Here is a 71,373-nt window from a genome sequence, read left to right as displayed (position 1 = left end):
TTTCTGGGCTCAGAGGTTTATCTTGGTTGTGTGTTCTCCTGGTGGAGGCTGGCAGGAACTAGAAACCAGTAGTAGTGGAAGCCAGCCTTCAATAGAGGTTGCTAAGTGGTTCTGGCTCAGTAGGGCTTTAAATCCTACTGGGGCATCTGGAGAAGGGAAAAGTGAATGGATGCAAACATGCCTATAGGCTATATAGGTAAGAAGGTAGCTCTGTAGTAAGCTTCTTTGATTCTTTTGTGTATATACCCAAAAGTAATATAGTTGGATCATATTACAGTTCTGTTTTTAATGAAACTCCCTACTGATTTCCATAGTGGCTGGATTAATTTACATTCCTACCACCAGCAGTGAGTAAGAGTGTGTTCTTTCTCCACCCAACCCTCTCATTCATTCATTTTTTTTTTTTTTTTTGGCCAGTCCTGGGCCTTGGACCCAGGGCCTAAGCACTGTCCCTGGCTTCTTTTTGCTCAAGGCTAGCACTCTGCCACTTGAGCCACAGCGCCACTTCTGGCAGTTTTCTATATATGTGGTGCTGGGGAATCGAACCCAGGGCTTCATGTATATGAGGCAAGCACTCTTGCCTCTAGGCCATATTCCCAGCCCCTCTCATTCATTCTTGTTGGCATTTGTAGTCATTTGTTTCCTTGATGACATGTATACAATGGGGCAAAAAGATATTTTAGTAAGTGGTCCTGGGAAAATGGGATATCCACATGTAGAAGATGGAAAATAGATCACTGTTTTTCACCCTGTATTAAAATAGACACAGTGGTTCACACTAAGAGTAAAAGTCCAACACTGAATACCCACAAGACAGATTACACTGTCCTGTAACTATTTCTTATGATAAAAAGAAGAAAAAGGACAAGAGGCAAAAACAATCAATCATTTGTATAAAGCTTATCTTCAATTTTCCAGGTAAGACTGAAGAGATTCAGAATTTGCCTGTGATCACATACTTAATGGGTGGCAAGTTGGGGACAAGAATCCAATGTTTTCTCAGGCACAAGGCATACAATATGCAAGTGTGAATATCCTGGAAGGAGGAGATGATGTCAGGGAGTTGCAGGGCTATTGACAGTTTCCCTGAGGATGAAGGCTGAGCACAGGATTGGTGACAGAGTGAGGACTGGTTGTATCCTGAGGAAAGCAATTTTGGCCCCAGGGAGCAGAAAGCAGACAGTTTAGCTTGGTGTCGAAGTGAGGAGGATGAGCTGGCAATTAGGAAGCAACCTCTGCTGCTTAGTCATTTATGCCTTCCTAAACTTTCCACACTTCCTTCTTCTGCTAGAACTTGACCAGCTTTTGGACTGGACTTGCAACATGTCTAAGCACTTATCTTTACTTGCATCCCTACGATGGTGTGAAGGGTTGGGAGTATACACCTGGGATGGAAGGAATTCTCTCTGCTTTGGTTGTGTGCTCAGCCAAGGAGGTGGAGCTAAGGAGACAGTATCCCCTCTGCCCCGCCCTCCTAGCCACACCGGCTGCTCAGAAGGCAGTTCCCTGCCAGTGCAGACTTGCCTCTCCTCCCAGTCTTCTTCCTTGATTGCTGTCACCCAGGAATGCTTTTAGTGGTGAGGGAGAGAGATTTAGGAGATTAGAGAGCCAGAAACAAAGCAGGATTTGTAGCAGGTGTGGTCCTCCCATCTCAGCCTGAATTCCCACTACATCTCTCACCAGCTTCCTGGACAGTATAATAGGGTCATTGTGAGGTGGGTCTGGTGAGTCACTCAGGTCTTCCTGGGGTGCAGTGGAGCTGGACCAGCTTCTTCCCCATATCACTGGAGCTGGGCCAGTGTTAATTAGGGGTAGAATAGCCAACTTCAGGGTCCTTTATAATTTTCATGACTATTTTATTCATAGAATCTCTTAGTTTTTTTTTTTTTTTATTTGCCCTTATTTTATGCATTAGATTTCTTACTTTATTTGGACTTTTAGTTATATCCATGATGAAGTCTTTTTTTTTTTTTGGCCAGTACTGGGCCTTGGACTCAGGGCCTGAGCACTGTCCCTGGCTTCTTCCCGCTCAAGGCTAGCGCTCTGCCACTTGAGCCACAGCGCCCGCTTCTGGCCGTTTTTTCTGTATATGTGGTGCTGGGGAATCGAACCTAGGGCCTCGTGTATCCGAGGCAGGCACTCTTGCCACTAGGCTATATCCCCAGCCCACATGATGAAGTCTTTTTAACCTTTTTCTTTTCTTAAGTGTATGTGAAGTCTGTGGTCCATTGCATGTATACATCATCCCTCATGCTGCATAACGTTGGCCTCAGAGCCTCTTTAAGTGGTCCTTATCACCTGTGGGAATTCTCCAAGTGGCAGGAGGCATCTTCATGAGGTAGTTTTGCATTGGCCTAGCATATTATGACACTTGCCGCTCTGAAGGAGTTTTTAGTGGGTTTCTTGGTCTGGGAATTTGGTAACAAGCAGTATCTATTTGAAATTCAAGAGCAGTGCTCCAGTTTCTTCGGATGATTTTTATCTCCCCTCCCGCACCCAGGACTAATTTTGAGTCCTGTTCCCAGATGGTGGACTGAGTTTTCCAGGTTTCATCACTGACAGGCAAGTCTTTATCAGGTGCCTCCTATAGTTAAGAGCCCAGTTCTTCCTTTAATAAGCTGGGTTCTGTGGCCCAATGCTGGAGCACTGTCACTGCTTCAAAGATTTTTTTTTTTTTTTTTTTTTGCCTGTCCTGGGGCTTGAACTCTGGGACTGGGCCCTGTCCCTAGGCTCCTTCTGCTCAAGGCTAGCACTATACCACTTGAAGCACTGTGCCACTTCTGTCTTTTTCTGTGATTAGTTGGAGTTAAGAGTCTTACTGACTTTTCTGCAAGGTCTGGCTTGGGACCATGATCCTCAGATCTCAGCATCTTGAGTAGGCGTGAGCCACCAGTGCCTGGCCAAGTTTATTCTATATTTTAGCTCCTGGATATTTTTTTCTCTGCCTTTTATATGATAAAGTATTTTCATATTTTTGGAGGGAATCTATTTCATGCAGTATTATTTGTAGTAGAAAACGAGCTTTCTGAATCTGTTCCATCTTCAGTCTTGACAGAAATCCTACCAGTATTGCCTAGATCTTCATCAAAAGGACAAATCTTTGACTTGTTCTTAGAAATTTGCATATTGGATTAGCAATTATTTCTTGGATGTCACACCAAAAGCACAGGCAACAAAAGAAAAAATAAACTGGTCTTCATCAAAGTTAAAAGCTTTTATATTTCAAATGGCAATATAAATGAAAAAGTAACCCATAAAATGGATAGGATAGTTACAAGTCATATATATAATAATGGCTTAAAATCTTGGGTGTATAAAGAACTCCTACAACTCAGTAAACAGCAGAGACAAAAGCTGAATAAAAATTGAGCAACATGGGACTGGAGATTTAACTCATTGGTGAATCTATTGTCTAGCATGTCAGTGAAAAACAATGGGCGAAAGTCTTGAATCTATATTTTTCCTGAGAAGCTATACAAATGACCAATAAATAAAGGAACGGATACTTAAGATCTCTTGTTGGGGATTCAGTTTCGGCCATGAAGGGGGAAGGGCACAGAGCCCCCAAGACGCTGCCCTTCCCCGCCAGCTCTGGGGTAGTGTGGGAGGAAGTTCCTCCCACCTTCTGGCCTCAACCGGAAAAGAAAGCCTCGCCCCTGGGAGGTGAACACGTGCGTGCCACCATGATGGGGTTGTCCCGCCCACAAAGGAAGTTTCGTGATATCACTTGATGGACATGGTCCTTAGCCTATGACTGGCCCTTTGGCCAGCCCCCTTTCTTTCCCACCATTGCCTCTATATAAATGCCTTTCCCTATTAAAGTTTTTGAGACGCATCCCACCACCGCAGCATGTCCCTGATGCCTTCTTTCCGCCCCCGGTAACATGTGAGGGGACTGGGGGGAGGGGAGGCTTCAGCAACCTTTCCTCAACTTAGTGCAAGTCCATGATAGTACGCCTTTGGCCTTCTGTCAGCGGAAGGCAAGGCCGAGTGCTCTTTCATAGATTTTGGGGTTCACCATTCTCCCCGGGAGATCGGGGAGAAGGGGATCGTTCAGATCCCGACAATCTCTAATCATCAGGAATGTGCAAGTCAAAACCACAATGAGATGTCACTTTGCCTCCATTAAGGTGGCTTTCTGTTTTGTTTTGCCAGTCTTGGGGCTTGAACTGTCCCTGAGTATTTTTGCTCCAAGACTAGCACTTGAACCATGGCTCCACTTTCCTCTTTTTGGTGGTTAATTGTAGATAAGAGTCTTACATGGACTTAGCTTCCTGAGTAGCTAGTAACAGGTATGAGCCATTAGTGTCTGGCAAGATAGCTTTAAAAATGGCAAGTAGTGGTGAGGATGGGGGAGGGGAATTTGAGCCCTGGTGCACTGCTGGTAGTATAAAATGTGTATATAAGCACTGTGGAAAACAATGTGGCATCTTCAAAACCTTAAAAATAAAATTGTGTGTGATTTAGCAATTCCATTTTTGAGTTATACTCTTGAAGGAACTGAAAGCAGGGATTGAACAAATATTTTTACACCCATATTTATAGTACTATTATTCACAATAACCAAAGAGTGGAGGCCATCCAAATGTTGGAGAAGGTCAGATGAATGCATGCAAGGTGGTGGATATACACCATGTGTTCCAAAATCCACAGGTTAAAAGTACCAGGGCTGGGAATGTGGCCTAGTGGTAAAGTGCTCGCCTCATATACATGAAGCCCTGGGTTCGATTCCTCAGCACCACATATATAGAAAAGGCCAGAAGTGGCGCTGTGGCTCAAGTGGTAGAGTGCTAGCTTTGAGCAAAAAGAAGCCAGGGACAGTGCTCAGGCCCTGAGTTCAAGCCCCAAGATGGCAAAAACAACAACAACAAGAACCAAAAAACAAAAACAACAACCCCCCCCCAAAAAAAACCCCACAAGTGAATACCAATGTAACAGTATTGGGAACTGGGGCCTAATGGGAGGTATTCAGGTCATGAGGACTTTGCTTTTATGAATTAATGCCACTCTAAAAAAGCCTGGGAATGAATTCCCTTCTTCTGCACCTCTGCCATCAGAGGAACAGTATGTCTCAGCTCCAGAGAATGCAAGCATTCTAGGGACCATCTTGGAAAAAGATGGTAGGTTCCTCTCCAGATACTGCTGGCACTTTAATGCTGGACTTCCCAGCCTCTACAATTGTGAGAAAGAAATTTCTGAACATTGTAAATTACTCACTCTGGGTTATTTTTAAAATAGTTGCACAGGGCTGGGGATATGGCCTAGTGGCAAGAGCGCTTGCCTCGTACACTTGAAGCTCTGGGTTCGATTCTCCAGCACCACGTACACAGAAAATGGCCAAAAGTGGCGCTGTGACTCAAGTGGCAGAGTGTTAGCCTTGAGCAAAAAGAAGCCAGGGACAGTGCTCAGGCCCTGAGTCCAAGGCCCAGGACTGTCCAAAAATAAAAAATAAATAAAAAATAAAATAGTTGCATAAATGGACTTAGATGTAATGGAATATTATTCTGCCTTAAAAAGGAAATCCTGTTGCACACTATAACATGTTCATTCATCTAGGACATTATGCTAAGTGAAATAAGCCAGTAACAAAAGGAAAAACATTATGATTCTACTTCTACTTATATGAATTATGAGTTATGTAGAACCATCAATTTTATAAAGGCAAAATGTAGACTGTTTTTCACATAGTAGGAAATGAGAGAATAGAAAATGACTTCCTTCCTTCCTCCTCTTTTCTTCCTTCTCCGTCTCCTTCTTTCTTTTGTACCAGTCCTGGGACTTGATGTCAAAGCCTGGATACTGTCCCTGAGCTTTGGTGTGCAACTTAAGCCACAGCTCCACTTCCAGCTTTTTGGTGATTAATTGGAGATAAGAGTATCATGGACTTTCCTGCCTGGCCTTGCTTCCAACTTTGATCCTCAGATCTCAGCCTCCTGAGTAGCTAGGACTACAGGTGTGAGCTGCTAGTGCCTGGTTCCTCCCCCACACTCCCCCCCCCCCCTTTTTGGTAGTACTAGGGTTTGGGTTACAGTCTTATACTTGCTAGGTAGAAATTATACCGCTTGAGCCATATTCCTACCTGCTTTTACTTATTTTTCAAATGGAGTCTCATGTTTTTGTCTAGGCTGGCATGAACCAACACCTTATTTTTTTCTTCCACGTAGAAGGGATGATACATACCTATGTATCCCCACACCAGATTGTTGGTTGAGATGAGAGTCTCACTTTTTGCTTGGCTAGCCTTGAACTACAATCCTTCTAACTCTGCCTTCTGAATAGAACTAGGATTACAGGCATGAGGTGCCACGTAGGAATTGTTGAATGGATACAGACTGTTAGTTTAGGAAGAGAAAATCATGGAGATTGATGAAGGTGAAGTTTATACAACAATGGGAATATACTTAATGCCATGGAACTATCTACTATAAATGTTACATTTCATGTCTGTGTATATAACCACAGCAAAAATGTTTTCCAGCTAATTGATAGTATACTAAAAAAACCCCAAAAAACAACTGTATGTGAATTAGCATTGACACCTTATTCTCTACTTTTCCAAAGGAAAATAGTGGCCTCATTCTACAATGTCCTGCATCCTGTTTTCTGTCTTCCGGCTCCACTGCCTATGCTTCTCTTCCCTGCTCAGCCTTCTAGCAGAAGAGGCATGGGAAGCTCTTGTAGGAGATCACAATGTAGAAAAGAAAGATTGGTATTTATCCCCCCCCCCCTTTTTCCCCCTGCCAGGCTATGGCTCACAGTGGCTGTATTTCTATTGTCCACAGCAGCATCTGTGAGTAGTCCCTCACCATAGGCCATGACTCTTTATGGATTCCAGAAACTTTCTTCATTACCCTGCCCAGGCCAGCCAAGAGGTGGGGGGCAGCTTCCTAATTTTGTTACTTCTGATGTTTGGCTATCTCTTGTTTTGCTTATGTCCACTCCTACCTTTGTCAACAGACTCCTCATTAAACTCTTTAGTGTGTCTATAGGTGTGCATGTGTTTCCTATGGAGACCCTGACACATATATACAGTCTGTCACAAGTCTGATTTGATAGCATTATCTAGTACTTATTCATTCAACAAATAATTTTGCTATTACACTCTGGGCACTGCATTGATTGTTTAGTAATGGAACTTTTGGAAAGTGATTAGGACCAAATAAGGTCATCTTGGTGGAACCCCCATGTTTGAATCTTGATGACTTTATAAGAGGGAAAATGGCCAGAAGACACACACACACACACACACACACACACACTCCCTTTGAATGTTCTAGACAAGCACTCTCATACTGATCCACTCACAGCCTACAGTTTTTGAAACAGAGGGAATGGAGACATGGTTAAGTAAGTCAGCTAAGAGTCTGTAATAAAGCCATGAGAGTGGTAAGGAGGGGATGAGAACACAGGAGATGAGAAAAGGAAGATTTAGGCTTATGATTTGAATATTTGGATGGCTGATGATGCAGTCCACTGAAATGAGAAAGGAAGCAAGAAGGTTAGGTTCTGGGAGATGTACCATTGAGTTTTACACCTTTGTTGTACATACTTGAGGCATGTGCACTTTGTGTATGTTTTCTCCTTGTTTCTTCAACAATCTATTGTCTCTTGAGACAACCTACAATTGGATCTTCTTTCTCATAGTCTAGGTAGGGAGTACTCCCAATTTAAGAGTCAAAGACACAAGTTTGGCCTACACTATGGTATACTGCATTCCTTGGTCACAGTTATTGGCTTAGGGGTAGTCATGTGATCCCAGCTGGTCGGAGTGAATCTCAGTACTTCTGCTGAAATTTTAGGACAAAGGCTATTTTTTTTTTTGCCTCTTTCCCTCTCAGATTCTACTCTGAGAGACTGTAGCCCAAGAAATGCTAAAAGCCATTTCATGACTACAGGAAAGGAATATGAGAATGGATCAAGAAACAGAACCAAGGAATTTAAAGAAAGATTACAAAGTTTCCTGGAGAAAAGACCATTTGGCTGAGTCGTGAAGGGTTGGTGAGTGGTATGGTATGGTAGAATGCTGCTCCAGGCAGTGGGCTCAGGCCAGGGCGTGAGAGAAGCCCATGTTTGTGTGAGGGGCAGGGAAGGGGATATAAGAGGAGAACGTGAGCCAAGAGGTGTACATTATGTCTGGATTTACATGCTGAAGGGCACCAAGGAGCCCACTGAAGGACCTGAAGCAGGATAGCATCCAAATCAGAGGCTTTGGGACAGAAAGGGGCAGGAAGAGGTAAAATCCTGGGAGGGGCCAGTTGAGTAGCCACTGCAGTGTCTAGAGGGGAGGCGTGGTGGTAGTCTGGGAAGAGGATAGCTGGGGTGGAGTCAAGAGATATTTTGGTGGAGAACTGAAGGGGCCTAAGGATTTGATGGGAGCGAGACATAAGGGAAAAGGAGTGAAAACTGGCTTCCATGGTCTTGGACAATACAGCTAGGTGGGTGGAGATGCCATCTCCCAAGATGGGGAACTGTGGAGAAGTCAGGTGGGTAGTGTGGTGAGTTTAGTCTGAAAATGCCAACTTCTTGTGGACAAGAATCTTCTCTGCCTTTTTCATCCTCCTATGTAACACAGAATAGTTATAAGAAAATATTTGTTCAATACATGAAAAGTGAAAAATTTGTATTATTTTATGTGGTCTCCATAGGAGAACAGATAGGAGGCAGCTTTGACACGAGGAGGTAGAATCAGGTAAAGAGATAAATACCAGTGCTCACTAGTGACGGATACATGGAGACCCGAGAGAGTGGGTAAGATCCCAGCAGGAGGCTTCATATGAGAGCCCAAGGAACTTCAGCATTTAAAGGATGCTGATTGCTATGGTCCACCAGCCCTGCCTTCTTAATCATGCTGTCTTCTCCTTCAGCTCTCTCAACTCTGCTGCTGTGTCTCCTACCTTTTCAGGTGCTCCTTTGCTGAGTCCTCTTGTGGCCCTCTCCCCCAGCTGTTTACAAAGGCCAGATCTTCTTCTCTCTACCTCTGAAGCGGAGTGTTCTCTCAAGATTCAGATTGTCAACAGCCCTTGGGCATTGCCAAGTTGAGCTCCCAGTGACACCTCCATCACAAAACACGTCACCGAGCTCCTCACCTTCTCCTAAGCCTAACCCTCCTCCTAGGGTCTCTCACTCACTCACCTTTCTTATAGGCAGAATGCCATAGAAGTTTAATATTTGAATCTTGAATTAAAAGCTTCGTATCCGTTAAAACAATTTTTTTTTTAGTTTTTATTTTTGTTGGTTGTAGGGCTTGAACTCAGAGTCTGGGCATTGTCTCTGAGCTCTTTTGCTCAAGGCTAGTGCTCTACCATTTTGAGCCACAGCTCCACTTCCAGTTTTTGAGTAGTTAATTGGAGATCAGAGTCTCATGGGGACTTTTCTGCCTGGGCTGGCTTCAAACGACAATCCTCAGATCTCAGCCTCCTGAGAAGCTAGGATTACAGGTGTGAGCCACTGAGGCCCAGCTTAAACTTTACTTAATCATGATTATGCACACAACCAGGATGCACTTTTACTGTTTACTAGGCTACTTCTGGTAATGGCTTCCATTGATCTAATTTACATCCCTCCTGTAGTCTACCCTCCTTTGCACAAATGAACTGACTCTCCAGTGTGTGTTTTTAAAAGTCAATATTACTTTATTACTGCCACCAGGAGTGGGCTGCACAGGGTGGCAGGTGTGTTAGACTCAGGGTAAATGTGGACTGGGAGAAGGAGATGACAACTGAGTGGCTGGAGGGGAGGAGGAAGGTTTGAGGCCAGGCCTGTGGAGGCTCAGAAACGCTTCTGAGGATGGGAACTGAAGAAGCTGTCATGGCAAGCTATGGCTAAGCCACCAATAAGATTAAGAAATTCTTGGAAATCTAGCTGACCATCAGCGTTGAGGTCCAGCTTCTTCATCATGCGGTCAAGGACACCAGGGTCCTTCTGGCTCTGCAAAGATAATAATGAGAATGCTTAATGTTACGTTTCCTGCGTTCAAGTATGCTGCCAGGTGGAGTGTAAAGTACAAAGAAGGGAGTTACCACTATTCTCATTTTCTACATGTAGAAACAGACTATCACTTCATAGAAACATGATTCCCCATTCCTCATCTCATGCAGTTTGCACACTGTGATCTTTAAACCACGTGGTTATTTCTAAGACAAAGTTCTTTAACACGTATGCTCTGCACCCCTGAGCCTCAGGGGCTCAGCCTGGGCTGCTATGTAGATCAGCTGGCTTGGAGTGAAACAGAAGGAGGCAGGCAGGAGTGTGGGAATTAAGCTGCAGACCCTTTATTCCTGGTCATTCCATATTGGGGACACTAAGCTGTGAGGGCTGGGACTAGTACCTTTGTGAAGGAAGCCAGTTCTGAATTCATGAAGCGTAGGAACTCCGTCTTGGACAGAGTTGAGTTTCCATCCTTTCCAGCATACTTCTGGAAAACAGCAATCAGGGACTCGATGCATCTCTCTGTCTCTGTAGGTTGAGACATTTTCTTCCTTTGAAGAAAAACAATGCAGGGCTCAGACAATGGAAAGATGACAAGGGATAAATGCTAGAAGAACATGCCAGAGAATGCCATCTCCTTTTGAGTTGGTGCAGTTTCATAAGAGGCTGGGTCATTTTTCAGGGGGTTGATGGGTCTAAGACTGCCATGGAAAGTCACTTTCTGTGAACTTCCTTCTCATCTGTCTTATGTATCTATCTATTATAGGTGAAATGAGGTGAGGGCACATAGAGAGCACTGAGTGTCTGCTTGAAAGCAATAGATTGCCTAGATGATGGTAAGGATTATTGATGTTTTTAGAAGGTATGGGTAAATATTGATATAAATAAATATATATATCCACAAATCTACATAACATACCGAGTATTAGCTAGAGATTAATTTGTCTCCAACTTTCTATTTTTTGTTTTGTATTTTTTAATAAAGTTTGTAATCCAATGGACACACAAAACAAAACTGCGCTGAGGAAAAGTTTCATAAATTAATAGTGTTAGGAGGTCTGGGGTGGTCCTGTACAGATGCTGGGTGACAGATGCTTCCACGTGGCAGGAAGACCCGGGCTGCGGCCAAGCGCAGACACAATGAGTTCCAACTTTCTATTAATGAGTGTTCTGTGATGCATGAAATGGCCATGCTTTTGAAAATTAACACTAAACTGACATTGATGTATTTTCTGGAATAAAATTAGAAGCATAGCTGTAATTGTTTATGGGACTGAAAATGAGAACATTTTAGACATTCAAAGCAGATTTCAGCCAAGCATGGTTGCATATGCCTATGATCCTAGCCCTCAGGTGGCTTCCATAGGAGGATCTCAAATTCCATCCTCCACTCCAATTTGGTATACATAAGGAGTTCAAGGCCAACCTGGGTTTCATAGTGAGACCTTATCTCAACAGAAACAATGAAAGTACTCTGCATATTTGAGGCTTAGGAACCATTCATTTTTCATGTGCCAAGACTGGAGCATGGTAAGAGATGCAGCATGGTAGAACTAGCTCTGTAATAACCTCAGGGGAGAGGGGCGACAAGCCCCGCCCCATGTAGTCATCATTGCCACACCGGAACCACCACCCTCAGACTGCAGGCAGCTGGGGGGATATAAGAGGGCAGGATTTCCGGGAAAAGGGAGAAGAGGTAGGGAGAAAGTAAGGCCCCAGGGAGTGGAGCAGAGCAGTGCCCTGGTTCCCCTCAGGCCTGAGGGGAGCCGAGCCTGTGGACAGGAGAGCCGGAGCCCCGGGCCTGTGAGTGGAGAGGAGGCCGGAACCCTGGCCTGCAGAGCCAAGGCCTGCTGGGAGCTAGAGGCCCGACGAGAGCTGACAGAGAGATTCCAAGCAGAGCCGAGAAGACCCCGAGGCCCGCTGAGGAGTCCGGAGCCTTAGGCCTGTGGGAAAGTCCAAAGCCTGGCGCCTGTCGGAGCCTTGGCAGATGTGGAGAGCGGAGGCCCACAGAGAGCCACATGGAAAGTGGAGTCCCTCAGAGAAGGGAAGAGGTCTATGAAGAACAGAGGCCTGCAGAGAAGCCTGTGGAAAGGAAGAAAGGGAAGAAACTCGCCCCCTGGAGGCTGCAACTGCTTCTAGCTCTGGGGTAGCCCAGGGCAAGGCAATTGCAAACTGACTAATAAAACTCATTTGTCACCTTTAACAGTGCTCGGTGGATTTTTCTCCCTCCCTAGAATACAACAGCTCTAGAATCTGGGCCTCCAGGGCCTTTTCTGTAGACCTAGCCTTTGCTCTTTTTGCTTCCAAATGTGATGAGCAACAGCGAATGGCCTAACTACAGGGCAGAGCCACAGGTGTGGCTGCAACAGAATTGAGAAGTAGGTTCAAATCTTGTGCTGGGTTGCTTTTCTCACAGTAAATTCCTTGAGTAAATTCTATTGTGGGGGGTGGGGGCAGGGGTCATGACAGCCAGGACCCAGGGAGGAAGTGAGGAGCCATTGAGCTCCCTCTGGTGGATAAGAGCAGAAAGTGCAGGATTTCTGGGAACCCGCCGGGGCCACACCCTTCCTCTAGAAGCTTTATCGCTTAACATTAACAATGATTTATATTTGCATGACGACATTTGCAATCTAGCATTCAGTCTTTAACATCTCCTTAGGATAGACTTCCTGGATCCTAGATCGGGAGGCGTACATGTGCTAAAAATTGCCCTGTGCCCTTGGCTATACAGTGGCTAGACTCCATCCCTCTGGCCTTTCCTCCCAAACTGATTAGCCTACTGAGCTTCATCTATTCATTTTATCTTGGAGCATATAGTGCCTTTGTGCCTTCTGGAGATGGATCACTTTCTAACAGTCACAATGTTGGAGATTTTTTTTTTCCCCTCAAAGGGATTTTTTTTTTTTTTTGGCAGTCCTGGGCTTGAACTCAGGGCCTGAGCACTGTCCCTGGCTTCTTTTTGCTCAAGGCTAGCACTCTGCCACTTGAACCACAGCACCACTTCTGGCCATTTTCTGTATATGTGGTGCTGGGAAATCGAACCCAGGGCTTCATGTATACGAGGTAAGCACTCTTGCCACTAGGCCATATCCCCAGCCCTCAAAGGGAATTTTTACTTAAACAAAAAGTGTTGGCAGGCAGGACTGGGAGAAAAACAACAAAACACCATAGCCTAGAAACCGATGTGTTTGCACAACATGCCCTTCTTATCAGAAGTCAAATCGTGCGTTCTTTGAAGAGTATGTCAGATGAAGAGAGGAAGGCTGGTTGGAGGGAGCACACTAGACTGGGGAGAAAGTTCCAGGCGGGTTCTAGCTTTGTAATCTTTTTCTTATACCTTACAACTACTTCCCCTACCCTATTTTCTTGCAGAGCTCACATAGACTTGATTTTTAAAAGTGCCATTTTGCTATATTTAAGATTTTTTCAACATATAACCTACCTACTTTCATTTCTTTTTCTCATGAAAACTGTTGCTGTTAGACACAAGGAGAAAATTAAAACCTTTCTGCCCCAGGAAATTAAATTTTCTGGCCTTGGCGGCAGTTCTCCAAAGCAAAAAACCCACAATTATCAAATTAATGAAATGGAACCGGGTACTTTGTAGAGCTTAATGGAACTTTGGAGTCAGTTCCTGGGGAGGCCCAGAGATTGGAAGGCTTTGCCCTTGGTGGAGCAGTGGCAGAAGGAAAGAGGGCTAGAGTTCATCACGTCTCATTGCACCCTTGGGGTTTTACATGGTGGGAATGAAACAATGTGATAAACCAATACCATGACGGAATTTGAAAAAGTGCAAGGCAGACACCAACATCTGAGGAAAGCAATGGCTACCTACAATTCTCTCTATAGACATATATATGTATACACACAGTTGCTGTATACATGAAAAATAAACTCCAAAAAGGAAGCCCAGCTATTAACAGTTCCCATCCTTAACCAGCACTCTCGTGTCCCCAGGAATTCACCGTCACCACCGGCCTCAGTCATTCCATGTCTTCACAATATATTGGTGTTGGGGCTGCCTGCTCACCATACCACATGACACACGACAGAGATCTCCATTTTGTTTGGAGAGAAGAGGGTAAGGAGGAGGGGATATAGACTCATACATTAAAGCAAGAGTTGGCAAGTGTTTTTTTGTTAAGGACAGCTGCAAATATTTCAGAACTCTGTGGTTCACATGGCCTCTGTCAATCTGCTGTTGTAGCCAGGCAGCCAGAGCAGACAATAGGTAAGGCAATGGGCGTGGCTGTGCCTATAAAACTTTACGTATGGTTTGCCGTTCATGAAATTTTCATGTGCCACGAAGTATCGTTCTTCTCTTGATTGTCAACCATGTAAGTGTGCAAAGTGCACTCTTGGCTTTTGGAATGTACAGAAACCTCCTCTGGCAAAAATGGCCCAATCGTGTTGACCCCCTTCCCTGAGGAAGATCTAGGGGCGAATTAATAGAAAAGAGTTCAACGTGGGGAGCGGCAGGAGCAAAGAAGAGCAAAACGGTGGGGTGATGGAGTGGGTGGCTAAAAAGAAGGAATAAAAGGAAGCAGAAAGAGGGGGGGCTAGGAGGGGCGCGCGCCTCCCACATTCTTGCTGGTGGTTGTGCAGGCCGTGGCGGCGGCAGGCTTCAGTTTCCGACTCCTTAAGTGTGTCTTGGCTTTTGCCTGGTGCTTATCCAAAGTTTGATCCCCCCCCGCCCCCTCCCAAACCCGGAATACTTGTTGGCTGCCTCCCACAATTCCAACTCATGACTTTTCCCCCAGGCTTCCTTGGACTTTGGGGCTGGGGTTGGGGGTGGGGGCGGTGGTTCAGAGGCAGGGGAGAGGGATTCACAAGTGGGGAGTGGGGGAGACATCAGTACAGGCAACTCAGATCCCCGCCACTCGCTCCTCTCCATGCCAAAGGAGCGCTGGACCCGGCGCGGGATCCAGCCGGCCCCACCCAGCCCGGGCGCTCGGGCCCGGCCAGCAGTCCCGGGTGGCCTCGCCCCGCTGCCCTTCCCCAGCCTCAGCCCAAATCCTCGCAGGGAAGACCGGAGAACCTCGGGTTACCACCCCCGGGCTATTTCTACAGCTCTAATGTTAGGGTTCTGCCTTCCACCCTGTTGTCTAATTGCCCCCCCCCCGCCCCCCGCAAGATTTCATTTCCTGATTTGTTTTCTGCCACGTCCACACGCTACTCCTAGAGGAAGCCTAGGGTGCGTTTGGGTCCCCCCACCCTCCCTTAACCTTTGCATTTGAGAGGAAGAAAAATGTGTAAAAGTTAGGCTTACCAAGTTGGAGTAGAGCGAGGCGCGGACGGCTGTGGCTGCGGCTGAGAGCGGTGCGCTGTGCGCTCGGCGTGCGGGGTCCTGCAGGTCCTCGCGGGCCGCCCCGCCCCGCCCCGCCGCCCCGGTTGCTCAAGCCTGACTCAGACTCAGACCGCCCCCTCCCCGCCCGCCGCGCCCGCCCCGGGGCCTCCCGGGCTGAGAGCACCGCGAAGCCCTGAAACAGACACACACCCAACCCGCGGTCCTCTCCCTGGCTCAACTAACTTCTCTTGCTTCCGTGTTTGCAAACCTTGAAGATGGTTGGCTTTTCAGAATTGAGAGGAGTTCATAGGCTTCTCAGGGGAAGTCTGACCTTGTCTGTGGGTCTCTTCCATGCTTGAACTCCCTATTCAGTTTAGATAGGTAAAAGTTCCTTAAAAAAACAAACCAAGAGGGTTATGAGTGAGTGTAGGCCATAACTAGAGAGATATTTCCAGGGAGTCAGGGCCATCTATTTACTTGGTCACACTGAAGATACTGAACACATGGTGATTATTGCCTAGTAAATGAAAGAGATTGTTGGTTGTAGCCAAGGGACTGTTGCCAACCCTTCTCTCCGTGTGTGTGTGTGTGTGTGTGTGTGTGTGTGTGTGTGTGTGTCATGGGGCTTGCGCATTCCCAGAGCTCTTTTGCTCAAGGCGAGTTCTTTACCTTGTTGAGACACAGTTCCACTTCCCGTTTGCTGGTGGTCAATTCGTTTGCTGGTGGTCAATTGGAAATGAGAGTCTCACGAATTTTCCTGTCCAGGCTGGCTTTCAACTACTGTCCTCAGATCTCAGCCTCCTGAGTAGCTAGGATTACAAGTGTGAGCCACTAGCCTGGGTTTCTCTCAAGCTTTAAATTGACAGCAGCTAAAAAGGTAAAACCCACCAAACCAAACTATTGCAACTAAAAATTGCTCTGGGCATTTGCCTGCATGCAGTTTCAATAGAGTTTGGAATTGTATTAAGAATCAGAAGCTCTTGATTCTAATCCTAGGTCTGTAACTTCATTGCAATATTTTGGACAAGGTCCCTACTCCCACCCCGTGTGCTTCCATTTCCTTTCTATACTTTTTTTTTTTTTTTTGCTAGTCCTGGGGCTTGAACTCAGGGCCTGAGTACTGTCCCTGGCTTCTTTTTGCTCAAGGCTAGCACACTACCAGTTGAGCCACAGTGCCATTTCTAGCCTTTTCTATATATGTGGTGCTGGGGAATGGAACCCAGGGCTTTATGTATACAAGGGAAGCACTCTGCCACTAGGCCATATTCCCAGCCCCTGTGCTTCCATTTCCTTATCTATAAGCAGCTCATTTTGCCTTTTCTAGTTCTTAAGAATATTCATTGTTATGAATATCACATAAAATGATAGCTTTGGGGTTTCAAAAGCTGCAGAAGAGTTGTGAGCCGGGGCTGGGAACATGGCCTAGTGGCAAGAGTTCTTGACTCATATACATGAAGCCCTGGGTTCGATTCCCCAGCACCACATATATAGAAAACGGCCAGAAGTGGCGCTGTGGCTCAAGTGTCAGAGTGCTAGCTTTTAGCGAAAGAGAAGCCAGAGACAGTACTCAGGCCCTGAGTCCAAGGCCCAGGACTGGCAAAAAAAAAAAAAAAAAAAAGAGTTGTGAGCCAAAGGTAATGGGTTGCTGAGCACTGACATTGTGAATTTGCTCCCTGTTACTACCTCTGTTGCAGCTTTCTCTGGTAACTCCCTGAGCATAGAAGGCCAAATCCTTTTCTCTGCTTTCATCTGCTCCAGATCCACAATTTCAGTTGCTTGCTCAGAGACCTATGAGACAGCCCCACCTGTTAGTCAGGCTCAGTAATTCAAGAAAGAATTCATTTTTCCTAAAGTACTTATCTCCCCGCTTCTCCATTTTGGCCAGTGGTGTGTCTGTTCTTCCATTTTCCCTGCTTGGGAATGTTATATCCATATTTGTCACTCTAAATGCTTTTCTTACTGGAAATTCTTATCAGGTGCCAAGTGATATTAGTTTTATTGGCACCTTTTCTCTCTTCCTCTTCTTCCTTCCTTCTCTCCTTCCCTCGTTCTCTCTTTTCTTCTTCTGTTCTCTCCTTCTCTCCCTTTCTTTTTCTTTCTTTTTTTGGGTCATTTGTGGGGCTTGAACTCTGGGCTTGGGTTCTGTCCCCGAGCTCTTCAGCTCAAGGCTAGCACTCTACTATTTGAGCCACAACACTGCTTCTAGTTTTCTGGTGGTTAATTGGAGATAGTCTCATGGACTTTCTTGCCCCAAATGGCTTTGAACTGTGTTCCTCAGATCTCAGCCTCCTGAGTAGGTAGGGTTACAGGTGTGGTGCCTGGTTCCCTTTCTTTTTTTACCCCCTTGCTCACTTTCTTTCTCCCCCTCTCTTTCTCTTGTAACCATTCCTCATTATCCTATTCCCACTTGTACTGTTCTAGTTTAGATCTTATTTCCTCTTCCCCCCAGTTCTGTAACTGCACCCTTGCCCAGTTTGTTCTTTTGACAGCTGAAGAGATATTTCTTAATGTGCAGCTGTGATTATTACTTACCTTAAAATACCCCAAAAAACACAAATAAAATGGCTCCCCAGTGCCTTTATGTCAAATCCAAACTTTAATGAGCTCATGAGTTAAATTTTATTTGACAAGTATTTTGAAACCTACTTCATGCCAGGTGTGGTGCTTGGTGCTTTGGATACAAAGACAAGTCTGATATGTTGCTTCCCTTTAAGCCTCTGAGTGGACCAGACCTGTTGGTGGTGGTACCCTGAAATTACATGAGACATTTTTCTGCATAAAATATATTGTTCCCTTTAGGGAATGAGCTTAGCTTTTATCTTGATTATCAGGAAAAGCTATGATAAAAGTATTAAAGAGTTGTTAGTCTAAATTACTTCATAACTCAATTGCAGTATCTTCCACATTTATTCCTTTTTAAGTGAGGCCACTTACAGCCTCTGCCGAGGGTATAATCTTCAGGACCCAATGGCTAAGTTTTATATAAGGTGACTTGAATAAAGCCATGAAAAGAGATAAATCAAATAGTCATGAGTTGTTCAGAATTGCTTGAGGGATAACAGGGCTGTGATGGCCACTTTCCAGGGGAAAGCTGAAGAGGTTCCTTACTATGTAATCAGTGGAAGGGGAAAGAGAATTCAGGAAAGAGTAGACAAAGAGATTAAGCAAAGTGGATAAACAGTGAGTCAAATCGAAGGGGTAACACAAGCAAGGAGTTATGGGTAAGAGCTGGTAAACTGATAGCAAGAGAAAAGTGAGGTACATATGAGTGAAAGAGCTGTTCAGGAAATAAATGTGGAAATTCCCATAGTTCAGGGTAAATCTTATGTGCAATCTGATCTCTGTTAGAAGATTGGGTTCCTAATTGGGCACCAAAGAGTATAAGAAATGTAACAACAGAGTTGTAACTAAGGCAAAATGACAATGCTAGGAAAGAAATGACTGGTTAACTCTAGGAGAGCAGAGAAGGTGTCATGCGATGCTTGAGTTGGGTACTGAAGGAGCGCTAATAAATTGCCAGGTGGATGGGAGCCATAGTGAAGCCAAGTGAAGTAAGAACAGTGCAATGTGTATGGACATATTAGTGAGCCAGCTATTTATTGGTTTTCTCCACCTGAAAAATGGAGAAAATAGTAGTCTTGTGGAGTAAGAGTTAATTCATCTTGAATTCTCAGCGCTTACAGAAGTTTGTTCTGAACAAGTTTCACCCAATGGCGTGGGCAAAAGTGAGGAGGGGTGATGCGTTATGTGCACCTCAGGGTGTGCAGGCCGCTCAGTAGTACGGCACATCAGGGGGTTTGGTGATGGTAAGTGTGAGGCAGAAACCAGAAGACAAGGATCAGGTCATTAAGGGCTATGCCTGGAAATTTGGGGTTAACCTGAGGGCTAATCAAGGAAGAGTTTTAAGCAAAAGAGTTTCATGTTTCTGTTTACTTTTGAAAATGTAGGAGAGAAAGAGAGAGGGGGGAGGGAGAGAAAGAGGAAGAAAGAGACTAGAGGCAAAGAACATAGTAGGATATTGTTGTAATAATCAAAGTGAGATGACTGTGGAGATGGGGAGGAAAGTGTTCAATTCTGAGAAGGCAAAGCCATCACAACTCAGGCACTATTGATGGGGAGGGGGTTAGAGAGAAGGAAGCATCAAACTAGGACCCTAGCTTGCTAACATTGTGTTGAGGGAAGTTAGAGCAAGATCATGGTTCGATACTGATCATATTGAATCTGAGGTTAAATGGGACAATTTGATGCTGAAGGAATTAAGTCCTTCCTGTATCTGTCTCATGTTCATCCATAGCGCCTTGTGTCTTAATTCTTAACATACATTGTTATCATATTCTTTTAATTTAATTCGATTCCTTACTGGATAGGAAGCTGTTCAAGGGTAGAAACAGTGCCCTCATCACTACAGAATCCCAGCATCCCGCAGTTCTGTGAGGAGCGTCTGCAGAGTTGTCTAAGCAATGGGAGGACAGTGGTTAACAAAGCAGGTGAAGGCTTTCTTCTGATGGTGCACAACCTAACTCAACTAGATAAACAGTATTTAAAGAGAAAGTGGAGGAAAATGTTCCAGCATAGGAGGAAGAAGAAAGGTAGCTGAGCATTTGTGGCTCACACCTGTAATCCTTGCTACTCAGGAGGCTGAGATGTAAAGATTGCAGTTCAAAGTCAGCTAGGGAAGTTTATCTCCAGATAACCACCCCAAAGGTGGGATGTGGAGCTGTGGCTTAAGTAGTGGAGTGCCAGCCTTGAACACAATAGCTAAGGGACAGTGCCTGGACCCTAAGTTCAAGTCCTGGTATTGGCATACACACACGCACGTGCGCGCACACACACACACCAACAAAATGAAGAAGTGAGATAAACAAGAAGTAGAAAGAGAACTATCTGTCACCAAAGTCCATGAAGAGAGACCTCTAAGGTGGAGGGAGAGGTTGACAAGATGAGAGACTTCAGAGAGACAGAAGAGTAACAGATGACAAGCATTTACTGGATTTGGCAGTTAAACCTTGGAGAGCTTTCCCAGAGCAGTTCTAGTGTAGGGTAGAGAGAAAGACAGGTGACAGTGGGTTCAGGAAAGAATGGAAGATGAAGAACAGGGTATAGGGGAAAGTGGATTAGACATTTGATCAAATGGAAAATATGAAGGAACTGAGTGTAGTGGCTTGCCTGTAATCCCAGCTACTTGGGAGGCTGAGGGAGGAGGATCAAGTGAGACCTGGTGTGTGACACTGAGAGGCTGGTGCAGAGGTGTCAGAATCTCACACCTCATTTTCTTTCCTTTTTCTTTAATCAAATGGTGCTACTGATGATCACACACAAACTCCTTTGTACTTTTCTTATTTCTGCCATTGCTCAAGTTTTCTGTTTTGGAGTCTTCAATTTCAGTTTCCTCTGATGAAATTCAGCAGCTTCTTCAGTGGAGCTCATCCTTTACGAAGCACTGCTCATCTCCCCCCGCTCCTTTGTACTCCCAAAATATTTTGAAAATGAGCTTTTTTTGAGGAAGCATTTATGATACTTTTTTGTATGTTTATAGGACTTATATCGACGTTTTATCTCTTTAGCTAGCATGTGAGTTTCTTGACATTATAGACCTGTATTGCTCATCTCTGTGTTATTTATAGCAGTTTGCACATAGAAAAACCCGATGAATGTTCACGAGATTGAAACAGCAAGGTTTCACAGTATGGCTGATTTTGGAGATGGTGTCTAGTAGACTTTTCTGCCAGGGCAGGCTTTCAAATCAAGATCCTTTGGATTTCAGCCTTATGAGTAGCTAGGATTATAAGCATGTGTCATTGGTGCTTAAAGTTTGATCTTGAAGATGAGAACTGTAAGGAGAGAATCCAAAGGTTTCTTCATTATCTGCAGCCTCATTTGTTGTAAGTCTAAGAGATGACCTCCAGTTCCCACTCTGATGTAAGGTTGGAATGCTGAACAATGAATCTAGAGGCCTGAATTTGCATTCCAGTTCTTTCTCTACTACATAAGCTGTTCTGTAATTCTAAATTTAAGTCTTCTCATGACTAAAATCAGGATAATAATTAAGAAGATTAAAAAGTATAGAGGGACTGTTTAAACATGTATGGTGTTATGCAAATGTCAATTACTGTTCACAGTATTGTTTAGATGAAATGAAAGTGTGCTTCGTAAACTGTACTTTGCAGTCTTGGAGTATTAGTATTTACTGTCCTCCAAGCCCTCCCCTCCCCTCATTTCCTACAGCCTCTGTCCTAATTGTCAGCACTCATCCACTCTTTGACTTGTCCTGTTGCTAGCGCATCTTCAAAGCTTCAGCAGAGTCTGATGCTGGTGGGAGTCATCTGTTTCCTTTCTTCCATTGTCCTTCTCTATATACATTTACTCTTTATATTTTTCTAGATCCTTTTTCATGTGGATGGTTGGAAACCACTAAAGTATTCCTGGAGAATTGGTTTTAGGTCTTCAGCCATTAGGCAGAATTGAGACTTTGTTTTAAAATTTCACAATGACCCACAGGAAATTACAAGGACTCACAGGAAAATTGTCTCATGTTAAAGTTCTTCTTGGAGGAGGTCACACCATGTCAGACATACCTTCAATCCATTGTAATCTGAATGACTCATCAGCATATCCCCAGTGGATCTATATTGCTTTTTGGGGGGAGGAGGCTTAAATACTTCATTTTAGAATTCAGAGTTTTCCTTTGGGGCTTCTCCCTTCCTTCCTACTTCCCTCCCTCTCTGTTTTCTTTTTTTTTCTCTCATTTCAGGTAGGTCATTCACTGTGAACTCCAGTTAAATGGAATTTTTCACTATTACCTATAGGCAGAGATGTTGGTTTTCCAGCTGTTTTCAACAGATTCTTACTGGTTTCTAGGCATTTGGTTTGTTAAAATTGAATAGTTCTCGAACAGTTGCTGTAATGGCCTTTGAGCTCCCGAGTGCCATCCCTCTGAGTCCTTATCCACCCCACTACCTCTCCCGGGCCATTCAGTTTTCAGAATTAAGTAATTTAAAGGTTGATACATGGCTTGACAGAGTATCTTTAGGACTGTGGCCTGGCTACGACTCCCATTGGATCACCTTCTAAATATTTTCTAGCCTTTATGAGTCCCTATTCCCCCCCCCCCCCCCCAATTACTGATTTTTGTTCTTGTGATTCTTTCCTTCCATTTCCTTCCATTCTTTCCTTCTATCTTCTCAGGTCAAAATTTTACCTGCTCAAGTTCAAATCTTAAATATCCCCCAAAAGCCTCTGTGGTAAAGCCTTGGTCCCTTGTTTGGTGCTGTTGGGCAGTGGTAGAACATTTAAGAGGTAGGAGGTTTTAGGCCATTGGGAACATGTTGTGTAAGGGGATTAGGGAACCCCAGCTTTTTTACTCTTTCTTAGTTTTTGTGTACTGGATATGATGGAAATGGCTTTGATCTATCTTGTGCTCCCTGCCACCATGTGCTGCTTTGACATAGACCCAAAAGTAATGAGGCTAACTGACCTAGAACTGAAAGCTCCAGAACTTTTAAAAAAAAACAACCCCTTTGTCTCTGTAAGTTGATCATCTCAGTTATTTGTTATAGTAATGGAGAACTTACTAACACATTACCTATATGAACACTCAACTCAGAAAGTACATTTTCCATGAAGCATTCACCTTTTTCTTTCAACCGAGAAAATCTGATTTTAGCTGCATTTTTTGGTATGGTACGTGATTCAGCTACATTAAATTACTGCTAATTATATGCCATTCACCCCCCCCCCCCCCGCCACCCATTTAGCTCCTTCAGGACAGGCTCTAGCAATGCCCATAATACCTTCTGTTGGTGGCAAGGTTCTTCTGTTAATACTTTTTTTTAAAGGATAAAATGTGATTGGTTAGTATTAGGTATGAGGAATTTTTTTTTGTGACAAATGATGAGAAGTTCTTAGGATCTTTTTGATAATTTAGCATTTTTGAGAACAGGACTTCCTCTGGTTTTTGCCTTTTCCTGACTTCCACCCCCATCCTATTCTTAGATGGCTTAGGGATGGGCAGGTTAGCTAAGCAATGTTTCTAGTTTTTAGAAGAACTTGTTTAAGTTACAGTGCTTTGGGGGTGAACATAATCAAAACTTGAATCAAATTGACCTTAAAATTATTAAATTATTATTTATTATGTGCAAAAAAGAAAGTCCCAAAGCAACGCAGGTGCCAAGGCTCTCAGATTTTGCAGTTTGGTGATGTCATCAAAGATGAGACTTCACTGTATTTGTACCCTGTGGTCCACATCACCCTTGTAATCATGGGACAGACACTAGCACCAGGGGCATACACTTCTTTGTTCAAATCTAATTAAAGACGGCTGGGAATATGGCCTAGTGGCAAGACTGCTTGCCTCGTATATATGAAGCCCTGGGTTCGATTCCTCAGCACCACATATATAGAAAATGGCCAGAAGTGGTGCTGTGGCTCAAGTGGCAGAGTGCTAGCCCTGAGCAAAAAGAAGCCAGGGACAGTGCTCAGGCCCTGAGTTCAAGGCCCAGGACTGGCAAAAAAAAAAAAAAAATCCAATGAAAGAGACTTCCCCAGAACCCCTGAGCAAGTCTTCTCTTGAGTCTCTCTGCCCAAATTGGTTTAGAACTGTCAATCACTGAACCAATAGCAAGCCAAAGGAACAGAATTGCCTAAATTAGCCTAAATTAGCTGAGACAAGTATTTTTTTGGTAGAATGAATGTTGGGGAGCTGTGGTAGATTGCATTTTCTAAACATGGACTTATCTGTTTCCCACATGTCCTCTTACAATATGACCTTCACATTCTTTTCACCAAGATCTGGTACCTACACTTTACCCCTTGAATCTGGGTGGACTTGTGATGATTTGGAAATGATGCTACATGGTTACAATTAAAATGAATATTAAAAGATGATGAAGCCTCTTTCTCGTTCTCTCTCAGTATACTCACTCATGGAACCTAGCACCACAGTGTAGGGAAGCTCACACCACCTATGGAGGGTACCAGGAGCTAGCACCAGATTACCAGCCCTGTGAGTGAAGGGTCTGAGAAGTGGATGAGATCCAGTCTCACTGACCCTGGTTGCTACCATGTGAAGCTGAGTACAGCTGTTTCATTAGCTACGGTTAAGGGAGGTTTGTTAGGCAGTGATAGATAGCTGTAAGTGGGGCCCATTGTAGGGATATTTGTGTTAATTTATCATTTTCTCTAATGTCTTATTCCTCTTGGATTAGATGTTGAGAATAGGCTGCAGGCAAGACACTTGAGGAAAGATTCAAAGCCAGAAGAAATCTGATTATTTAGCTCAAAAATTTCACTGAGATTTATAATAATAATGTTATTTTGCATTATCTCTTCCCTTAGAAGTTGCAGTAGAAGTCAGCTGATTGTAATTAGGCATTTGAGATCCAAGGAAAACAATCATGATTAATATGTACTTCTTTTTTAAACTTCAAATGTGGGCACTCTGAAGGAAGAAAACCTTGCTAAGACATTTCTGTCTCTCAGAAGAGTTCCCTATCTGTTTTCTTAACCTGAGATTTTGCTGTAGCTGTCAGAAATTTCCAGTTGATAGAAGTAAACATTCCTCAAAGAGATCTCCTTATTTATTTTAGCTGGAGAATAACTGAGTTTGCACTTTAGAACAAAAGCTTGTATTCTTATATCATTAAAATAATCATAGATTATAAGTAATAAAACAATAATATATGGTGTGATTTTGATAGGGACATAGGAATCTGGAAGAAGTTCCTTAACTAGGTGTGGTTAAAGGAACTATAGCTATCTTGAACCTCTTCTTTTATCATTCTGGGTTTGCTTTGTTTCGCAGAATTTTTATGTTCTCTGTCTCTGCTCCCTGCCTTGCAGTTCCTCTATCTTATAATCCAGATTGGTCCTTTCCTTATATTCAAAACTTTCTTTTTTTGTAAATCAAATTTTGCAGAGTTATCTCAGAGTTTCCCTAAAATTCTTAAAGTTCAACCCCTATAAGCCTTCTCTTTACAAGCTAATTTCCAGTTGCAGGTTTGAATATTGTTGAAACAGGAGATTTGTCCCCTATGTCAAATGTGTGCTTTGGGCTGAAGTGGCCCATTCCTGGAAATGGTTCTTTCTATGCACAACGTTTTCCCAGAAACCTACTTACAATTGGGCCTATGTTGAACATCCAGACCATTGGCAGGAAGAGAATAATTTTCAGATTCAGCATTATCCAAGAATTTTCATACTTTGCTTATCAAGTATGGAGGAACTTTAGTTGCATCGAAATTATAAGATTAGTTATTACTATGGCTTTGCTTGGTCCTGTTTTTTAAAAAAAATATTTCAAGATTTCTGTTTTGTATATCACCAAGACAATAAATATGTGTTGAGTGAATAAATGATATTATATGGGTTGGAATATTGTCTCCATTTGAGATACAGAAGATGAAGCCAGATGGGTTGCAAGACTTGTGAGAATCAATGGCAGGCCCAAAACTGGAACTCCTAGGTTTAGGCAAATACTTGTTCATCTTAAAGACGTAGTGGAGCAATCCTTCTTTTCTAGAGGCTTTCCTACACAGCTTCTGCCTTCCTCTCTCTATCTTGTCAAGCTGACCACTGACCTGGTATGCGAGGTTGCCTTCCCAGTCCCTTCCTATGTCTTTCTATATTATAATGGGAACTACCAAGAACCTCAACTACTCTGTGACCCAGCCAGCTGCAAGCTTCAGCCCAAGGTGCAACCTTGACTATTTCCCAGCACTGATCAAATATGCCCTGATTGCTACTCCAGACACTGAAAGAACTGGCCCAGGCCCTGAGCCAAATTCTTTAAACTTTATTTCTGGACATCTAGAGAGAACGTCTTTATCTGTTGATCCCTCCTCTCTCCTTCCTTTCTTTCCTTCTGTTCTTTTTTTTCTTTTTTCCTCTCTTTCTATCTTTTCTTGAGAGAGGATGGGATGTTGCCCAGGGTTTCCCTGGGCTCGAGCAGTCCTTCTGCACCTGCCTTTCAAGTAGCTGGGACTACACTTGTGTGTCAGCATGCCCTGGAAATAGTGCTTTCCTTCTTTCTTTTTCTTTTTTTGATTCTCAAATGGCCTGTCTTGGTAAGGTTTAGGGCACTCTCTTGTGGCAATTGCCCTGCCAACCCTTTGGCGGCAGCTGTGGCATTGGCTTTGGCCAAGTGGAAACACCACAATGGCCTTGGCAATTTCTGGCACATATTTCTCTCACTACCCTCTATAACCAGCATCTTGTGCTCTTTTGGTCTTACACAGAGCCTGTGAGAGGCCATTGCTTTGAACTAGGTCATGCATTAAGCACAAACAGACCAAACCACATATGGACTGTAGTAATAGTAGCTGAATTTAGTTAGTTGTAGGAGTCCCGGTTACCAATTAACTACTTAAGCCCTAAGCAGTTAAATTGGCTCCACACTGAACTTATTATTTTTATCAGTGATATCAGAGTACGTAACTGGTTGGATCTGTGAAACTGATTTGGTTCTATAGGTAGGAGGACTTTTAAAAATTTGTTTATAATTCTCAAACTACTTAAGTCTCAGATATTCACACTGTACACATGCATTTTCCATTTTCTTGTTTTTAATGAATGATCTATTTTGGACATCACTTTTATATTAATGCATCTTTCTACTTTATTCTACATAGTATTCTTTTATACAGATATAATAGCACATGTCTTTTAATAGGTTTTTATTGAAAGAAACTAGATGGTTTCATTTTATTCCCCTACAAAATGTTCTAGAAATCAGGGCTAGGAATGTGGCTTAGCAGTAGAGTGCTTCCCTAGTATGCATGAAGCCCTGGGTTCAATTCCTCAGCACCACATAAGCAGAAAAAGCCGGAAGTGGCACTGTGGCTCAAGTGGTAGAGTGTTAGCCTTGAGCAAAAAGAAGCCAGGGACAGTACCCAGGCCCCGAGTCCAAGCCCCAGAACTGGCAAAAAAAAAAAAAAAAAGAAAAAAAGAAAAAAAAGAAATGTTTCAGAAATCCTATGTATGCATAGGCATATTTGAGGAAAAACTGGGAGCTGTATCAATCGTTTCCAGGATATGAGTATTTAGAGTTTTGACAGACATTGCCAAATAATTCCTCAAGTGTTTGTGCTTTTTGAGAAGGAAAACAAGTTTCTCCTTAGGCTTGTAAGTGTTAAAAATGCCTCGGGTTATTGGTGTGCTTGGTAGGAAATAAGGAAACCAATTCAAAAGGAACTTGGCAAGGCAAGACTAAGATTACTTCTGAGAATGGTGCACTCCCAACCAAAATCTGGCAAGTAAGCACAGGGAGCAGGCTGTCTGCTCCCCTTTTATCCCTAGCCCAGTGGGCTGCTCCTCTACTCAGACTGGCCAGCCTCAGGTCCTGGAGACTGGCTGGAGACTGGCTAGATTTGAATACCAGTGGAGGGGAAGAACTAACATTTATATCTCAATGGGCAAGTCACCCCTGGCAAGAAGGGCTTAGCAAGAATCCAGAAGAGCCTGGTACTGAAAATAGCTAAGATGACAACATCCTGTGATAGAAAAGACTGTTTTTGTCATGTAAGTCAGCAAGTCCGTTGAGACAGTGAGCATGGAAGGACACAGGGGCTGGATGCTAAGGTGCCATCTTGTGGTTCAGCCACAGTGAAGCACTTCAAGATGGGGAGCAGACTGCTTTGGTACCTGCTGCCTCCTTCATCTCCTGCTCTCCATTTCTGGGTTGGTCCCCTGAAGATTCTTGGGCTTCACTGTGCACTTTTAGCACCTGGTAGTATCCTGCTGTTTTTAGTCACTCCTTGATACAGAACCAAAGCAAAACAACAAACCACAACAAGATAAAACTAGTCAACCCCAAGAACAGGAATTACCTGTTTCTCAATCTGTTACTTTTCTTCAGTTATTTTTTTTTTTTTACAGTTGCAATTGAATATTAACATATAGTCCTAGCCAGGGCCTCTCACCCAGACAGCATATCCTTGTGGTCTGTTGGGTGTTGTCTCCAGGAAGAGAGAAAAGAAAATGCCCTTGAGAGCAAGGCAGTTTGAATTTTAAACGGCAAACAAGACACCGAAGAAAGCAGGCGGAAGAATGTTTGCATCACAGTGTTTGCATGGGAAAATGGTTTATTCAGGAAATATCTGTTGTGTGCCTACTGGGTTCCATTCTGAGGGTGGGCCAAGGAGCAAAATATGTGTGTGTGTGTGTGTGTGTGTGTGTGTGTGTGTGCACATGCTGAGGTCTGGGCTTCTAGCAGATGTATCAGTAGTGGTTAGAACCTTTGATTCTGCCTAACTCCCAACATTATGCTCGTCAGAGAAAAGCTCACGCTAGGCGCCTCCTGGGAACCACTGCCAGTTAGGGAGATTTCGTTGTGAGCAGGAAGCTGCAGGGGTTTTGATGACGGGACAGTAGAAAAATGTACTTGTTCCAGTAAGGTTTGGGCCTGGAGCAGAGCTGGGGCTCAGGGCCACTCCCAGGAAGTGACTCAGGGACCCACGGAGAGTGCTCAGGGGCCCAGTCTCATGGGCAGAGGGTATGTGGGTGGGTCCTGGGCTGTGGCTTACAGGTCAAGCTACTGCAGGTTGTGCTGCCCTGCTGAGATATACTTTTGTAGCCCAGATCTCTGACAGATATTTGGAGGCTATAAAAATGCCTGGGAATGTAGCTTAGTGGTAGAGTGCTTGCCTAGCAGGCATGAAGCCCTGGGTTCGATTCCTCAGTACCACATAAACAGGAAAAGCTGGAAGTGGCGCTGTGGCTTAAGTGGAAGAGTGCTAGCCTTGAGCACAGAGAGGCTCAGGGACAAAACTGGCAAAAAAAAAAAAAAAAAAAAAAAGAAAAGAAAGAAAAATCCAGAAAACTCTTGTTCCAGAAATTGCTAGAGGGAATTGTGATCACCACCTTCATGGCTTTCGATTCTAGAAGCTGTTGCAGGTCTCACCTACAGAGCAGAAGTGAGGAACTGAGCTTCCCTGCCCTAGCTGGGCAAGTTGGGCATGGCTTATACCACATGGAGTTTCTGGTTTTCTTCACAAATGAGGAACTTGGCACATTACAGGACTCTTGTGAGGTCTTAACCCTCAATATACTGGTACTGTTTAGCCTTCCCCTCATCCCTCCCCTCTTTCTCCTCTCTTTCTTCTCTCTCCTCATTTCTGTGAATAATTTCTTAAAGAAAGAAAAATAACTTAAAATTTTTTGTTTATGGTAGGGCTTGAACTCAGGGCCTGGGCACTGTCTCTGAGCTCTTTTGCTCAAGGCCAACAGTCTACCACTTTGAGCCACTTCCAGTTTTCTGGTGGTTAAATGGAGATAAGAGTCTCGCAGACTTGGCTGCCTGGGTTGGCTTTGAACCTTGATCCTCAGATCTTAACCTCCTGAGTTGCTAGGCTTACTGGCATGAGCCATCAGCGCCTGACAAAAATAACTTTTAAGTATGGCTCACAGCTATAAATCCAACCACTCAGGAGGCTAAGATTAGAAGATGGAGATTCACATACAACCCAGGCAGAAAAAGTCTATGATATTCTTATCTTCAATTAACCAGCAAAAAGCCAGAAGTGGAGTTGTGACTCAAGTGGTAGAGTGCTAGCCTTGAACAAAAAATGCTAAGAGAACTCAGGCCAAGATTCAAGCTCTAGTACCTGAACAACAATTAAGCAACAACAACCTCCCCCAAAATCTAGGGCATGTCTCCAGTGGTAAATTGTCTGTCTAGCAAATGCATCTCTGAGTTCAAATCCCAGTACTGTTTCCCCTTCCCAAAGAGAGTGTACCATCAATTGTAACCAAATAAATGTATCTAGGGGCTGGGAATGTGGCTTAGTGATAGAGTGGGTAGCATACATGAAGCCCCAGTTTGATTCCTCAGTACCACATAAACAGAAAAAGCCAGAAGTGGTGTTGTGGCTCAAGTGGAAGAGCGCTAGCCTTGAGCACAAAGAGGCTCAGGGATAGTGCTGGGCCCTGAGTTCAAGCCCCAGGACTGGCAAAAAACAAAACAAACAAACAAACAAAAAACAACAGAAAGCAAATAAATGTTTCTGTAACAGAAGGGGGACATGGCTCAAGTGAGCCTGCTTATCAAGCACAAGACCCTGAATTCAAATCCCAATACCACTATATGTATTCATAAATTAATAGTACATCATTGACTTTTAAAAAGTACACCAATGGGTTTACATCTGCCTTTCATTTGAGTTGCAAGTATCTACCTTCCTAAAGTTTAGTTTCATAACTTTCATTTATTTGGCTTTCATAAAGCCTGTTAGGGAAAGAACAAACAGATGGAAGGAGAGAAAGAAGGCAGAGACCTCAGAAGACCAGAACAGGCTTTAATCATGGCTGCAGGGAGACTCCACATGACACTGAGCAGGGTCAGAGAGACAGGGGTGGAGAGTGGGGTGTGTGTGTGTGTGAGGGTTTTATACATTCAAGCTTGAGATCTTCTTTGGAATTTCTTTGTCCTGTCCTGTTGAGGACTGATTTATTGTGAAAACGGTCCTGTTTGGGGTTTTATGGTAGGAGTATCCTTCTGACATCGACAGTGCTGTGATTTCCCATAAGGTCAGGGGTGAGATTTTCCTGAGAACAAGGAGAGCCCCCCAGGAGAAGATGGTCAGTGGACCTTGGGAGCAACATGGAGTAATGAGAACAAAGCAGATTCCCATCATTGGAGACCCTGAAGGGATAGAAAAGGTTGAGGGATGACATGGTCTTTTCTGGCTACTTTCTACTGACAAGAAATGGGAAGGAGGGGTGGGGGAGGGTCTTGTGAGTCTCTAGTTGTTCACAGAAGAAGGATGCATAAGCCTTTTCATCTTGTAGGTAGATAATGATAAGCCTTTGTTCTACAAATAAAGTTTCTGGACTGGGAGAGCACCAAGAGTCTTGTGCCTGTATAGTAGTAGTAGTTTGTTGTTGTTGTTGTTGTTGTTGTTGTTGTTGTTTTTAACAGAATTACATTGTTCAGGAAACAGTTCTCCCAGCAGTGTTGTTCCTTCTTGGTCTTGGATGCAGCCAGAGGCTGCTTGGAACAATTGGATTCCCTGTAATTTGGGGCTTGTGTCAGAGGACTTGGAAGGCTAGATTGGAGATGTTTATGGGTCTTGCAATGCATTATGGCAGAGGTGGGGAGTCCTGGGTTGACAAAACCAACAATTTCTTGTAAGTTGTGGGTTACATATGTTTAAAAGGTGATGGGTTTTTGTAATTGTTTTAGCTGAGTATGGAGGGCAAGGGGGACCATTCAGAATGGGAAGGTGTTTTTTTTTTTGCCAGTCCTGGAGCTTGGACTCAGGGCCTGAGCACTGTCCCTGGCTTCTTTTTGCTCAAGGCTAGTACTCTACCACTTGAGCCACAGCGCTACTTATGGCATTTTCTATGTGTGTGGTGCTGAGGAATTGAACCCAGGGCTTCATGTATACAAGGCAAGCACTCTTGCCACTAGGCCATATTCCCAGACCAGAGTGGGAAGTTTTAAGAGAGCCTATGTGGGAGATCCTCTGACCATGGCGATATACCCCACATAGTTTCTTTTGCTTTGGCTCATCCAGTACTTTTTACCTGCATGCTCAGAAATTGTATGAGTTTATGTACTTGTGTAGCAGGCATTTTGCTGGTAGGTATAGGCAGAGAAGGTCTGCTTTCCAGAAACTTTCATTTTATTTATACACATATATATGTATATATACATACACACACATACACACACAAATACAGGAGTCTCTGGGCACAGGGTAGACTCCTGCCAAGAGTAGCCAGTAAATAACCAGAAAAGGAAAAGCCCATGGAAAAGATGTTAAACTGGGATGCCTGATCCACATGACTGTTTGGAGAAGAAAGGAGTAAGAGCAAAAGAGAAAGATGATAGTTGGTCTAGGCCTAGCATTTACTGGTGTTGTAGAAGCAGTGTGAAAAGGAATAAAAGAGTGCAGAAACAGAACTATCCTAAACTCAGGGTTTTTGGTTGACAGAGAGTCCACTCAGGTGGGGCCAATGTTCCCAAGCCGATACTCAGCAGAAGGGAGACAAGGAAGTAAGGAGATTGACAATTCTGATCACAGCCAGGAAGTGCATGAGATTTTTAGGAGAATAATATGAAAAGGAGACAAAAGGAAAAGAATGATGTTTGGTCTAGAGTAAAGTCAATGAAAGTGCCAAGAAGCCACAAGTCCTGGAGGAGCTTTAGGGTTTGAGGGAAGGCGAGGTTAAGAACAGAAGCGTTTAGTCACTGGAGATCTTGGACAAATCTAGTAAGAGGATATGGAAATGGTAGAGGCATAGCATCTAGGTGCAGGACTCCTCTTGCTCCACGATGGAGGAGAGCCTGGTCACCTTCAGAGATGTAGGTCCTGTAGGAGTGGAATGGTATTGTTGTGAGTTTGAGAGCTTAAGCCTGGAGCTGTGGATCCAGGAGAGTAGACCTTCCAGCCTTGCTGCAGTGGGCGTGGTTAAGATGATACTGAAGGGGCCTGGCTATTTAGGTTGGAGAGGAGTAGAGTGTCTCTGCTGAAGAGAAGACAAATATACTTGGTCTCCCACCTGTGTGTGGGAATATGGAATCCTGGAGTCAGAGGTTTAGGGAGAGAAGAGTCAGTGTAGTCTCAGAGTGAGTTCCAGAGGTGAGATAAAAGGGGAAACAGACATGGGGCAGGTAAGTTAGAGGAGGGGAGTGGTTGTAACCCAGGTGGGAGGGGAGGCCACTGTTAAAGGGGCTTCACTGGAGAGGCTGCCTGGTGAGGGTGCCTAGCTTTAGGAGGGCCAACGGGAAGAGTTTGATTCAGTCCTGATGGGCTTCCAAAGCAAGTTTTGGAAGGGTAGATTCTAGGGATCAACCTTGCCAGAGTGATGAGGGGAGGCCTATTTCTGAAGCAAGATGGAGTAACTGAGGCTCAGCAGCCCAAGGTATAGACTTTCAAATGACAGCCCATCCATCCATGGGAGTGAGTTTCTAAACATTCCTTTCCCAGACTTACTCAAGGACTGGGGCAATATTTTATTTTCAACTGGTCCTGATAAGAAGAGTAATGGCCAGGCTGACCTGGCAAATGTTATGCTGTTCCAGTCTGTGCCTGTGCTCAAGGCTAAGCTCTGTCCCATTATCATCTACACTCTGCTTTGAAGGTATTATTCTTAAGTTCTGCCTCATTATCATTATCCTACTTTGAAGATGTTATTCTTTTTTTTTTTGCCAGTCCTGGGGCTTGGACTCAGGGCCTGAGCACTGTCCCTGGCTTCTTTTTGCTCAAGGCTAGCACTCTGCCACTTGAGTCACAGCGCCACTTCTGGCAGTTTTCTGTATATGTGGTGCTGGGGAATCGAACCCAGGAAGATGTTATTCTTAAACTGTCAGAATTTAGATTTATTGTTTATACTGCTTAGAAACTATCACATACCCTGCTAAGCCAGCGGCAGCCACCTGCCTGTGGTTTTTGCCTTTATAAATCCCGGCTTGAGGACTGCTTGGGGTCACAGTGTTAGCTCCTGAGTCTGCACTGTGTCCCTGGCTGGTCAGCTTCTGTGCTTGTGATGAAGCTTGAATTCTCCAGACTTTGTTCATGTGCTGCACTTATTTTTGCTCAGACTCTGTGACGTCTTGGGGTGGGGGCTAGTCCCTTTGACCCCCTCCCCATAACAAGAGAATAGGGGTGAAAAGGGATGTGAAACTTTCAGGGAATTTGAAGGTACTGGGTAACTTCTTGGGTGATGGAAGAAGTAAACTCAGGCCCTTTATGGGACTGTACAGAAGTAGAAAGGCTGAAATGGGGAATAATTTTTTGTTGTTGTTAAGCTAGAAGCCACACCCATTTAACTATGACTGTCCTTCCTTGGCATTCTTTCACTGCTAGCAGTTAGAAAGGCTCTAGTCTCTGGTCAGTATGTTCCTGGCAGTTTAATATTCACCATTTCCCAGTCCAATTTAAGAGAATAAATCAACTTTGCCTAAGGAAGAAATTAATAGATATAAAAGCAGCTAGGAAAAAAAAAACTGGTGCCATTGGAAGGGAAGGAGGGGAGGGATGTAGTTGAACCCACTGTTCAAAGCTTGTGTTCAAAGCTTGTCTGATACAAAATATTTGATCATGAATTCATTTGCTCACCATATTTCTTGCCAAGCTGAAGTCAATTCCAGGATTCCTTGAAAACTTGATTGTAGGAAGTCATAAACCCCAGAGAGATGAATCTAGTCTCACAGAATTTGCTCTCCATGCTGGCTTTGAACCATGGTCTTCGGAACTCAGCCTCTTGAGTCACAGGGTTACAGGAGCCTCAGCACCTTGTGTACAAAAGCATTTTTTTTCTCTATTACCAAATAGTAGAAAGAAGTATCTGGAGCCAGCAGACATATGGGACAGGAGAACTTAAGCCAAAAGCCTGAGCTCAAATCTCCAGCATGCCTACCCACTCCATAAAACCCAAATCAAAGACCTAACGAAGAGGGACTGGCCAAATATCATCTCAGTTCAGGAAAGAGGGAGGGATTGGTCAAACTTCATTTCAGTTCATGGAAGAGGAAGCTGAGGGTTTCAACTCCCCCTTTTGTACCAAGCTCCTAAAAGCTGTAGAAACTTCTAGGTCACCTAGATCTGGGGTGTCTCCCAGCCCAGGTGTGGTGGTCAGGGGGCCTGTACTCCAGCCTTGCTTTTTATTTTGAATTTCTCAGTGGACATCTCACAATCCAAGCATTCCAACAACATGGGAGGTGGGGGGGGTTGCTATCTCAAAGTTTACAACCCAACACCAAGTCACCCTGCTTCTAGCAGCTTCCGCCTGACCCCCTATCTTGCTCCTATTTATTATTAATCAGTATCATACGATCCAGGAGAGGAACTTCAGCAAAAAATTGAGCAACTGAGTCAACACCCCCTAACTCCCACTTCTCTTTCCATGCTTGTTCCCTTTCTTCCCCTATGTATCATATGTAATAGTTATCAGTTTTTCTACATTTTGGTCAGATAAATTTTTACATAAGTGGAAAAAAAAGAAGCAACAGTGGCAGCTCTTTTGTTGGTGGTGGGCAGTGCCTCCACTCAACTAAGACCAGTGAGTATCTAAACCTCTTTACTGGGGCATATGAGTAAAATCGAATTGCCAGCCTGCAGCGAGGAGGCTGCCTCTGGCCTGGTGAGTGGGGAAAAAAGGAGGTTTTAGATGGAATTAAGGTGAGACCTTTGACACACAGAGCAAGATTTAGTTCCTGCCTGAGTTTTTAGGAAGGAAGCTAAAGAATGTAGGTTAGGGTGAAATGGGCAGTGTAAATATTTGAGGTCAGAGTATAAAGATTGACTCGACAGAACTAGACAATTCTGCAGATACCACCAATCACTCTCCTTGGTTCACTGTTGGGAAAGGAGCTCCTCCTCTTCCTCCCAGGTATAGGAGGACTGAAGAAGATAGGAGGGATTGGAGTAGAAAGAGTTACTGGGGTCCGGAGAGTTCCTGGGCTGCCTCCTTAGCTATTTATTGGCTCGATGATTGGCTTAAGAGATGTAGAGGTCACCACGCTAGTGCCCTTTGCAGTGGATTATAATTTCCTTTTCAATGACATCCCCATTGATAATGGGGGTGCCCTGTTGGTTTAGAAAACCCTCTCCAGATCAGAACATTGGAATGAATATTTCAGATTAGTATATAAGTTAAGCACTTTTTCCCATGCTAGAGTAAGGGGTCTCATTAAAGCAATTCGCTTAGCCTGTTGGGATAAAGTTTTAGGAGGCAGAGAAGCTGCTTCTATTATTTTGGGGAAGAAAGCAAGAGTCATTGTCATGGAACCCTTACATAATGGCCTGGAAGGGTTTTTTTTTTTTTAAATGAGTCAAGGACCCCAGGGAGGTGAACTTCATAGAGGTGGGCCAAAGGGTTTAGAGCTAGATCCATAGTTTCCAGATAACATTGTTGCTTTTCCCCAAGGTTTCTGTAACCTCCTCAACATCAGTGAATTCTTTCTTTCTTTAATAAGCTCCTTCTAGTTTTCTTCATTGTGGAAGATGAATTGGTTACAATTGAAAAGCTAGCCTGCAAGTCCATCACTTGGAGGCTGAGGCATGATTTTCAGAGAATAATTTTCACAGATCACCTCAGGCCATTCACCTCAAAACCCAGATGTATCTTGAAAATGTAGCTTACATTTAATTTAATGTTCAACTTCTACCCCTTAATGCTCCTTTCTAATCCACAGTGACTCTTCAGAGGGTAGTATGTTAAAAGGGAATGCAGGGCCAACTATCTCCAAAGAATCTTGATTAGGTATTGTAGCACTCTTTTCTTTGCACTCTTAAGTTAGAGAAGAACATGCATGTCTCCTGTGTATCTCAAGTTCTACGAAGAAAAGAACTGAAAATGTAGTCACATTCAGCCCAGGCAGGGCTAGGGCAGTGAAATGAGGTTCTTTCTCCATTCCCTCTTGCCAAATGGAGTCTGCTCACAACATTACCGTCATTTACCACAAGGGGGCAGAGAAACCCTATCCATGAAGACACATGAGTGTCCCAGGTTCAGAGATCCTGACTAGCCAGCAAGTGAATGGCTGTCAGCTGGCTCAGCTTGGTGAAGAGACTCCAGAAAGAGGCTGGAAGGGGAGTGGGGGTTGTGCAGCATGAATAAATAGAGAAGTTAGGATGCAGTTGTTACAGTAACAATAGCGCGCATGTGTGTATGTATACACATATTCATATATTGGATTGGTCTGTATATTGACCTGTATATATAGGATTGATCTGTGTTTTATGGGAGGCTTTTTTTTTTTTTTTTTTTTTTTTTTTTTTTTTTTGATGGTCCTGAGACTTGCACTTTGGGCCTGGGCACTGTCCCTGAGGTCCTTTTGCTCAAGGCTAGCACTCTGCCACTTGAGCCACAGTACTACTTCTGGTTTTTTTCTGTCATTAATTGAAGATATGAGCCTCACGGACTTTTCTGCCTGGGCTTTGAATCCCAATCTTCAGATTTCAGCCTCCTGAGTAGCTAATATCACAGACATGAGCCACTGGTGCCCCTGAATTTGGGATTTTGATATTAGGGTTATTATGCCTTTGGAAAAAACTATTTTTATGTTCTCTGGTGTAATTTAAATAGCATAGAAGTGATTTGTTCTATAAATGTTTGAAAATATTCACTGTGAAACACACTTGCCTAATGCTTTTGAAATGATAGCTATTTGGTGACCTTCTTGGTTTTATTATGGTCCTATCTTCCTTAGCATCTGCTTTTCTAGAAAAATCACCCTTTTTTCTTAAATTATTATAATTCTATTCTTCTATATTTGGTATCTCTCTATAGCTATTTATGTTTTTGTCTGTCTGCCTAGTATTTTTTCTTTCTTATTTTGATTATTTACCAAATGTTTTAAGTTCTTTCGTTTATTGATAAGTTTCATGACTATTTCATTTCTTAGACCATGAATGTCTACTTTGAAACATTTTTCTCTTTCCTGATTTTCCTTTTTTGTTTTTGTCAGTTGTGAGGCTTAAACTCAGAGCCTGGGTGCTCTTCCTGAGCGTATTTGCTTAAGGCTAGTGCTTACCACTTTGAGCCACAGAGCCACTTCCAGTTTTCTGGTGGTTAATTGGCGATGAGAGTCTCACAGATTTTCCTGTTCGGGCTGGCTTTTGAACTGCAATTCTTAGATCTCAGCCTCTGGAATAACTAGGATTGCAGGTTGTGACTTTCTTTTAAAAGTTGCCAACAAATAAAAACAACACAGACTTAATATACACATCTCAGTGAGTTTGGACATCTCCATAAACTATGCCATTGTCACAATCAAGGCATCAAACATATCAATTACCTCCAAAATTTTCTGTTATTCTATGATTTAGTTTTGCTCTGAACACGTAACACAAGATCTATCATTTTAATATATTTTGAAGTATGCAATACCATATTGATAACTATAGGTATGACATTGTTCCTAGATCTGTATAACTCCTCCTCCTCCTCCTCCTCCTCCTCCTCCTCCTCCTCCTCCTCCTCCTCCTCCTCCTCCTCCTCCTCCTCCTCCTCCGGAGCTTGGACTCAGGGTCTGAGCACTGTCCCTGGCTTCTTTTTGCTCAAGTCTAGCACTCTGCCACTTGAGCCACAGCACCACTTCTGGCTTCTTCTGTATATGTGGTGCTGAGGAATCGAACCCAGGGCTTCATGTATATGAGGCAAGCACTCTTGCCACTAGGCCATATTCTCAGCCCCTCATGTTCTTATTAATGTATATTAATTATAAAAAGAGATTTCATTGGCATTTCAACATATGAATTCATTGTACTCTGATCAGATTGACCCCCATATCATGTTCTTTTCCCTCCCCTATTTAAACAGTCTTTAATGTGTTTCATTCGCCATCTTCATACACAGATATAATGTAATAATATTGTTCAAAACACTTCATTTTCTTTTCCTCTTTCCCTCCTGCTTGCCCCTACAACAGTCCTATATAAGTGTCATAGATGTGTATATGTGTGTATTTCTAGGTTTTGTATATGGCAGAAAACACGTGATAGTTGACTTTCTGAACTTGGAGGAGGAGGAAGAGGAGGGAGTGATGGAAGGGAGGAAAATGAAAAATAGAAAGAGTAGAGAGAGGGACAAGGAAGAAGGGAGGGAGAAACAGAGGGAGACATAAAGAAAAGGACTATGAGAAGCAGATTAAAATGGAGAAAGGACAGGAATACAGAAAAGAAAATAGATAGTCGCAATAAGAAAATGACAAAGTGATGGTGAGAAAACCAGCAAGAGGATACCAGACATTAGATACTCAAACTTAAAAGGGCAAGTCAGCAGTCTGCAGCGTCACCAAGAGCTACCAGCCGTGACTGCATGAAAAACCCCGAAGCAGCAGGTCTTGCTGCCAGAGACTGATTTACCTAGAAGGTGGGGAGATGTTTATACAAGAATAATGCATTTCAAAGGAAGGTTTTTCAAAGCAAAAATTATAGTAGTATTACTGCCATTAATCACCTGCAAGAATGGCCAGTCCTAATCACAGAGGAGGCCCTTCCTTTAGACGCCCATCTCCTCTGTGGTCATACAACAGGCACCCAGCATCCCTGTTCCTCCTTCAGTAGCAAAAATATTTCAGCCCATGCCTGGAGCCCTCTCAGTATGGGCAGGGAGAAGTTTTCTACACAGACTCAGAAATAATGAAATATTATTGAGTCAATACCTTCTTATAAAAGTTGCTTTTGTATTTTTTTGAGTAAATAACATACTTTGTGAATTCTTGTAAATTGCCCGGTGCATTGAGAATATCCAGGAGAGAAACTACATAAAGTAAGTAAACATCAAAGTTTTCATGACAGACATCATGGAAAATTCGAGATATTACCTTGGTTATTTTGTTTCACATCATGATTTCTACTTTGGGCCATTCCCCTGTAAATTACACAATTTCATTCCTCTTGATGGCTGAGTAATACTCTATTGTCTATAAAAAGACCACATCTTCTTTATCCATTCATCAGTCGATGGGCAGTTAGGCTGAGTCCATATTTTGGCTGTTGTAAATAGTGCTGGTGTAAACATGTCTTGACTGTAGGAATGTTGACTTAGATTCTTTCAGATATATTCCCAGGAATGGTATAGGGACCATGTGGTAGTTCTATTTTTAGCTTTTTAAGGAACCTTCATACTAATTTCATACTAATTTCCATAGTGGCTGCACTAATTAACATTCACACCATTACTGTAAAAGTGTCGATTTCCCCCACATTCTCACCAGTATTTATTGTTTGTATTTTTGACGATAGCCATCTGACTGAGATGGAATCTCAATTATTTTTTGATTTTCATTTATTTAATGGATAAGAATATTGAATATTTCTTCATGTATTTCTTAGTCATTTGTATGTCTTCTGGAAACTGTTCATTTGTCCACTTAACAATTGGATCAATTATTCTCTTGGTGCTTAATTTTTTTGAATTCTTTATCATTGTCTAATGGGTAATGGGCATTTTTTTTCTCTCATTCTGTAGGTTTTCTTTCAATTGTAGTGATTATTTTCTTTGTTGTACCAAAACTGGAGGCTTCTCAATTGAGGTTTTTATTTGTGTTATTGAGCCTTTCATTTTCAAGATTTCAATCAGATTTTTTTCAAGATCTTTATTCAATTTTTCCTTTTTATACTACTATATTTCTTAATTTCATTTATCTGTTTATTTGAATTCCCTAAGTTCATTCAGCTGTTTATCTATACCTCTTTGAATTCATTCAGATTTTTATGCATGTCCATTTTATTTTATTTATTCTTTGTGGTACGACGGGCAATTGAACTCAGGGCATGTCTATTTCGTTTACACACAATGGAGAATTTTATTCAATGGGTATAAAAAGTTGAGCCTATGACTTTAACATGTAACTAAGTATGACAATTCTGAAACATAGATAAATATGGTTCCTATTTTGGCTACCTCAAGACTTAAACTCTACCAAGGATAGAATTTGGGGTAGTGAGAAATGAAGGGATTTCGATTTTATGCACAAGTGTCCAAAACACCATTCCCCATGGGAAGGCCTAAGATTGTCATCTTTGATGTGCTTGTTCTTTTGATGATGTGCTGGAAAGTGGACTTTTTACTTTAAGAAGCAGAGTAAATGTCAAACAGGATGATGTGAAAATCCAGGCACTGGATAAAAGAGAGCCACATTTCTGCACGGAGATGGGCTCTATGGGTGATTTTCTCTCATTAGTGGAATCCTTGACTTCCTGCATCCAATGAGTAATCAGCATTAGAAATGACTGTAAGCAGTGTGGGCTTTTGTGTGTGTGTGTGTGTAGATCAGCAGGCCATGTAGAACAGGTATTAGATGTAATTATGAGGTGGTTCTGATTGGCTTTGGGAAATTGGCCTCCACCTACTCTCTTTGAAGGCTTTGATTAGGGGCACCATTCAGACCATGGGTATCTTCTGTAGGTCTGTCAGCATTCTGTACAGTCACTGACTCATCATGATGCCTCTAGGGGAAGCTGGTTTGGAGAAAAAAAAAGGTGGATTTGTGAGACCATTCCCTTTACATTCCTCTTGGGCTTTGGGGTAGTGTTTGATTTAGACATGTGGATCCAGACACAAAATGCCTGTCACCTTGCAATAATGGGACAGGGAAGCAATAAACTGAAGTATCTTGTGTCTAGTTATCCAATTAGAGATCTGGAAGGAGCTGGAGCTGGGAATTCAGAAAGACTGGACTCATCATGGCTCTGCCTCTCAGACTGTGAGCTGACCTGTCCTGAAATTTAGGAATCTTAAGACAGGGATTTCTAACCTATATTCAGGAATAGTTGGTAAGCTTGAGATTTTGTGTAACATTTATAATGCATACACAAAAATGAAGCAGATAAGTTTAAAGGAATTGCCTAGAGACATACTATATCTAGTCAGTAGACTTTGTACTGAGTCTACTCTGAGCACAGTATGACTCTGAGCTTGTGATGTTAATCACTACTTGATTCTGCTATTATTTCTCACTTTCCTCTGCCTAGACACTTGTATTTTGATACTTAGAGGAGTAATTATGAATGGCTATTCATCATTGTCAAAATAGGAGTACGAGGAATAAGTAGGTAGTAGTAGTAGTAATATACCTTGAATTGGTACAGACATGCCTTCAAGTGCTCTCTGATTCCTTGATCTCCAAGAGTTGAGCCTCCCAACCTTGCTGTTCTGGGATTTTTAGTAATTAATCATGGAAACATGCCACTTTCTTAGAAAGGTCTTTTGTGAACTTTAGCTCTGGTCTTCCTATTTGAAATTATATTATATTTTTGTGCTTTTTATTTTTTTTTTGCCAGTCCTGGAGCTTGGACTCAGGTCCTGAGCACTGTCCCTGGCTTCTTTTTGCTCAAGGCTAGCCATTCTACCTCTTGAGCCACAGCGCCACTTCTGGCCTTTTCTGTTTATGTGGTGCTGAGGAATCAAACTAAGGGCTTTGTACATGCATGGTAGCAAGCACTCTACCTCTAAACCACATTCCCAGCCCTGATAATTTTAAAAATGATTTTTCTCATCAGATTATATGCTCTATGAAGTCAAGAGTTATGTTTATTTTGTTCATAACTACATACCTTGTATATGTAGTTCAATAGATGATCAGTTGTTTAATTAATAGACAAACAACTTCCTCCCACGTTTGATACCATTTTAAGTCCAATGTCAAATAGATAACATATGTATATTGAATATTTACTTATGCCTGGCAGTTTGCTGGATAATTTTATATTATTTGTTCTAGCAGTTTGCTGGATAATTTATATTCCCTTTGTTCTTTTTAAATTAAACTTTTTTTGGAGGATAGCACTAGAGTTTAAATTCAGGGCCTCATGATTGCTTGGCTGGCTCTCTACCACTTGAGCCATACCTACAGCCGTGTTTTTTTTTCTACTTATTCTGGAGATGTAAACTAGCAAAATTTTCTGCCCAGGCTACCTTGGACTGCAATCCTTAGCCTCTTCAGTAGTTCAAATTACAGGCATGGGCCACCAGCACTTGGCTTACATACAACAAACTTCCCTACCAATGTGTGATAAACAAATTATAATTGTACAACTTGAAAGTTGTCTTAAAGCAGTCAGTTCTATGTAATTACCACCCAAGTCAATAAATTGAACATTAACCAGTGCCCAGTAATCCTCTTACTCTGTCCATGAACCCTTCTCCACTGGTAGCCATCATCATGACTTCTGATTGCATAGATTCGTGTTTCTCTTTTTGAACATTTTGCAAATGCAGTCATTTTGTATAAAGGCGTTAGTCTGGCTTTATTTTGCTCAGATCATGCTTGTGAAGTTCTATGTTGTTACATGTCACTTTTTAAATTTAATTTCATTGCTTTATAGTAGTCCATTGTTCAAATTAGCATAATATATTGTTGTTTCTTTTCTGTTAGTGGGCTTTGGATTATCTTCTCTCTGATAAGCTGTAAACCATGATAGTATGCATATTTTAGCACGTATCTTATTTTTTCTATGCAAGAAAAAAGGTTCAGGCTGGCCTTGAACTCATGATCCTTCTGCCTCAGCCTCTTGAGTGCTGTGATGAAGATTTCAGCATTCTGAGATGTGAGTACATTTTTTCGATGAGTTAAATATCTGGGGCAGAGGCTGGGCATCAGTGGCTCATGCCTTTAATCTTAGCCACTCAGGAGGCTGAGATTTGAGAATCATGGTTAGAAGCAAGCCTGGGCAAAAAAGTCTCCATGAGACTCTTATCCCCAATTAACAATTAAAAAAACTGGAAGTGAAACTGTGGTTCAAAGTGCTAGAGGTCTAGCCTTGAACAAAAGAGCTCAGAGACAATGCCCAGGCCGTGAGTTCAAACCCCATGGGGCAGAATTACCTAGTCTTAGATTTTTGTATATCTTCAGTTATTGCCCTACAATTTCCCAAAGTGCTTATCCTATCAATTTATGACTTTTATTCTAGTTGCTCTTCATTTGTATGTACACTTGATATCATCACTTTTTAATTTCAGACATTTGATAGGTTTAAATGATTATCACTGAAATTTAATCTGCATCTAGCTGATATTGTCCTGAAACTGAGTCCCTTTGACTGGATTTTTGATAACCTCTTTTAAGTCTTTCAATTTTTTCATTTTGGAAACTGAAAATTTGTTTTTTGAGGGGATATTCTGGGTAGTCATTCTTCACAATAGACTAGTAAGTTAGATGACACTGTATACAGGCTGATACTGAGATCAGAGATGTTAAGCAACTTTGCTCAGTGACATTTGGGGCATTAGAGCATTGGAGCTATTATCCCTTTTCTCAAGTGGCTTTTAATCTATGTACTTGGGGAAATAACAATCAAAGAACACTTGTAAGTAATATTACCTAGTCAGTATTAATCTAGGTGGTGTGGCTGTAAAGGATTAGAGTGAGCTTTCTAGAGGAGGAAAGACTTAGCCTAAGACTTTAAGAACAGGTATCATTGAGGAAGTATAAAAGCACTTCAGGTATGGAGAGCCACAGAGCAGAAGCATGGAAATAGAAGCAACAACACTCTTCGGTTCTGAGTATTCTTTGTAGGACTTTTCAGTTGCCTTATGTGGGATTGTATCCTTCATGAGGGTTGAAATCATGGCTGTTCCATTCATTTGGGCATGTCCAATGTTCACAAAAGTACTGGCCACATATAACCAGTGCTTAATAAATATGCTTAAATGAAGTATTTGAATTTAATACCAATAGTGCCCTTATAAACTTAGTAGGATAGGACCAAAGTTAGAGCTAGAGATAATTAGGTAACCAACCTGATGCCCTCAGAAAGATTTCTATAGAAATTAGTTGTAAATTTGTACTAAGAAGGAGAGGATAGAGAGTTAATCAGTTTAGACTTAGTAGGATACATAGGCAAGCATAAGGTATGCCACTGAGAGGGACAATAGGAAGTCAAGAGATTAAAACAACAGAAACAACAATGATGACAAAACAAAAAAACAACAAGTTTTTTTCTTTTTTGTCCAATCCTAGCTTCTCAAGAGGCTGAAATTTGAGGATTATAGTTCAAAGCCAGTTGGGCAGAAAATTCTGTAAGCCTCTTTATCTACAATAAAGGACCCCACCAAAGAGCCAGAAGTAGAGCTGTAGCACAAGTAGTAGTGCTAGCCTTGAGCAAAAGAAGCTCAGAGACAGTACCTAGGCTCTGAGGGTAAGCCTCAAGACTAGAAAAAAATATGGCACCCAAAAGAGTATTTTGCAAAATCCATGGGTGGCTTAATAGGAAATGAACAAGTAAGTAGGGGGAATGGCTCAGAGGGTATTACAATGAGATGGCCAATCATTTCCTTATTCTATACATAGTTACTGGGATCACAGTATCTATTCAGTCTGAATTCCATGCTAATGAAGGCTAGCAAGATGTGTAAGTCAACCTTACCATCAAGATGTTTATAGTCAAAGAGGAGAGCTAAGACAAGCACATAAATAATTAGGACTCGAAGGACAAAGGTAAAAAAAAAAAGACACAGTAAAGATTATGGACTTCAGGGGAGATTATGGCCTGTTGGGATTGGGCATTCTGATGGGTTAATATTCTGGAGCAGCACTTTTCCTTGATTCTGTCTGCACCCCAGCCTCCACTCTTTTATGTTAATTACCTGGAATTCTTTCCTTCATTTCTTGTTATGCTGGTTTGTTGTTCTCTCCCTTCTCTTATTAGAATACAATTTCCAAGATGAAGTGTACTTATTTAGTCTGTATCCCCAATGTCACACCCAGTATCTGGCACCATGGATTGTTTTTCAGTAAACATTTTGGAATGAATCAATGAAGTGTAATTGGAGTTGGATCACTTAGGTTAGGCAGCCTTTGAGTGCAGTACAAGTAAGAGATACTATTTTAGGTGGAGGGAACAGAAAGGGAGTGGAGAATCAAAGATAGCTGGAAAATGGACTTAAAAGAAAATCTTCAAGAAACTAGGGTGGATTTGATATGAAGAATAAGAAAGAGGCAAGGCAAACAATGACTCCAAAGTCTATGCCTTGAAAGTTTGATGAAATAGGAATCGAAGGACTGACAGAAGAAAGGAAGTTCAGAGGATGAGTTTATAAGGTTGTGATTGAAAATCTCACTGGTGATAAATATATTTTTAGAGTTTGGATTGAAGTGCATCGTGAGGTCTGAACAATGTTGATGGAAACTCATCAGTGTAGAAGAGATGCTAGGACATGGATGAAGGACGGGTTCTCAAAAGAAAAAGCCAAGAAAAAAAGAACCGTTGGATTGAATCCACAACCTTGGGTACTGACTGGGCTGGGCTCACACAGGAGGTGGGGAAAGACCAGCAGAGGGAGCTTTTTGGGAGAAATGTCTTTAAGGGTATGGAAAAACACAGAGGTTAGGTTTTAGGTTTGTCAGATGGAGGGCAATGTAACCTTCAATAAAAGAATTTCCATAGGATGGTGGAAAAATACATGGATATATTAATTCCATGTCATGGTCTCCAGCAAATAGGGATATGTGTATGTATACATATATGTACACACACACATATGTATATATATATAACACAATCCTTCCTCTTTTAGCTAAATAAAATATAATTTCATAATTTCAAATCATTTTTGTTATTTCACAGTATCTAAGATAAAAAGAAGTTAACTTTTCCATAACGATGGATTTTTATTTATTATTTTGACATGCTTTATTTATTTAAATATATAAATAGATATATATATTTAATATATATTCATTTGGGGATAGAATGCAGTGTTTTGTACACACCAGGCAAATGCTCTACCACTGAGCTACATCCCTAGCCCTTGGAGTTTTGAGATAGGGTCTCACTATGTACCTCAGGCTAGCCTTGAAATTGTGATTCTCCTGCCTCTGCCTTCTGAGCGCTGAAATTACAAATGTGTACCACCATGTCTGGGCTGCTCTATCTTTGTAGATAAACCTTAATAAGGATTATTGCCTTATCATACTATCTGAAAATATTTTAAATACTTTTGATGCATATTATCAGTTTGCTTTCCTAGAAGATTGCACTAATTTATAACCTTGCCAACGAAATTTTAGAGTTCATGTTTCCCCACACTTTCAATCTCATCATGTAGATGTTAAAAGCAAACAAGTTTTACTTAACTTGATAAGTGAAAAAAAAAGTAGTTGTGATTTGTATTTCCCAGAAGTCTAACAAAGCTCTCATGTGTATACAGGTCAGCTTTCTGTTTCTACAACAAATACCTGAGATAACTGGAGGTATGGGTCCAGTGGTACAGTGCCAGGCTTGAGTGAAATAGCTAGGCGAGCACAAGGCCCTGAGTTCAAGGCCCTTAGTTTAAGCCCCAGTACAGGCACGTGCGCACACAATCAACTTATAAAGATGAAATGTTTGGGGCTGGGAATATGGCCTAGTGGCAAGAGTGCTTGCCTTGTATATATGAAGCCCTAGGTTCGGTTCCTTAGCACCACATATATAGAAAAGACCAGAAGTGGCGCTGTGGTCAGGCCCTGAGTTCAAGCCTCAGGACTGGCAAAAAAAAAAAAGATGAAATGTTCATTGTGTCTCACACTTTTGATAATTTAACTCCATGACTGGTTGACCCTGTTGCTTCTGCACCTTCATCAAAGCAGTATATCAAGGCAGGAGCATGTGACAAAGCCAAGGGCTCACTTAATGGCATTGGGAAAGGAAATGAAAGAAGAGATTAGAGTACTAAAGCCCCTTTAAGGGCATGCATCCAGTGATTTCAGTCCTCTTGTGGACCCTTGAGGGATATTCCAAGTACAAACTATAGCTTATAGGCCATTAGTATAGCTTCTCTTGTGAAGTTAGTAAATTTTTTGACCCAGATACATACATACTGCCAGTTGCTTATCAAAATGGCTAATTAGTTTATGCTCTAATGTGTGTGTTTGTATGTATATGTACATAGCTATATCAATACCTATATCTATACCTGTAGCTATGTATATATCTATTTTTTGTGAACTTTCTTGCTCATCTAAGATAACTTTGTTTTCAGACAGGGATATTCTGTTAGGTTTGAAGACAGAATAAAAATGTTGGGAGAAGAGATGAAAGAGATGAAAATTGAAATGGAAGCCTAGTGAGCCATAAGTGCAGAATGAAAAGCGAGCAGGCATTGGGCTGCTTCTTGCTTCAGCAAATATTATGTAACTATTCCTGGGACATTACTAAGCTCTGACACCATTTTGCTTTACTGCCTTTTGAAGAAACATAGACAACTCAGATTGTTTTGTTTCTGTTTAGTGCTTCTAAGGCAAGATGAAGAATGAAGGAAAAGAAAAACACATTAAACACATTAAATTGATCATCAGGTTATTTAATTATCAATTTTAATTCAATGCCCCCAGAAAACTATATGGGTAAACATTTAGTAGACATACTGGTTGATTAAGCAAGAGCTCCTTATAGAATCAAGCATTCATTAAATTGGCTCTCTCTCTTATAATTATCCTTATTGATTATTTGAGTTAAAACCTATGAAAGGGGATGTAAGGAAGAGGATTCAACTGAAGTTTGTTGAACGGATCTGTGGTGTATTTTCAGCTGTATCTGGACATTAGCAAAGAGTCCTGATTTTATCTTAACTAAGTTCTAGAAAAATCATAATTATTTTAATTTGTGGTCATATGTGAAGTTATTTTAGGGATGAAATTTCAGCACAATCTTGAAATCCCTGAATCAGAATACTCTGTAGGAGTTAATATTTTATGATATGATAAAGTCTCATAACTTTCTACTGCAACATTTAAAAAAGATATTGGTAACTGCTAAACATGTGGAAGAAAATTTTCTGTTTTAGAAACAAAATAAAGATAAATTATCATTGGAAATAGCTTCATATGGTAGGATTTTTTTTTACTGATCATATTTGTTTGGTTACATTTTCTTTGCATATGTTCACATGAGTGTTGTGGGTAATCAGGAGGGAAGAAGTCTGGGGCATGTTGATTGCATGAAGTTCCTCATAACTTCTCTTGTGATAATGAAAATGATTTGTGGCTTTGTGAGTTATCACCTTCTTCTGATGGCTCCTGGAGCCCTTCACCCTCTTCTTTCAATGTCACAGGTTCCTTTGTTTTAAGATGTATCTTGGGGGAGGCTGAATTTTCCTCATCCAGGCTTCTCAATAAAGTCCCCTGGGTCACTGGCATTTCACCTTCTTCTACTTTGGTCTCTGGGCCTTGGACCTTTAGCTCTTTTCTGTTGCTTTCTTTTCCAGGGATTTTTGGTACAGAAACACAACCATGGGAGCCTACAAACAGGTCATCTGAGATCCCTGCCTCCAGAAACTTTCTGTTTTGGCCTCCTGCTGTGGATTCCTGTGACTCTGTGTATTCATCGGGCTCTACAGTTGCACCTTGACTTTCGGTCCCTGAGCCTAGACTCTTGTGTCCTCCTCTGGTAAGCTGTTCCTGCTCCTCTTGGAGCTGCACATCCTCTCCGGCAGATGATACTCCTGTGTTGTCTACTCTGCGGTTCTCATCTGGTACTCTTTGTATCTGGAGATCTGAGTTATTGGGGTGACCTTCTTGCAAAGCCCTTCCGCGTGAATCTACCTGATCTGGAGAATCCCATTGCACATGCAGTTCTCTGGTCTCTGAGCTGCTGTTAACTTCCTGTGGAGTCAGGTTGGTGGGTGTTTCATAAGACTCCTCGTCATTCTGTGCAACTGATAGCTTGTTATCCTCCTTGTCACAGTCATCCTCCTCCCTGACTGGTGTGTCACAAGTCTTGGTGGACTTGCCCTGCTTTCCTTCAAACTGCTTCCTAAGTGGTGCCAACTCTTGTGTTCTTTCTCTGGCTCCTGATAGTTCTTCAGTTGCAGGATCATCTTTACTGATCACAAATCCTTCTGCTGTGCCTTCCTCAGCATGTCTTAAGTCTTCTACTGAGACTTGTGCTCCTTTATCAAGGTGATCCTGGTTACCTTCTTCTGAGCTCAGATCCTGTGTAGCAGAACCTTTTGCAGTGTCTTTTTCTTGTGATGACCCTTGGAATTCTTGATCCTTCCAATCCCACGTTTGGGCTTTCAGGACTGGGGCCTGAGTTTTTCCCTCAGGCCCTGTCTGCTCTGCTGTTTTATGTACCTCAGGGTTTTGCCTCTTGTCCACTTCAGCTCTAGTATCAGGTGTTTCTGAAACATTTCTGTGAGTACCTTGGGCTGGCCAGTCCTTGCTTTCATATTCTCTTTCTTGTGTCTCAAATGTTCTATTCTCTTTCTCAGGTTCACCTGAATTTGTGGTCTCAGGTGGTCTCCCATCACCATCTTCTCCTGACTCTTGAGTTTCAGATACTCTGTAGCCATCTTCAGGATCAGTTGATTCCCTGGGAACAGATTGTTGTGGCAGGACACTAATCCTCAAACTGACTCCATCTTTTCTCTGTAGGAACGGTTCTTGTGTTTTAGAATGGTTCTTAATACCCTTTTCTGCAGCAACTTCCTGGTCTTCCAATGGCTTCTGTGAAGTTTCTTGCAGTTTCAAGCTTTCTTTCTGTTCTCTACTCCAGTCCCTTATCTTGGTGCCAGTTTGCTTCCTGACTGGTTTATCTTCTTCCCTAGGGATATCCTTTTTATTGCTGGTCTGTTTTGATTCTTCTGTTAGCTTATTTGTCTTGAGTTGGGCTCCGTGGTCTCCTATTTCTGGTATATCTTGGGCCTGTTCCTGGTCCTGTTCATCTCCTTCCAGATGTTGGTTCTTAGGGTCATTGGGGTCAGATATGTCCCATGGTAGGTTGTGACTCTTGATGTCTTCCTGTGGGTTTGTCCTATTGTGTTCAACTGCCTCATCTTCTTTGTGGCTGAGTTGAGCTGCTGCTGCTGCTATTTTTGATGGAAGCACTATCTTTTCTTGATATGGCAGAGTTTCTGCTGTCCAATGACTGTTTCTGGTGGTTTCCTGAAGATCCTCATCATCTAGCGCTCTGATTGAGATAGCTGTCTTGGTTCTGAATGTAGTAATTCTTGTATTTCGTGATAACGAAGGTTCAGTAAGCCGAATATTGCAATAACAAATTCATCAAAACTGATGGTGCCATCACTGTCAACATCTAGAAGATTCAAGTTTCTCTCCACCGCATGAATGATATGTGGCTGCATAAAAACACAGTGACAAATCAGCTTATTTGTATGTGTCAAGTGTCTATCTCCCCAACCCCCCTTAATGATCCTGTTCCTAAGAGTTAGTGAAGTGTCTTCCCATAGTGAGAATTCACTGCTTCTGATGCTATTTTCCATCAGAGAGTTCTGACCAAGGAATAGTTACATGATGCCTAATGGTCTGTGACTCAACTCAGAAGTCTGCTTTGATGAAGTAACAGTTTCAGTAATAGAAACCTTTGTAGGACTGACTATGCAATTGCATAGGAGAGGTAACTAGATGGCAAAAGTTGAGAGCTGGTCAAGAGTAAAATGGGCTGAAATCTCTTATGCCTCTCTTGCTTGGATTATAAAGTGGCAAGTAGGAAGGAACTTCCAAAGCTCTATCAGCACCTCACCTGAAGCAAATCCCCAAACTCGGCTTGAAGGAGCTGCTTCAACCCTCTGCAGTTCAGCATGGCTCTGTCACCATCCTCCCTGGCATATTTGTGGAATGTCTCAATCACACAGAGGATATTTCTCAGAAGGTGAGGCATCTTTACAAATTCAGGGCTGTCTGTGAGAAAGAACAAAGCTTACTTCCCAGGATAAATACTCCAGAAAGGTCTCCTCCCCACAACTCTCCTTACATCACCTGCTCTATTCTATGTCTTAAAATACTGTGCTGGAACTCCAAGAGTGATTTAGTTTTGCATGAGCTATTGTGGTGGGATCGGGCCTAGCACAGGTAGGTATTAGACACTTCTCCTTACTCTGAGGTAAACAATGATATTTAATGTGTCCTGAGAATACTTTATTTCAAGAAGAGATTGAAAAAAGAACTCAAGCAAAAGTGTAAAGGTACAAATGAAGCCAACAGAGAGGACCAGTCCTCTTAACCTCATCTGAGAGGGTCTGCCTGCTTTTTTTTTTTCCTTCTCTACTCAGTCCAGCCTCTTCTGCTTAGGAAAGAAAGTATAGCTTTTAAAGTTAGTAAAGCTTCTAGAGAGGAGAAAAGCAATTCCAAGAAAGTCAATCCCCAAGTGTCAGATAGAAACAACACATTTTAAAAGAAACCATGGTTCCGTGTGAACTCACTGATAAAACAGAGATTGGACCCCTTGGTCATTACTAATCATTTAAATGACTCTACATTTTCATCTTAATATAGATCTGACTCTCATGCCTTATACAAGAGAATTCATGTCCATGCCACTCCAACTGTTTGTATTTTTTCAAAAAAGAAAATGGTAAAAATGTTTTATAAGTAACAATGCATTTGGGATGGTTAGACTCCCAGTCTAAGATTATTAACAGGTTGATTCAGAGTGGGTTTTCTCTGAACTACTAATAAAATCTCACGTACAAGCAATGCAATAGCTGAGACTCTAAGTATGCTCAAGCAAATAGTCTGTGCTACTTACCTCGTCCACGGGTGAGAGCAAGCGGAATGTGGGGCAGCGGGCTGTGAGCCACAGCAGGCAATGGCACCTTTTATTGAGTCTCTAATTGCACTGTTAGAAGGAGACACCCTCTGTGTCTAATGGCCTGATTCATCATCATCAAGCCCAGTTTCTCCTCCTTCTCTGCTCTTGGCTGCGTGTCATATTTTCCTTTAGTTGTTGGGCAGTGTTAGTTAAGTTAAGTCTTGGCTTCAAATTCATCCCTAGGATGGGGGAAGGATCTTCATCATTACTGATTTTCTTTTTGGGTCCTGGGGCTTGAACTCAGGGCCTGAGCACTGTCTCTGAGCCTCTCTGTGCTCAAGGCTAGCAATCTACCACTTGAGCTACAGCCCCACTTCCAGCCTTTTCTGTTTACGTGGTACTGAGGACTCGAACCCAGGGCTTCATGTATACAAGGTGAGCACTTTACCACTGAGCCACATTCCTAGCACCACCCTGCTCCCCGCCCTGTTACTGACTTTTTGCATGGTTTATTTTAAAGAATCTTCAGGACTTCAAAGTGGTGTTTCTTTGTTCTTCTTTTCTATTTTTTTTTAACCTGAGGATACAATTATATTTCTGTTTGATAAATCATAGAGCTGGCAGGGACCTCTAAAGTCACTTGATTCCTGTCTCTGCCCTCAGGATGGCCTGTACTTGACCTAACCCTGAGAGATGGGTATCAATCATGCATTTAAAAATAAAGGCCGCACTTAGTCACGTGAAAAAAGTGGAGATTCCAGTTGATTCAGCTGTTTTAATGCTTTGCTCTTCTTGCTCAGAGCCAGCCAGTCAGACAAAAAAAAATTCTTGCTGGATATGCAGAACCTTGCTGACTAAGGTGATGCTATTTTAAAAAATGCAATTCACATCTGCTTTTAAAGGGTATTTTAAAAAAATAATTTCAGCAGCTTAGAAATGAGCATCCATATTACTGTGTCTTTCTGTAATGTGGATGCTGAGGTGAGAACAGAAAGGAGTCTGAGATGCAGAACAGGAAAATGCTTTTTTTTGTCTTTTAGAGTCCCTCTAGAGAGTATTTAATTAAAGGGAGATTTACATTCAGTTGTTTCAGTAGATATTTAAGATGAGGGTTACTTATGTTTAAGAACACCCCTAACTTGGCTGTAAGAATCAACAACAGACCCATGAAAACAAATGTAGAAGACAAAAAAAACCATGTCATTGAAAATGTGAAAATGGAGGTAATTAAATGAGAAAACATAGGCTAAAGGCTGCATTGCTACTCAGAACGGAACTTAAAAAAATCAGAATAATCAAACCAAGTGTAAGCTAACTGAATGTGGGGGGAAATCTCCTCCGATAGTTAATATCTATAAACAGATTCTTAGCATCCCCTTTCCCACCAAAAGGAAGAAGACTTCTCTTGAGAGTAGGGATTCACATATGAAAGTCATCTTAATTTGTATTAGTTAGCATCTTTTGAATATCAACTGTTTCCCAAACCTATGCCAGGCATTCTAGTTGCCTAAATCACATCTCCATGCTCTGGAGCTCACAGACCAGTATTATGAGATGTAGTTGAAGGAAACTAGGGATGTTTAGGTTGAGTTGGAGAGAAAAGGTTAGGAGATGCATATTAACTGTCTTCTAATATCTGAAGAGCTTTCTTGGGTGTGGAAGAGAAAGGAACTAATGTTCATTGAGCACTCATGACATGTCAGATGCTTTACACGGGCTATTTAACCCTCATAGCCCTTACAGGTAGTTATTATCCTCTGAGCAGATAAAGAAGTTAGGGCTCTTAGCCATTGAGCAATTTGCCTATGGATGTGTACTTAGTTCAACACTGAAATGTTTCAAGACTGTATGTCTCTGAGACACAATCTTGCCATTATTTTGAGTTCCTTAATTTGTGTAAGGCAGCTGATTCAACAATATAGCTTGGATTAGCGGTTAAGACTTTCTAGAAAGAAGACTAAGCTTGGTGAAGAACTTTCTAGTGAATACAAGTGCCTTAAAATGATCTGTGCTATTCCTAATGCAATAAAGATCTCTGTCACCAGAACTGTTCACATAGAGGCTGAATCATTATTCAGTGGTTATTTTTAGGAGTCTTGATACTGGAAGAGGTAAGATAAAAATGGTTCAATAAGAGCACAGAACACTTCCAACTTCAAATATATATGATTTTATGTTATAGACTATATTTAGAAAGTCAGCATTAGCTCTTGCCTTGTCTTTAAACAATATGAGGACTGACTCGTTAGCTTTTATACAGGCACTTCTACTTTTCTAGTGTTTACTCAAGATCATTTAATAAATACTCCATCTCTGGGTGGTTAGTGAGTCAGAGGATGGCAGAGGAAGAAGAAGATTATCCTTTATCTAGTGTTTAATAAAAGCATTTAGACTGTAGTACATTAAGTCACAAACAGCTCTACGACTACCAAAGAGAAGACCCTGATTGCATTTTCTTTTAAACAGGTTTCTGGAATAGCCTCTCTGTGATGTTCTCTTCCCTCTGATTTTGGATGATATAGAATGGGGATGATATAGAAAAGAGGAGAGAGATAAAGAGAAAGAGAGAGAGAGAAGAGAGAAGAGAGAAGAGAAAGAGAGGGAGAGAGGGAAAGAGGGAGAGGCAGGCAAACAGGGCAAAGAAAAGGTAACTAATATAAAACTATCTTTAAGAGACTACTATTCTTAAAGTGTCACAAGTCTTGAATGAATGTTTCAAGTAAAAAACATAATCTAGAAAACAATGGTCAATAAAACAATTTTCAATGATTATGATACTACAAAATTTGGCAATAAAAGATGTTTTAGTTTATATTTATATTTTTATTATGTTTGTTACTTACCATAAAAGAATTAGGAGTTTGTTCAAGATGGTAGTGGACTGATCCAATATCTTTATTATTATTATTATATTTAAGTAGTTGTATAAAGTAACACATACTATTATGGCCCTCTTAGAATCCCCTAAGATAAAAGTTCAGTGTACAAAAAGAAGAAAAATAAACTAGATTTATGAGTAAAACTAGGGGCAAATGATTTTGAGTCAGAGATTTCTGTACGAGTATGGAAAATTGGGAATAGACAGGTAGATGATCAAATGTTCATGAGCTCAACAAGTGGAAAAAGGCACAGCCAGAATGTGTTTGAAGTGAAAACCTGACCATCAGAACCTGGAGAAGTGCTGAACTCAGTACTTAATAGGTATGATAGAGGTGAATGAGAAGTAGGGCTGTAACCAGGAACAGTGACTTAAGATTTGTACATAAGACATACTTCATTGTTCATTCCCATGTCCTCCCTCCACTTTAAAGCACAGCACAGACACGTGGACATTTACTGTTACCTCCCTAGTAAAATCCCAGTGGCTCTTACTTAAAGAAATTAAACAATCTTCCCAGTAAGGCTAAATGTAAGAAATACAAATGTCTGCCCAATTAAGAATGAATGTGTATTATAGATGGTGCTCTATGAAAATTCATTAACTACTGGACTGATGAAGAGCTATGACATGTAGTATAGATTTTGGTGCTCAAAGGAGAAAATGTGCTCCATTATGGGTATAGTGGGAGCCTGCCAGTTGTTTCCTTGCAAATTGACAGACTTAGCCCCAATTCTGCCACAAAATTTTCACTTACTGTGGAAAGGTCTATTTATGGAAATAATGAGAAACTAAAATATTTTTTATTGATATATATGGGCACTTAGGAATATCTGTATATATGGATATCAGCAGCATGAAAGAGCATCATATATCAAAAAACTGACCCTAGAAAAATAGATCAAATATAGAAAACAGAAATTTAAAAGCTCTAGTATTTTAAAAACATTTTACTAATGAATATTAATCATACAAAAGGGTTCTGTTATGATATATCTATATATGCATATAATATACTTTGATCAAATTCACCCCATCTATTAATCTCTTACACTTCCCCCTTTTTCCTCCCTCTCCCTCCCTCCCATCCTTCCTTCCTTTCTTCCTTCTTTCTCTTTCTCTTTCATTTTCTTTTTTCATTCTTTATCTCTCCCTCCCTCTCTTTGTCCTCCACTCCCTTCTTTTCTTCCTTTTATAAGAGCTCTAATACTTTTGATATTTTTAAGTTTTTAAAGAACTTCCATAGTGTCTTCAATAATAGTTTTAATAATTTACCCTCTCACCAATAGTGTACAGAATTTCTTTTTCTTTACATCCTTACCAACAACTGCAATCCTTTGTATTTTTGAAAATAGCTATTCTGACAGGTGTGAGGTGATCACTGGGTTTTTAACTTGCTTTTCTCTGATGATTAATCATGCTGAGCATTTTTTTCATATACCTGTTGGCCATTTATACTTTTGTTGGCACATTGTATACTGTAAATCTGTCTTCCTAGTACTTGTCAAAATTTAAGAAACCAATTTAACATACTTCAAAAAGTTAAATTAGATAAGAACAGGATGGATGCTCTAGAAATGGGCAGGGAAAATTATTAAATTATATATTAAAAGTATCTTATGGGGGCTGGGGATATGGCCTAGTGGCAAGAGCGCTTGCCTCTTATACATGAAGCCCTGGGTTCGATTCCCCAGCACCACATATACAGAAAATGGCCAGAAGTGGCGCTGTGACTCAAATAGCAGAGTGCTAGCCTTGAGCAAAAAGAAGCCAGGGACAGTGCTCAGGCCCTGAGTCCAAGGCCCAGGACTGGCAAAAAAAAAAAAAAAAAAAAGTATCTTATGAGCCAAGTTCCAGTGGCTCACACTCGTAATGCTAGCTAATCAGGAGGTTGAAATCTGAGGATTGTGATTCAAAGCCAGCCTGGGCAGAAATGTCTATGAGACTCTTATCTCCAGCTAACCACCAAAAAGCTAGAAGTGGAGTTGTGGCTTAGAGCATTAGCCTTGAGCAAAAAGCTCAAACACAGCATCCAGGATCAGTTCAAGTTCCAGGATCAGCACACACACACACACACACACACACACACACACACACACACACACACACAGAGCAACCTGTGAACTAAAAACAAAAACCTAATAGCTGAACACCCCAAGTTTTAACCAATTCTAGTGTTGGCCACCACAAATTTTGGTATTTTCCCGGTCTAGTATGGAAGTCACTTGTGATATGTATCTACTTATTAAACACATGAAATATGATCACTGTGATGAAAGCACTAAAATTTGAATTTAATTTAATATTTATTAGCTTCAGTGTAAATGTCAATAGCCATGTGTAACTAGTGATTACCTCATTGAGCAACACAGTTTAAAATACAAAGCAAAAACTGGTATATTGAAGAGGTGGAAGAAAGAATAAGAAACATATATAACCTACTGCAGAGGTCCTGCTTTCAATTAATGAGAAACTCAGAAAGATTAAAAAAAAGTTTACTAATTAAAGAATTAATGAAGATTTCTTAGAGACTTCATATTTCAAAGGCCTCACAAAATGTTTACCTAGATATATCTTTAGAACTCTTGAAAATAGCAAACATGAGAAAAAGAAAAGTCAAGTCTCTTGCCTTAAAACACAAAGTTATTAAGTGCTGAATCCAGTTTTGGGTTACAAGAAATCTATTTTCACGCCTATGTGTTCAGTATAATAATACAGAAAAGTTTTAGCTGCCAACTGTTAGATATCTCATGGACAAAACATGATCTATTTGGTTGGTGTTAGACATGTAAAAGTCAGGAGATACTCTCAAAAATTTGACAAAATTAAAACATTGAAAGAGGAGAGAAAAGCAGTGTTAATATAAATTACTTAAGTCTTCTTTGATCACAATAGATGTATAATTTGATATTTGTAATTTTGGTTATTAGTGGATGTTTCCTGGTATTATGAATATTAATTGTGGAGCATACAGAGGGGAGAGTAAAGGTTATTAAGTATTTTTTCTTAGTACTTTATATAAAGTATTTTCCTGATTACTTTTTAATTAACTGGAAGGGAAGACTGAATTACAGATTCTTTTTTTGTGGGGGGGGGCAGTACTAGGGATTTGAATTTAGGATGCTGTGTTTGCTAGACAGGAGCTCTATCACTTGAGCCTTGCTCCATGCCCTTTATAGTTGAGATTACAGGCATAACTACCACATCTTTATTAGCTTTTCTATAAGAAATTTAGGGAAAAAATCAACTTGAATTAGAGTTAGATAATCTGGGTTGAAAACCGGTTTCTACCACCTATTTATATATTACCGGAATTTACATTTTGTTTTACATGTTTTTTAAAATTTTCTCTCTTTTTTAATATGGTGAACAACTTTTGAGTTTATGAAACCTTTTCTAACATGTTTTGATATTTGTACAGCATTTAATCATGTAAATGTACTGCAGGATCAAACATTATCTGTTTTCTATATCTGTGTGTTTCCAGTTTCTAGGTCTTTTCAGCTGTGATGTGATGAACATCTTCTAGCCAAATCATTGTGCACCTCATGCTCCAAGGAGTCATTGGCTCTTTTAAATTATCCCTTTTTACCAGGTCATTCTTATCAAGCCCACGTGTATAAATGAAGCAGTGTTTGCTGTGGGCGGGCACACCATTCTGTGTTTAAATAGAGCTATGTTTTCATGGGTTGGGCAAGCACTTAATAGCACATAGAGGCCCTTGTATAATCAACATACACAATGTGTTTATGCTTTGGTCACATTGTTTTCTTTCAGGTGACCAAGAAGTAACTGCAGAACAAACAAATAAGTCCAACATGGAATTTCAGTAATTATCTGGTACTAGATAAGTTCATAAACATGTCTGAACTTAATTTCCTTATCTAGAAATGAGGAAAGGAGAGTGAGTCCTGAGTTCCCCAGTATTTCCAAGAGAGTGAGGGGGGAGGGAAAGAGAGAGAGAGGCAAAGTGACAGTCAGATAGACACATAGAGAGACAGAGTGAGTGATATTTGATAATACACAGATATTTAATACATTCTTGTAAAACTTAAAACTCTTTTAACTTTGTTCTCATAAGATTATGTGGCTTTATTTGATGTATTTCTGTTTCTTTCTCTAGCACATAGACTTTCCTATGCCGTGTCCACTCAGGATGTTTGAGATGCTGGTCGTTCTTAAGCAGGAGTACCCTTTAGTCTGTGTTGGGGTCAGTAGAGGGAACGATTTCACCCAGCTGGTCCAATTTGAGATTGTCAACCCAAATTCTACCTCCTCATGGTTTACAGAGTAAGAATTGTAATTTTTATGGAATTATTAAGGCTGTTTTTTTTTTTTCTTTTTGCCAATCCCGGTGCTTGAACTCAGGGCCTGGGCACTGCCCTTGAACTTCTTTTGCTCAAGGCTAGCACTCTACCACTTGAGCCACAGTACCACTTCTGGCCTTTTCTGTTTACTAATCCATTTGACACATTTAAAAGAATTTGATGGGCAAAGCATGTGCATGTTGAGAGTTATACTCTCTCTCTCTCTCTCTCTGTGTGTGTGTGTGTGTGTGTGTGTGTGTGTGTGTGTGTGTGTGTGTAGGTCCTAGAGCTTGAACTCAGAGCCTGGTCACTGTCCCTGATCTTTTGTGCTCAAGGCTAGCACTCTACCACTGTGAGCCACAGCTCTGTTTACAGCATTTTGGTAGTTATCAGAGATAAGAGTCTCCTGGATTTTGCTGTGCCACATCTTCCTTCCTTCCCTCCCTCCCTTCTCTTCCTTCCCTTCCTTCCGTCCCTTCCCTTCCTTCCTTCCTTCCTTCCTTCCTTCCTTCCTTCCTTCCTTCCTTCCTTCCTTCCTTCCTTCCTTCCTTCCTTCCTTCCTTCCTTCCTTCCTTCCTTCCTTCCTTCCTTCCTTCCTTCCTTCCTTCCTTCCTTCCTTCCTTCCTTCCTTCCTTCCTTCCTTCCTTCCTTCCTTCCTTCCTCCCTCCCTCCCTCCCTCCCTTTTCTTTGCCAGTCCTGGGGCCTGGGACTCAGGGCCTGGGCACTGTCCCTGAGCTTCTTTTTGCTCAAGGCTACTGTGTCACATATTTCTTTTTTTTTTTTTTCAGTGAGAGAGTTTTTATTATTTCTGATTGAGGATTTAAGCACAAATCTGTTATTCAATTGCAGCACTTAATCTAAGTGTTTCCAACATTTTAAAGGCAGCTATTATGATTTATGAACTGTGCTCTGGGCTATTGCCCCTCCTCCCCCCTTCTTGATAATTATTGTATTAAAGTGGGCTGCCTGGCTTTTTTCTTTCTTTTTCTTTTTTTCATTCTGCAGAACTGCCTACTTTCTGGCAACACCAGACTGAACAAAAACGCGGGGGCGTCGCTGGGGAAAAGAAATCTTTGTACATCAGGCCCTCAACAGATTGGTGGTGGTGGTGGTGGGGTGCCCAAGGGTGCTGCTGAGAACTGCAGTCTACAAAGGACACTGTCTTAACTCACACCTCTGCACCAGCGCAACAGCCTTTCCTGTTGCCCACCAAATCTCACTGCCCTGGGAAAATGTCCAGTAACCACCGTGCTAAGCACCCGTCTGAGACTTGGGCCCCACCGGGACTTCACTGGAGTTTATCTGTAGGATCAACTTCCCTGGGTGCCAGGAAGGGCCAGACAGAAGAAAGCCACAGCAGCAAAGGCAGCCCCACTAGCGACAGCCTAGGGAGAAGAGGAGTGATTGCTCCAGCCTGGACATTTCAGATGAGGAAACTTGCACCCGGCGGGCGGGTTTCTGGCTTTAGTCTCCAGTTTCCCTTCGGGAGGCGACGACATGGCGCTCGGGCTTCGGCGGTGTCACATATTTCTTAAGGGGAAAATAAAATTTCTGAAAGTTTTTGTAATTGCTTGCTTGCTATGGACATCCTGAAGGTTAAGAAAAAAAAAACCAACAACAAACAACCATCCCAGACATTTATCTTTTAGATTGGTTTTAGATTATTGCATGCAACTTTTAACTCTTTGCTAACAAGGGAAATGTGCTTATTTCACATTGCACATTAAAACCTTCAGAATATTACAATAAAATGCTGAAAAACATCATAATAAAAGTAACTGAATACAATATTAGCAATGTATAGTTAGTGCAGAAGATGGAGAAGAGTTAGGATCATACTAACACTAATATCCACTGAAGTTTGGTTGGAGTGGAACTAAATTCTAGGACTTAGTTTTCTCCTTAGAAAATAATGAGGATAACAAATGCATTTGTGAAGTTAATAAATCAGGAAGGCTATATGGTCTTTGGTAGTATTGGGGTAAAGAAAATGGAATCAGTTTAGAGTTCTCTGCCTTGATGAATAATCCTGGGTGGTAAGAAGAGCTTGGGGAGATAGAGGGAATTTCAGGACTAGTTGGCTACAAAGGAATATTTAGGAAACTAAAGTAGGCTCTCATGGTTGCACATTGGCTAATTTGTTTTCATAGTTTATATTAGTTAAAGGTAGACATTGAGGTAAAGACTATTTGAGTTACTTTGGGAGTTTCAGTTGAACAAACTGAATGTCAGAATTTGAATGTTAGAATTGAGTATTTTCCCCTCTCAATCTTGGCAATCACCTATGCAGTCCAACAATGGAGCTTAGAAAACCCACATAGCTTCCACAAAGTCACAGAGAGAGTAAACCAAAGGAAAAAAGCCAAAATTGTCTTGCCACTGAATATGCATTGCTTGAAACAATGTCTGGCATGTAACAGGAGTGCAATAAATATTTGCTGAGTGAACAGATGACTGAACTCTAGGCATTTAATTTTTTTGTAGCATTCTTTCCCCTATACCATAGGAGTGATGGTAGATTTGATCACAGTATTTTTAAACAACCAGACCTGCTTGTGCAATGTCAGAGGATCATCATAATACATGTAGGCTTACCTAGCAACATAATTCCACCTTAATATGCTAGGGTTGTCATACAAAGCGCCATATGCTAATGGGTTGAACAAAAGAAATTAATTTTCTCATAGTTCTGGAGCTTGAAATCCAAGATCAAGGTATTAGCAGACTTGGTTTCTTGAATGTCATGTGTTCCAGGCTTCTAAATTAGTCACAGATGACCATCCTCTCCCTATGTCTTTGCAGGAAATTTCATTTCCCTTCAACTTCCCTCTTATTCGTATTTAATAATAGCATTGGATCAGGTGACCCAACCTAACAAACACATTTTAATTAGATCTTTCAATATGACATTTCCATGTATGGGTACATTCTGAGTTACTGAGGGTTAGCACATTAACATATGAATCTGTGTGAGGACACAATTCAGTTCATAACATAGAGACCCAATTTTTCATCATAGCATATTAAACCCGTCACCGAACTTCTAGCAGCAGCGAATGCCTTGTTACTAGAGCTCCCAGTTAATAGTTACATAATTACCCAACACGTTCAAGGTCCTGCCTGTACATGTACATTATTCAGGAGGATTGAACCTGCTCAGTGTGTGCTAAAAGAATACCCAGAGGCCATGGTTTAGCTCATACACTTAAACAACAAGAACAAACCATAGTATCAAAACTATGATGTAACAATACTTTCTTTGGAAACTAATGTTTTCCTTATCTTGTAAAACACTATAAGAAGTCTGAAGGGCTTTTGTTTTCTTTTTACTATAGCACTATTGTTAACTACAGATTAGCTGATAATTGTAGTTTCCCTAGTATTCTAGGACTGCACATTTATAAGGAGACTGCCAATTATGTGCCCTTTGAGTGGAACTCAGGGAGAGCCAGTGAGGGAGGCTCTTCTAGGTTCTCTATAAAGATCCTCCAGTAAGAAAAACATACTATTAGAAGAAAAAAAAACTCTTTTACAGCTAGGCATCATTTGAAGGAAGCAAAATTCTAAGATACTGCAGAAGATTCTTTAGCTCTGTCTTTGGTGGGCAAATCTTCTCTTTGTATTACAACAGAAGGTGGGAGCTTCATTCAATCAGAATTATACTCAGGAGATGTAGGCTTAGCTTTCTTGCCTCCACCACTTGGCAAAAATATATTGAGCTACTGAAACTTTAGACAATTTTCTCATTCATGATCTTCACAATTGGAAGAAGTGATATCCATTTATAATGGAAGAGACCTAGTTAGAATGTTCTTGGATTTTCCCCCATCGTTACTAAACTGAATGATACATATAGATTCTAACCAGTAGCAAGAGAGTATTTGGATCATGAAGTGGAAATTTAATACTTCAGCCTTACTATTATTTAACATTTTTCTGATTCAGTCATCCCATGGATTATGTTGCTTAGATCAGCAGATCACCTACAATGTCTATAGTGCTCAAGTTTTTTTTTTGATAGATGAATGTATTTAATGGACAGATAAAGACAGATGAATTTAACACAATGAAGTATCCACCATTCATACAGCCACCCCAAACTGAGATGAAGTGGAATTAATTCCAATGTAATGAAATTAATTCATGAAATATATTGTATTAACATGTGTAATATTAACAAGAATGATTAACCCTGACACTTTACAGAGCATATCTGAAAGTAGTTCTCTCATAAACAATTAAGTCTTTTGTGAGAAATATGTTTTACTAAATTAACAATAAAGTTTTAGTTATTTCATTTCTGACTAAAATAATAATCAATAATAATAAAATAGTTTCAGAAAGAACTTGGAAAAATCATACTAACTAAGTGAAGTGAGCCAGTCCCAAAGAAACACAGACACTATGGTTTTCCTCATAGAGAATAATTAGTACATGTTTAGGTTAGTCATAGCAGAAGACCACAATAGCCCAATAGCTATGCCTGTATGAGTGCTCAAGTTTTAAAATGTTTTCTACCATTCATTGGTCAAGCATCAGAGACCAAGAAGCTGCTGCATTATCAGAAGGAAACATTAGCAAACATAGGGAGTAACAGTATTTTCCATGACTAGTGAGTCACTACCAAAAAGGTCACAGAAAGCTGTGAGGTCAAGAATAAAAAGTATTTGGAAAGAGAACCCATGAGGAGATGGAGATAATTCAAAATTCATCCCAACTGGGAAAATGGGTGAGGAAACTAGAAGATGTTCACCTCCCCTTTTCATATTTAGATGCAGATAATAGTAACAAAATACCTTAAGTGCAAAGGAATATATTTCCATTTCCAGATTATTAGATCTTGACTGAGTTATGATTGACACGCAATTAAAACAGACAAGGAAGTTATTTGCCAAACATTTATTAATTTTTCACAAAGACCAATATTTTAACAAGAATGTCTCCAAGGTAGTATCAGGCCTCAAAGGATTATGGGGCTGATGAGTCTTATCAAAGGATTTCTAGAAACCATACATTTCCCCCTTTCCCAAACATGCTGTGATTTCTCTTATCCCTAGAGCAAGACAGATGTTTACAGGATCTTGAGTAGATTCCTTCTCAGCTCAACAAAACCAGCAACATTCTCAAACTCATCAGAACTGGAGGGAATAGAATAGAACTGAGCACTCCAAACTACAGAGTTTTAAAACTTGATTTTGGAAGTATGAGAAACACTCTGATTTTGCTTTATGAGATTTTTAAGTGTATCAAGTATAAAAAATATCTAATCCAAAATAATAAATTTTCAAGTTAAAACTCATTCTTAACGGCCATTTCTTCCAGCTATGGGCTAATTTCACAAGGAATTTTTCTGCAGATGGAATTGGGGGCTATAAAAATTCAGTTACTTGGTAGAATCTATGCTAATTATGACAAAAAAGAGAAACTATTGGAAGGTAAGACGAATGAAATTTAGGTTCAAGTAAAAATATTAACTGAAAAATATGTGAGCTCTCCACAAGATGATCAACCATTAAATTATTTAAAAAATATTGACTGCAGTCTAGAGTCTCACATTGTATTAGTCTTGTTATTTCTAAAGCAATAAATCAATGTGTTCCTCAAAAAAACTCCCAACACGAATGATTTAAGGATTTTTTTTTTTAATGGACACATGCGGTCCAATGAGCAGACATCTTGCCATAAAGAACTACCCGGGGAAGAATAAAAGGCAGAAGTACAAAGTAATGGAATGAGTGTAATAGAAGATTTTGGAAGAAAAGACACATTCTAACACCAGAGAGTTTTCCCACAACCAGAAGCATGTAGGTGATAGCTTGGATCGCTGTGTTTCTCGTCTTCTTTGGCTTGACGCTTTGGCGGGTGTCGGGATGTCGGCGGCATCTCTTAGGAGCGGGACTGGGACCTTTGCTCTTGGATGTACTCATAGAGCGGGCTGGAGCGCACGGGGACGTGGGCGAACTGGCTCCGGCCAGGCTCCAGGACGGGCCGACGGTTCTGGTCTTCTTGGAACTGCCTCTCCCGGACTTGGCGGCGCCTCTGCTCCTCCTGCTGGCGACGGATCTGCTCGTCTCGGAATTTCCTCTCCTGCTCCTGGCGACGGACCTGCTCTTCCCGCCGCGGTTCCAGCTCCGGGCGCCCTCGGTTCTCTCGGGCAAACTGCTCTTCTCTCCGGTACTGGCGATCGCGCTCTTGCCGGGGCAGCTGCTCCTCCTGACGGAACTCTCCGCCCCGATCCCGGCGGCGCAGCTGCTGCTCCTCCCTTTCCTGGCGCAGCTGCTCCTCCTCTTGGAATTTCCTGTCCCGTTCCCGGCGCAGCTGCTGCTCGCGCTCCACACGGATCTCTTCTTCTTGCTCCCCACGGAACTCTCGGCCCCGATCCTGGCGGCGCAGCTCCTGTTCCTCCCTTTCCTGGCGCAGCTCCTGCTCCTCTTGGAATTTTCTGTCCCGGCCACGACGCAGCTGTTGCTCGAGCTCCTGGCTGCGCAGCTGCTGCTCTTCCCTTTCCCGGCGCAGCTGCTCCTCCTGTCGGAATTTCCGGTCCCGTTCCCGGCGCTCGCGCTCCTGACGGAGCTGCTGCTCCTCCTGTTGGAACTCTCGGCCCCGATCCTGGCGGCGCAGCTCCTCCTCCTCCCTTTCCTGGCGCAGCTCCTGCTCCTCTTGGAATTTTCTATCTCGATCCTGACGCAGCTGTTGCTCCCGTTCCTGGCGCAGCTCCGGCTCCCCGCGGAATCTCCGCTCCTGTTCCTGGCGGCGCAGCTGCTCCCGTTCCTGTTGCTCCCGTTCCTGGCGCAGCTCTTCCGCCACGCGGAATTCCCGGTCGCGCTCCTGGCGGCGCAGTGGCTCTTCCCCCCTCGCTTGGCGCAGCCCTTGCTCCTCCTGTCGGAATTTCCTTCCGAGCTCCTGGCGGCGCAGCTGTTCCTCTTCCCTCTCCTGGCGCAGGTCCTGTTCTCTGCGGAATTGCCTGTCGCGATCACGGCGCAGCTGTTCCTCTTCCCTCTCCAGGCGCAGCTCCTGTTCTCTGCGGAATTGCCTGTCCTGTTCCTGGCGGCGCAGCTGCTCTTCTTCCCGCTCCCGACGGAACGGTTCCTCCTGTCGGAATTTGCTGTCGCGCAGTTGCTCTTCCTCCCTCTCCTGGCGCAGCTCTTGTTCTTCCCGTTGGAATTGCCGGTCGCGATCGCGACGCAACTGCGCTTCCTCCCTCTCCTGGCGCAGCTCCTGTTCTCTGCGGAATTGCCTGTCCTGTTCCTGGCGGCGCAGCTGCTCTTCCTCCCTCTCCTGGCGCAGGTCCTGCTCTCTGCGGAATTGCCTGTCGCGATCACGGCGCAGCTGCTCTTCCTCCCACTCCTGGCGCAGGTCCTGTTCTCTGCGGAATTTCCTGTCCTGTTCCTGGCGGCGCAGCTGCTCTTCTTCCCTCTCCTGGCGCAGGTCCTGTTCTCTGTGGAATTGCCTGTCCTGTTCCTGGCGGCGCAGCTCTTCCTCCTGTCGGAGGGCTTTTCTATCGCGTCCTTGGCGACGCAGCTGTTCCTCCTCCCTCTCCTGGCGCAGCTCTTCCTCCTGCCGGAACTTCCTGTCGCGCTCCTGGCGGCGCAGCTGCTCTTCCTCCCTCTCCTGGCGCAGGTCCTGTTCTCTGCGGAATTTCCTGTCCTGTTCCTGGCGGCGCAGCTGCTCTTCCTCCCTCTCCTGGCGCAGGTCCTGTTCTCTGCGGAATTTCCTGCCCTGTTCCTGGCGGCGCAGCTGCTCTTCCTCCCTCTCCTGGCGCAGGTCCTGTTCTCTACGGAATTTCCTGTCTTGTTCCTGGCGGCGCAGCTGCTCTTCCTCCCTCTCCTGGCGCAGGTCCTGTTCTCTGCGGAATTGCCTGTCCTGTTCCTGGCGGCGCAGCTGCTCTTCTTCCCGCTCCCGACGGAACGGTTCCTCCTGTCGGAATTTGCTGTCGCGCAGCTGCTCTTCCTCCCTCTCCTGGCGCAGGTCCTGTTCTTCCCGTTGGAATTTCCTGTCGCGATCGCGACGCAGCTGCTCTTCCTCCCTCTCCTGGCGCAGGTCCTGCTCTCTGCGGAATTGCCTGTCGCGATCGCGACGCAGCTGCTCTTCCTCCCTCTCCTGGCGCAGGTCCTGTTCTCTGCGGAATTTCCTGTCCTGTTCCTGGCGGCGCAGCTGCTCTTCTTCCCTCTCCTGGCGCAGGTCCTGTTCTCTGTGGAATTGCCTGTCCTGTTCCTGGCGGCGCAGCTCTTCCTCCTGTCGGAGGGCTTTTCTATCGCGTCCTTGGCGACGCAGCTGTTCCTCCTCCCTCTCCTGGCGCAGCTCTTCCTCCTGCCGGAACTTCCTGTCGCGCTCCTGGCGGCGCAGCTGCTCTTCCTCCCTCTCCTGGCGCAGGTCCTGTTCTTCCCGTTGGAATTTCCTGTCGCGATCGCGACGCAGCTGCTCTTCCTCTCTCTCCTGGCGCAGGTCCTGTTCTCTGCGGAATTGCCTGTCGCGATCGCGACGCAGCTGCTCTTCCTCCCTCTCCTGGCGCAGGTCCTGTTCTCTGCGGAATTTCCTGTCCCGTTCCTGGCGGCGCAGCTGCTCTTCTTCCCGTTCCCGACGGAACGGTTCCTCCCGTCGGAATTTGCTGTCGCGCAGCGGCTCTTCCTCGCTTTCCCGGCGCAGTTCCAGTTCTGCCTGTCGGAATTTCCTTCCGAGCTCCTGGCGGCTCAGCTGGTCTTCCTCCTGGACTTCCCGGCCTTGTTCTTGGCGACGCACCTTCTGCCGTTCCAGCTCCTGCTCCCGGACCTCCGCTCGCTCCTGCGGGCGTCTTCGGTCTTCCCTTTCCTGTGCGCGCAGCGGCTCTTCCCGCACGAACTGCCGGTCCAGCTCCTGTTCCGCGCGCTGCAGCCCCTGCTCCGCGCGCCGCTGCTCCCGCTGCTCCCGCTGGCCGGGCTGGGTGTAGAGCACCTGGCGGCGTCCCCGGCTCTCTTCCTCTAGTTGCCACCTCCAGCCTCGGTCGCGGCGCGGCTCCTCCTCGTCGGCGTCTCCGTAGAACCTTTGCTGCGGCTCCAGGCGCTCCTCCGCCCGCAGTGGCCTCTCGCGCTCACTCTCCGCCTGCCGCTGCCAGGTGAAGTCTCGGCGCCGCGGCTCCTCCTCCTGCTCCAGCTGCCGCCTCTTCCCTTCCTGCTGCTCCTGGCGGTACCTCTGCTCCTCCTGCCTGCGAGGCCTGGAATAGACTTTGCTCTGACGGGCTTCCGCCTCGCTCTCCAGCTGCCGCTGCCACCTCGGCGCGCGGGGCTCGTCCCGCTCCGCCTCCTGCTCGCGCCGCACCTGCTGCTCTTCCTCGGCGTACTCTAAAGCGTCGCGATCGCTGAGCTGCAGCGGCTCCTCCTCCGCCCGGCGCGCTTTCCAGGCTTGCCTTTCTCGCCTTTGCAGCCGCGGCTCCTCGTCCAGGCGCCGGCTGTCGAGCTGCGCCAGTCTCTCCTGCCTCTTCCTCTGCGCCTCTTCCTCAGCGCGCTCCCTCTCCAGTTCTTGACTCTTCTGCCAGCTTCGGCGGCTGGGTTCTTCATCTCGCCTGTCTCGGATTTCGAATCTTCTTTGGTCTTCTTGCCTGCGATCTTGTGACAGGTCTCCTTTCTCCTCACGTCGAGCTCGCTTCTCCTCTTCTAGCCCCACTACCTGGCCGAGAGCGTAATAACAGGCTTGAGCCGCCTTGAAAAGGAACAGGAGGAATTCATTGAAATCCACACGATTGTTGGCATCGCGATCCAGAAGTTCCAGAATCAGATCAACTGTCTCGGGGTCATGTGGTCTCTGTAAAAAGATGGAAACAACAACAAAGGTGTTATAATGTACTACTTACAGGGAGTAAAACTTCACCTTCATCCTTATTTTAAACTATGCTGACCCTTGACACATTCAGAACAAAATGCCCACTATGTGTGGTTTTGTTCTCCATGTAAAATGTGAACCTCACCTCAAAGCATACATTTGTTGGGAAAAGTTTGCACATTGTAATTTAGTACTGGGAGATTAGGAGTAAACTCATCCCTGAGAAATAAAACTGAAACACTAATATTTTCAGCAGTCATTTCTACTTGACATAAGCCTGTAGTCCAGATTTGATTTCTATTCCATGTTTGAAAACAAAATGAGATTTTTTTTTGGGAAGGCAACGTCATGTTAGTTTAGAACAGACTGATTTCTGTTCTTGAAATTTGGAAGCATACTTAAGTCCCTTGAATTTAATTTGATTTGACATCCTTGGTAGTAAGGACTCATGATGGCAGTTCCACCAAGCACATGGAATGCTTGCTAACAACTTCTTTAATACTCCTACTGCAATGCCAGTGAAGTACCTTCAGATTCAGAAATGAAGGAGTCTGGAGTATACACCTGTCATTTGGTGAAATAAGTATTGGCCATCATTCCTTGCTCTGGTCTCTCATGAGAAGAACATTCATAGCTCTAAATTCATAGAGATTTTCTTGCTAGTTTTTACCTGAAGGACAGCTCCAAATTCCCTTTCAAGGAGGTTCTTTAGGTCTCTTTTGCTTAGTGATGCCCCATCATAATCATGTGAGGCATATTGATAGAAAACTTCAGTGATATCACAGATGCTTTGCAGAAGTGGAGACATTTTTTTCTTTCTTCACGTTCAAGTAAACCTAGAACAATAAAATATTATCCTGAATTAAAACTTTCTGCTTTTATGCATTAGGTAGATCTCTAAGTATATTGGATTTTTCAACAGAATTTTCAGCCTGGGATTTTAGATCATTTTGTTTTTGAATGCTGTATTCAAGAAAGGGAAGGGAGATTCTGAAAATTGTATTCAGGGAGTCATCTTCAGACTGTTCCAAGTAGTCAGGTTTTCATAATCTAATCTGGTTTATCTGTATTCTTTCATTTTCTGTTTCCAGCTCTCCAGTGCATTCACACACACACACACACACACACACACACACACACACACACACACACACACACACACAGAGAGAGAGAGAGAGAGAGAGAAGGAATTTAAGTTTGATACATTGTTAACCAGAAACAGTTTCTTCTAAAGTTAACCAAAGATGAAGGAAGTCTTGAGAATAGCTTAAAGTGGATAGCTAACTGTGCCAGGAAAATGTGTGTCAGCAATTAGAACACTGAAAGGGAACATGAATTATTCCCCAAATCTATAGTCATAGGAGATCTAGGAATATAATTCATAAGTCAAAAATTGTAAGATTGTATAGTTTCTAGTCAAAAGATACCATTGTAACATTGAGGCACATTAATATAGAAAGCAGAGTATATATTACCTGTCCTAACTCAGATGTATTATAGATACTCACATATTTAATTATTGAAAGATACAGAGAGAGAGAGAGAGAGAGAGAGAGAGAGAGAGAGAGAGAGAGAGAGAGAGAGAGAGAGATCCTCCCTGATTGGCTACCAGAATCAACAGGGCAAATGAACCTGGAAAACCTTGAATGATACTGGGCTTACGGTTCATCTTTGTTAAACCAAAAGAAGCCATTTAAATCTGGCATTTAAAAAACCTGAGGGTTAGGAATGTAGCGCAGTGGTAGAGTGCTTGTCTAGCATGTGTAAGGCCCAGTGTTTAATCTCTAGCATGGCAAAAAATTACACAAAAAATTATCCAGCAGCAGATCATTGTTAAGAGAAGACATGGATTACTTTGCTAGTTGGATGTGAAAAGATGGCTCATCAAAGTGACATCTTTTTCCGCATCTCAACTTTAACACTTTAGATGCCATAATGTATGAAGATGCCGAAAAGTAGGTAGAACATATGAAAAGAGACCAGAGACCATTTTAAGAAAGCTGAATCTCATCACCTCCTAATGTGCAAAAGTATTGGTTTAGATTCTAGCGAGAAAGACCATGTCTTCACTCAAGCAGTGGCTCCAACCATAAGCAGATGAGGTAGAATAAGCGAGAGCTAGCCAACACGGTTGAATACAGAGCCCTGGGGCACATGGAACCACGTCCCACAGACCGAGAAGTGAAGACTGATAGCGTAGAACACAATCCTGTAGAATGGGACTTACCCACCTCACCAGAGGAAGAAGTCGAGTGCTCGCTGACA

General features: G+C 42.5%; 3 protein-coding genes across 3 annotated transcripts; all 3 read right to left on the bottom strand.

The window, feature by feature from the left end:
* Positions 1-9,609: 9,609 nt before the first annotated feature.
* S100a11 (S100 calcium binding protein A11) lies at positions 9,610-15,277 on the bottom strand. The gene is made up of 3 exons (XM_048357767.1): positions 15,197-15,277; positions 10,328-10,478; positions 9,610-9,927 (listed from the first exon to the last, which is right to left on the bottom strand). Exons 2-3 carry the CDS (start codon positions 10,469-10,471, stop codon positions 9,769-9,771), a joined length of 303 nt encoding a protein of 100 aa, XP_048213724.1. The 5' UTR covers positions 10,472-10,478; positions 15,197-15,277; the 3' UTR covers positions 9,610-9,768.
* A 33,310-nt stretch (positions 15,278-48,587) lies between these two features.
* On the bottom strand, positions 48,588-51,258 carry Tchhl1 (trichohyalin like 1). The gene is given in 3 exon segments (XM_048358234.1): positions 48,588-50,545; positions 50,548-50,716; positions 51,121-51,258. Coding segments are annotated over 3 exon segments (2,265 nt in total).
* A 13,799-nt stretch (positions 51,259-65,057) lies between these two features.
* On the bottom strand, positions 65,058-69,916 carry Tchh (trichohyalin). Its single transcript, XM_048358233.1, has 2 exons — positions 69,779-69,916; positions 65,058-69,090 (listed from the first exon to the last, which is right to left on the bottom strand). The coding sequence occupies exons 1-2, from the start codon at positions 69,914-69,916 to the stop codon at positions 65,200-65,202; spliced, it is 4,029 nt and encodes a 1,342-aa protein (XP_048214190.1). The 3' UTR covers positions 65,058-65,199.
* Positions 69,917-71,373: the final 1,457 nt, after the last annotated feature.

The sequence above is a fragment of the Perognathus longimembris genome, chromosome 11 (genome assembly GCF_023159225.1).
Source record: "Perognathus longimembris pacificus isolate PPM17 chromosome 11, ASM2315922v1, whole genome shotgun sequence".
In the NCBI taxonomy this organism is placed as follows: domain Eukaryota; kingdom Metazoa; phylum Chordata; class Mammalia; order Rodentia; family Heteromyidae; genus Perognathus; species Perognathus longimembris.
Note: the sequence above shows the minus strand (reverse complement) of the source record. Positions and strands in the feature narration are given on the sequence as shown.

Coding starts and splice junctions, on each gene's coding strand:
- Tchh (XM_048358233.1), bottom strand. CDS start 69,916: ATGTCTCCACTTCTGCAAAGCATCTGTGATATCACTGAAGTTTTCTAT. Junction 69,091..69,778: donor AATTTGGAGCTGTCCTTCAG/GTAAAAACTAGC, acceptor ATCTTTTTACAG/AGACCACATGACCCCGAGAC.
- S100a11 (XM_048357767.1), bottom strand. CDS start 10,471: ATGTCTCAACCTACAGAGACAGAGAGATGCATCGAGTCCCTGATTGCT. Junction 9,928..10,327: donor AACTGGCTTCCTTCACAAAG/GTACTAGTCCCA, acceptor TTATCTTTGCAG/AGCCAGAAGGACCCTGGTGT.